This window comes from Aphidius gifuensis, linkage group LG3 (assembly GCF_014905175.1).
Source record: "Aphidius gifuensis isolate YNYX2018 linkage group LG3, ASM1490517v1, whole genome shotgun sequence".
NCBI classification, from domain to species: Eukaryota; Metazoa; Arthropoda; class Insecta; order Hymenoptera; family Braconidae; genus Aphidius; species Aphidius gifuensis.
Genome location: NC_057790.1, coordinates 12202551 through 12274639, shown reverse-complemented (window position 1 = coordinate 12274639; position 72089 = coordinate 12202551). Strand labels below are relative to the sequence as shown.

The following is a 72089-nucleotide window of genomic DNA, read 5'->3' as shown; positions in this document are numbered from 1 at the left end:
CAAATGTCCAAGGAAAAGCAGTAGCTAAGGAATTGAGGTTGCCAAAGAATTATTTTTTAAGGAAATAATGTTGCTAAAAATATAATTCTTTGGCAACCTCAATTCCTTAGCTACATATTTTCCTTAGCTACTGCTTTTCCTTGGTTATTTTTGTTTCTTTTATAAATAAAATACATGAAAATTAATTTCCTAAAAATACAAATGTCCAAGGAAAAGCAGTAGCTAAGGGAAAAATGTAGCTAAAGAATTAAGGTTGCCAAAGAATTATATTTTCAGCAACATTATTTCCTTAAAACATAATTCTATGGCAACCTCAATTCCTTAGCTACATCTTTTCCTTAGCTACTGCTTTCTCTTGGACATTTGTATTTTTAAAAAATGAATTTACATAAATTTCATTTATAGAATAAATAAAAAATGTCCAAGGAAAAGCAGTAGCTAAGGAAAAGATGTAGCTAAGGAATTAATGTGGCTAAGGAATTAATGTTGCCAAAGAATTATGTTTCAAGGAAATAATTCCCGAGTCACATTAATCTTTTAGACACATCTTTTCCTTAGCTACTGCTTTTTCTTGGACATTTGTATTTTAAAAAAATAAATTTACATGTATTTCATTTATAGAATAAATAAAAAATGTCCAAGGAAAAGCAGTAGCTAAGGAAAAGATGTAGCTAAGGAATTAATGTTGCCAAAGAATTATGTTTCAAGGGTATAATTCCCGAGTCACATTAATTCCTTAGCTACATCTTTTCGCTTCATCTTTCACTGTACTACTCCTGGACATTTGTATTTTCAAAAAAATACATATAATAAAAAAATAACAATGTCCAAGAAAAAGCAGTAGCTAAGAAAAAGATGTAGCTAAGGAATTAATGTTGCCAAAGAATTATGTTTCAAGGAAATAATTCCCGAGTCACATTAATTCCTTAGACACGTCTTTTCCTTAGCTACTGCTTTTTCTTGGACATTTGTATTTTTAAAAAATAAATTGACATGTATTTTATTTATAGAATAAATAAAAAATGTCCAAGGAAAAGCAGTAGCTAAGGAAAAGATGTAGCTAAGGAATTAATGTGGCTAAGGAATTAATGTTGCCAAAGAATTATGTTTCAAGGAAATAATTCCCGAGTCACATTAATTCCTTAGCTACATCTTTTCCTTAGCTACTGCTTTTCCTTGGACATTTGTATTTTTAAAAAATAAATTTACATGTATTTTATTTATAAAATAAATAAAAAATATCCAAGAAAAAGCAGTAGCTAAGGAAAAGATGTAGCTAAGAAATTAATGTGGCTAAGGAATTAATGTTGCCAAAGAATTATGTTTCAAGGAAATAATTCCCGAGTCACATCAATTCCTTAGCTACATCTTTCATAACTACTCATGAACATTTAACATTTTTAAAATATAAATTTACATGTATTTTATTTATAAAATAAATAAAAATGTCCAAGAAAAAGCAGTAGCTAAGGAAAAGATGTAGCTAAGGAATTAATGTGGCTAAGAAATTAATGTTGCCAGAAAATAATGTTTCAAGGAAATTCCCGAGTCATTAATTCCTGAGCCATCTTTTCCTTAGCTACTGCTTTTCCTTGGACATTTGTATTTTTAAAAAATAAATTTACATGTATTTTATTTATAAAATAAATAAAAAATGTCCAAGAAAAAGCAGTAGCTAAGGAAAAGATGTAGCTAAGGAATTAATGTGGCTAAGGAATTAATGTTGCCAAAGAATTATGTTTCAAGGAAATAATTCCCGAGTCACATCAATTCCTTAGCTACATCTTTCTTATACTATATGGACATTTGTATTTTAAAAATAATCTCACATGTATTTTATTTATAAAATAAATAAAAAATGTCCAAGAAAAAGCAGTAGCTAAGGAAAAGATGTAGCTAAGGAATTAATGTGGCTAAGGAATTAATGTTGCCAAAGAATTATGTTTCAAGGAAATAATTCCCGAGTCACATTAATTCCTTAGCTACTGCTTTTCCTTGGACATTTGTATTTTTAAAAAATAAATTTACATGTATTTTATTTATGAAATAAATTTATATATAAATTTATTTATAAAATAAATAAAAAATGTCCAAGAAAAAGCAGTAGCTAAGGAAAAGATGTAGCTAAGGAAAAGATGTAGCTAAGGAATTAATGTGACTCACTTTGTTTCAAGGAAATAATGTTGCTAAAAATATAATTCTTTGGCAACCTCAATTCCTTAGCTACATATTTTCCTTAGCTACTGCTTTTCCTTGGTTATTTTTGTTTCTTTTATAAATAAAATACATGAAAATTAATTTCCTAAAAATACAAATGTCCAAGGAAAAGCAGTAGCTAAGGGAAAAATGTAGCTAAAGAATTAAGGTTGCCAAAGAATTATATTTTTAGCAACATTATTTCCTTTAAACATAATTCTTTGGCAACCTCAATTCCTTAGCTACATCTTTTCCTTAGCTACTGCTTTTTCTTGGACATTTGTATTTTTAAAAAATGAATATACATGTATTTTATTTATAGAATAAATAAAAAATGTCCAAGGAAAAACAGTAGCTAAGGAAAAGATGTAGCTAAGGAATTAATGTGGCTAAGGAATTAATGTTGCCAAAGAATTATGTTTCAAGGAAATAATTCCCGAGTCACATTAATTCCTTAGACACATCTTTCCCTTAGCTACTGCTTTTTCTTGGACATTTGTATTTTTAAAAAATAAATTTACATGTATTTCATTTATAGAATAAATAAAAATGTCCAAGGAAAAGCAGTAGCTAAGGAAAAGATGTAGCTAAGGAATTAATGTGGCTAAGGAATTAATAATGCCAAAGAATTATGTTTCAAGGAAATAATTCCCGAGTCACATTAATTTCTTAGCTATCTTTTCATAACCATCTTCATAGCTACTGCTTTTCCTTGGACATTTGTATTTTTAAAAAATAAATTTACATGTATTTTATTTATAAAATAAATAAAAAATGTCCAAGAAAAAGCAGTAGCTAAGGAAAAGATGTAGCTAAGGAATTAATGTGGCTAAGGAATTAATGTTGCCAAAGAATTATGTTTCAAGGAAATAATTCCCGAGTCACATTAATTCCTTAGCTACTGCTTTTCCTTGGACATTTGTATTTTTAAAAAATAAATTTACATGTATTTTATTTATGAAATAAATTTATAAATAAATTTATTTATAAAATAAATAAAAAATGTCCAAGAAAAAGCAGTAGCTAAGGAAAAGATGTAGCTAAGGAAAAGATGTAGCTAAGGAAAAGATGTAGCTAAGGAATTAATGTGACTCACTTTGTTTCAAGGAAATAATGTTGCTAAAAATATAATTCTTTGGCAACCTCAATTCCTTAGCTACATTTTTTACACTGCTTCTCACTGGTTTATTTGTTTCTTTTATAAATAAAATACATGAAAATTAATTTCCTAAAAATACAAATGTCCAAGGAAAAGCAGTAGCTAAGGGAAAAATGTAGCTAAAGAATTAAGGTTGCCAAAGAATTATATTTTTAGCAACATTATTTCCTTTAAACATAATTCTTTGGCAACCTCAATTCCTTAGCTACATCTTTTCCTTAGCTACTGCTTTTTCTTGGACATTTGTATTTTTAAAAAATGAATATACATGTATTTTATTTATAGAATAAATAAAAAATGTCCAAGGAAAAGCAGTAGCTAAGGAAAAGATGTAGCTAAGGAATTAATGTGGCTAAGGAATTAATGTTGCCAAAGAATTATGTTTCAAGGAAATAATTCCCGAGTCACATTAATTCCTAGACACTTCTACTTTACCTTTCTTGGACATTTGTATTTTTAAAAAATAAATTTACATGTATTTCATTTATAGAATAAATAAAAATGTCCAAGGAAAAGCAGTAGCTAAGGAAAAGATGTAGCTAAGGAATTAATGTGGCTAAGGAATTAATAATGCCAAAGAATTATGTTTCAAGGAAATAATTCCCGAGTCACATTAATTCCTTAGCTACATCTTTTCCTTAGCTACATCTTTTCCTTAGCTACTGCTTTTCCTTGGACATTTGTATTTTTAAAAAATAAATTTACATGTATTTTATTTATAAAATAAATAAAAAATGTCCAAGAAAAAGCAGTAGCTAAGAAAAAGATGTAGCTAAGGAATTAATGTTGCCAAAGAATTATGTTTCAAGGAAATAATTCCCGAGTCACATTAATTCCTTAGCTACATCTTTTCCTTAGCTACTGCTTTTCCTTGGACATTTGTATTTTTAAAAAATAAATTTACATGTATTTTATTTATAAAATAAATTTATAAATAAATTTATTTATAAAATAAATAAAAAATGTCCAAGAAAAAGCAGTAGCTAAGGAAAAGATGTAGCTAAGGAATTGAGGTTGCCAAAGAATTATGTTTCAAGGAAATAATTCCTTAGTCACATTAATTCCTTAGCTACATCTTTTCCTTAGCTACTGCTTTTCCTCGGACATTTTTATTTATTTTATAAATAAAATACATGTTATTTCATGTTTAAAAAATACTAATGTCCGTGGAAAAGCAGTAGCTAAGGAAAAGATGTAGCTAAGGAATTAATATTGCCAAAGAAATTATTTTTTTAAGCAACATTAATTCCTTAAAACATAATTTTTTGGCAACATTAATTCCCTAGCTCTATCTTTTCTTTAGCTACTGCTTGTAAAAAGTTAGCAAAATAAATTTATATAATTGTGGTAAGTGGCTGAGTATCTGATTCATTTTACAACACAATTTATTCAGTTTTATCTTTTCCTCATCTACATTTGCTATATCAAATTTAAATATTATTGGGAAATGTGTAAGAATATGATGATACTTAATAAATTTTATTTTAATCTTCATTAACTACTAAGCCATTTGCCACAATAACTTTAATCGATAACAATAAAATTCTTATACGTAAGCTCTCAGCATAGAGTCAATCCAAATAGTATAAAAATCTGTCGTTTGTCAACTCGCGTTCGTGGTTAAGTCGGTTAAAGCACGGTTTTAGTATTAGGTAGAATTAGGTAGCGTTTAAGGCAGAGGGGTTCGATACCAGGCAGTGCCATAACTGCGAAAAAAAAAAAAAAAAAACAACTAAATATCCTGTTGTATTAACAATTTTATTTTGCATTTTTAACATCGGAAATTGGTAAGTTTTACCTACTAAGAGAGTAACACAAACTTTACTAATTGAAAATGTAAAAACAACTTTAACGCCTTAAAAGGTAAATTTTACTTTTTTTCGGAGTAATGGAAGCGATAACAAAAATTAAATGTAAATTTAACACTGTCCATAAGTAAACTACAGCTTCAATCTTATAACATTTTTTTTTGGTAAATTTTACCTTTTGTCTCTTGGCGTCCCTCGTTTCATCTCAAAAAAGGTAAATTTTACTTTTTTTTTTGTAAATTTTACCTTTTATTTTTCTCCGTGTACTGAATAAAATTATTAAAACAATAAATTTGTTAATAACAGTTAACAAAATGAAAAGAAAAATTCCACTTCAAACACATTATCTATTGACTGATGTAGGTAGTAATTGTTGTTTTTGTTGAAAATGAACAGCAACATTAGCCAGTTTAAGATCTTGAAAGATAACAAAAATATAAGTGCTGTCCTAACCTTACATTTGAGTTATGATAGGTTTTGAAGCATTAACTTTGAAAAGAAATACAATTTACAGGCTAAATAATGAGATAACAACAATATACACCTACTATTTTAATTGACAATTTTTTTTTTGATGCCAAATTATTTTTTTCTTTATAATACGTTAATCATATTTTTCGGTGTTTACGTTTGCTTATGTTTGTTTACGTTTTCTAATACATAGCAGTGCTGACACTACAACGAAATTAAATTCACCATGATAAACCACGCCTATTTTTGGTAGACCGCGGTCCTCTACGGAACGCACGACAGTCCGTACGAACTTCAAAATGGCGGAGTTTGGAAATATTTTGATCCTTTCACGTAGCAAAAAGTTTTATAAACATTTCTATAAAACGTTTTTATAAAAATTTTTATACAAATTTTTATACAAATTCTTATATAGATTTGGCGCTTTTTTTATAGAATAAATTCTATAAAATTTGTGGTTGATTTTTATAGAATGAATTTATTAATTTTTTATAGGATTTGGTTTATAGGATTATTTTTATAAAAAAAAATGATTTGTATATATCATAATCATAATAATACGCTGTTCTATAAAAATATTCTTCTATAGAATTTTGAATGATTTTTATAAAATATCCGAAACGGAATGTTTTATAAAATTTTTCCTATAGAATAGTTTTTATAGAAATATTATAAAAACTCTATAGAATAGTCCTGTATAGATTTTATTATATAAGTATAACATTGTATATAATTGATTTTTTTCATTTATTTGTTGCTGTAACGAGTTTTTTCATTTATTGTACAATAATATTCATTTTTCAAACAAAGATATAAACCAAGCCAATGAAACATGATGACACTCAATCCATTGACAAACAGTTACAGTCACTTCTGAAGGCAAGATTATCATATCCGAGACAACATGTTTTTTTGTTGGTTTCTTATCGGAAATTTTCTCACGATTACGGGAAAAATACGGAAAAAATTCCTACGAGTGCGCAAAGTGGTTAAAAATCGAGTTGAAATATCGAAAAAACGGCTATTTATTGATTGTATATCGTATAGTTATTAAAATAACGAATAATTCCAGAATTTAATAATTGCAATCAATAGAGCTCGTCAAAGAGAAAAAAATGTCTTAAAAATTTTTTCGATATCTCGAATAATTTTCGAGCTATGATAATTTAAAAATTTCGATATATTGATTTTTTTTTTTTTTTTTCGGATATAATAACTGCAATCAATAAGGCTCGTCAAGAAAAAAAAAAAAGTCTACATAAAAATTTCGATATTTCGAATAGTTTTCGAGTTATAATAACTTATAAATTTCGATATATTATCTATTTTTTTTTTTTTTCAATTTTTATAACGGCAATCGATAAAATTCGCCAAGTTAAAAAAAAAAGTCCAAATAGCAATTTCCATATCTCGAATAGTTATTGAATTATCGATATTTTTACAAAAAATTATACAGTTTTAGAAGGGATTGTGAAAAAAAAGATGTAGCTAAGTGAAAAATATAGCTGGTAAAATTATGTAGATATTGTGTGTTTGTCTATAAATACAGCTAAGTAAAATATATAGCTAAGTAAAAAATATAGCTAAGTAAAAAATATAGCTAAGTAAAAAATATAGCTAAGTAAAAAATATAGCTAAGTAAAAGATGTAGCTAAGTAAAAAATATAGCTAAGTAAAAAATATAGCTGGTAAAATTATGTAGATATTGTGTGTTTGTCTATAAATACAGCTAAGTAAAATATATAGCTAAGGAAAAGATGTAGCTAAGTAAAAAATATAGCTAAGTAAAAAATATAGCTAAGTAAAAAATATAGCTAAGTAAAAAATATAGCTAAGTAAAAAATATAGCTAAGTAAAAAATATAGCTAAGTAAAAAATATAGCTAAGTAAAAAATATAGCTAAGTAAAAAATATAGCTAAGTAAAAAATATAGCTAAGTAAAAAATATAGCTGGTAAAATTATGTAGATATTGTGTGTTTGTCTATAAATACAGCTAAGTAGAATATATAGCTAAGTAAAAAATATAGCTAAGTAAAATATATAGCTAAGTAAAAAATATAGCTAAGTAAAATATATAGCTAAGTAAAAAATATAGCTAAGTAAAAAATATAGCTAAGTAAAATATATAGCTAAGTAAAAAATATAGCTAAGTAAAAAATATAGCTAAGTAAAAAATATAGCTGGTAAAATTATGTAGATATTGTGTGTTTGTCTATAAATACAGCTAAGTAAAATATATAGCTAAGGAAAAGATGTAGCTAAGTAAAAAATATAGCTAAGTAAAAAACCTAGCGACTAAGTAAAAAAAAACTTGGATATATTGTTGGCGTTACCCAGAAAACTTTTTACTTTTCGTATACTTTTTTGGAAAAATATCGATAATTCAATAACTATTCGAGATATGGAAATTTCTATTGGGACTTTTTTTTTTAACTTGGCGAATTTTATCGATTGCCGTTATAAAAATTAAAAAAAAAAAAAAATAATATATCGAAATTTATAAGTTATTATAACTCGAAAACTATTCGAAATATCGAAATTTTTATGTAGACTTTTTTTTTTTTCTTGACGAGCCTTATCGATTGCAGTTATTATATCCGAAAAAAAAAAAAAAAAATCAATATATCGAAATTTTTAAATTATCATAGCTCGAAAATTATTCGAGATATCGAATAAATTTTTAAGACATTTTTTTCTCTTTGACGAGCTCTATCGATTGCAATTATTAAATTCTGGAATTATTCGTTATTTTAACAACTATACGATATACAACCAATAAATAGCCGTTTTTTCGATATTTCAACTCGATTTTTAACCACTTTGCGCACTCGTAGGAATTTTTTCCGTATTTTTCCCGTAATCGTGAGAAAATTTCCTGTAAGAAACCAACAAAAAAACATGTTGTCTCGGATATGATAATATCCCCCTTCTGAATCATCAGGGTCTATCTCATTATTAAACTCGACTAGAACACTTTTTTTTTTTTTAAATAACAATAAATATATATAATAACAATAAATTAAACTATCTTCATAATATGTCAAATTTTATATGTATAATCAAGCATCAACGACCACGCCATTTATGAACGACTATGCGCATCACCTTCTGGCTGCTGGCAGTTGACTGAGCCGACTGAGTTTCCGTCACTTTCCGTTGGCTTGCCACACCCGTATTCACGGGACTACATATATAAGGTGTGTAAGTGTGTTCGTTCACTATTCACACCGAGCGTATGCACGGAGCGTATGCAAGGAAGCGCTAGAGTTTTGCGGTCATTTGAAGAAACTTTAGTAACTAAAATTTACTAAAACATTCGTCATTTTCAGTCATTGTGTTTATTTTGTTAATTTAATAATTTTTTCTCAGACGCAAGAACAAATTACCAATTAATAATAATGAAAGAGAGCGAAAGAACTGGAAAAAACGAATAGCAATAAATAAATAGTAAATTTTAGTTGCTAAAGTTTCTTCAAATGACCGCGAAACGCTAGCGCTTCCTTGCATACGCTCCGTGCATACGCTCGGTGTGAAAAGTGAACGAACACACCTATAGTCTAACGGATACTCAGTCGACTGCCAGAAAGCAAAGCGCATAGTCGTTCATAAATGGCGTGGTCGTTACATTACACAAAAAAATATATAAACAAAACCTTGAGCAAAAGTGTTCAATTAAAAAAGAATTTAAAAAATACTCCAAAATTTAATCAAAACATCAATATTGAGATTTTAATAAGGTTATATTTATTTATTTTTTGAACCGTGACAATAGCACAGCTTATACTGAAATCACGGATTCGCGCATGCCCAGTAGGTCTGTAGGAACAGCGGCCATGTTTACAAGCGAAATGTTGCTTGTCGTGAGTTTGAGCCCTAATCAGTGTTGGGTTTGTATAATACCGCGGTATCATACCGGTCGTAAACCTCGGTATAATACCGGTATTATACCGCGGAGGTTTCATACTTTCATACTTTCATACCACGTTAGTTACGCCATCTGTAGGAATTTTTCGTATATTACGTCACACACCATTTTTAATTGCTCATAATTTAAATTTAAAAATATCATTCCTTTAATTATAGCATAATAGTAATAATCTTCATCCTTTTCTCAGACTTTAGTCAGTAGTAATAAATTTATTGAATATATTAAAAGCTATTGACAAATGGCTAAGAAAAGGATGTGGCTTACCTGTTAATTTCTTTGGCTCAATTAATTCTTTGAAAATCAACATGTGGCAACACCCTTCCTTAGTTATTTTTTCCATAGTTTTTTATTTATTTATTTATGTAAAAACCTATTGGAAAAATGTCTATGGACAGAATGTTGTTTACATGTTAATTCATAAAATATTAATTTAGCCAAAGAAATTAATACGTAGGCAACATCCTTTTCTAAGCTCATACTTTTCCCATAGCTTTTTATTAATTTGAATAAATGAAAAGCTATAGGGAAAATGGTAGCTAAGGAAAGGATGTTGCCTGCATGTTTATTTCTTTGGCAAAATTAATTTCGTATGAATTAACATGTGACAACTTCCTTTTTCAACAAGCTACCATTTTTCCTATGACCATTTATTTATTTAAATTAATAAAAAGCTATGGGAAAAATGGTAGCTAAGGAAAGGATGTTAATTACTTTGGCTGAATTAATTCTTTAGAAATTAACAAGGAAGCTACATCCGTTTCTTAGCCATTTGTCAATAGCTTATTAGCTGTTCAAATAAATTGAAATACATTGCTGTTGTCGTTTTTATAATCAAATATTGTTCATATTATTTATTTATTTATTAAAATTGTATCACATATTCTTTCTAATGAAACGTAAACTGTTGCAGCAACAGTTGGTGCTGGTATTGATGGTAATAAATGATCAAATCAATATCAAGTTTCGGAGCAATAGCCATTTATTTTTTTAACTTCTTCTCCAACTTTTTTAACTCCCTGGTGAAAATAATATGGCGGATTATGTCATAATATGCCATAATATGCCATAAAATGACAGGAAAATTATGGCATATTATGACATAATCTGACATCTTCTGTCATTATTACTTTTCAGAATTTGTCGGAAAATGCCGGAATTTCTGAGGTTATTTGGACTTCCGACAAATTCCGACAAATTCTTACAAGATTTTTTTTTGGGGATTATGTCATATTATGACATATTATGACATATTATGACATAATGCGCCATTTTTTAACGTCAATTTATGGTATTTTATGTCATAATATGACATAATTTACCGACTTTTTATGGCATATTATGCCATAATATGACATAATCCGCTAACTTTTTATAGCAATTTATGGCACATCATGTCATAATATGGCATAATCCGTCGCAACTTTTTATGGCATTTTATGGCTTCTGGCGAATTTCTCATATTTATTAAACATAACTATTTACGTATTATTCATTTTTACTTCTTTCAAACAATTACGGGAAACATTGATTCTTTAAATTTTTGTATTAATATATCGTCATATTTTTTGGATATGAATATGATGGATCTATATCGTATATATAAGAACTAGTTGTGAGATGACCACATGCGAGAAACTTCGAAAAGCAATGTACAAGAAGAAATGTAAAAAAAATGGTATCACTCAAAAAATTTCTTGCATAATAATTTAATGACAAAGTCACATAATTAAAACAACGACGTGACCGAGAAAAAAATATTATTTACTAAAAAAACTATTATCAAAATGCTTTTGCCATTACAAACTTTTTAGATGTCAGAATATGGCATATTCTGACATATTCTTATATAATTTTTGGATGCCAGAATATGACATTTTCTGGCATATAAATTTTGTCGGAATATGTCAGAATATGCCGTATTATGACATATTCTTACATGATTTTCTGATACCATAAAATGCCATTTTCTGGCAAATGAATTTTGTCGGAATATGTCAGAATATGCCATTTTCTGACAAATGAATTTTGTCGGAATATGTCAGAATATGCCATTTTCTGGCAAATGAATTTTGTCAGAATATGGCATATTCTTACATGATTTTTGGATGCCAGAATATGCCATATTATGCTATATTATGACATAATCCGCCAAATTATTTTCACTAGGGCTGTTTTAGCATTGAAATAATCATCATCACAGTAATATAAACATTATTTGGTATTTCATTTAATCTAGCTTTTTCTTCTTTTTTACGAAAATGTGAATCACCATGTATGCTTTTATTACACAAGTAACACAATGATACACCACATATGCATGTATAATTTTATTACAGCCAAATCTTTGATATATATTTCTTGACAGTTATGACATTCTATTGTGATTGCTTGACTCATACATGACTCATTGAATTTTCAATTGAACGTTTTGCAATTCCAGTTAAATTACATGGATTTGGTTAATGATTAATCATTTTGCAATCAACATAAGATTCAATCATACAATCAAAATTTTGACATTTAAATATCTTATCATCTTGTGATTGTTTAGTACCAATATTACAAAATGGACATGGTGTTGTACCTTTTACATGAACATCCAGTAATTTAACAGATTTTTTATATTTTATAATTCACCTTCAGCAACTGTTGTACCATCAATCATCATTGGACAAGATGTACATGTATCTGGTATTCTTAAATATGTATTATAAAAACCACATATTTGCATATAACCAATTGCCAATGTCCAAGTTTCACTTATTGATCTTACACTTTTACATGCAACAGCATAATCATGTGTATCAATAACAGCAAAACAATCAACAAATTCAGAGCTTGAATTTAAAAATAAATTTTGACAATAGCTATATGATTCATAATCGTATTCACCAATTATAGCAAGATGATCAGAAAAATTTAAATTATTATCAGTTGATGTTGTTGATGGTAATGACCAACTTTTTGCAAATTTTTTAATATTATCAATTATGACTTAATAAATCAAATTCCTCGAAGCTTTGATAATCTTGTTACTTCAGTGGATGATTATTGATAATTTGATTCATGTTCTATTAAAAATTATAAAAAATAATATTAATATCAACTCGAGATAATCTCTACCATTTTCTCGATGATTAAAAATAAAAATAAAAATAAAATTTATTCATTTACCTTTAATTTATCGTTTTTATTAAATTAATTAATAAAAATTCTTTTTTTTTATTCTTTAATTTAACAATAAACTATCCTTTGATTTTATTAATTATTATTTGACACAATAAACACTTATCAGCTCAGCTAATGAGCGTGTTTTATTTCACTCTTTTACATATATATTATTATTATTATTATTATAACTATAAAAAAATACGCATTATAAGTATGCGAATAAAAAAACAAGAATTTACATTCTTATTACCGACTGTTGCGAATGTATTTTGTTTTCTCTGGATGCAGATAATTCTAATTGATCTTAATCGCACTCGAGTTGCCCACCCACACACAAAAAATAAAAATCTGTGTTAGTCGTGCCAGAAAAAATTAATTAATTAATTTATTATAATTAATTGTCTTTGTTGAATTAAAATATTACTAATTAAAAGTAATAGTTAAGGTATGTTAATAAATATTTATAATCTGGGTTTTTTATTGTAAATTATAATTGAACACGATATTTTTTTTATTTTTTATTTTATATATTTGTGTGAATAAAAAATATAACGTATAAAAAGTATAAAAAATAGAGGCTATGTGCGTGTTTAACATTTTTGCTAATAACTATTTTACTATTCTCGTACCTTATATTCATCTAAATTACTAAATACTAATAATTCGCAGATGCATTTTAATACGTATGATGAAGTACTGGCGTACCAAGAAAAGCTTGAACGTGGTGGATATACTTGGTGCAAGGGTGATTCAAGGTTAATTCGTCCACGAAAATATATGGTCAACGAGGAGTTGGTCTATGAAAATGTTTTTATTCATTAAAGTAATGGGTATCGTAATGAACGAAGACAGACCAAAAAAAACATCGTCAAGAAACGAAATCGTGTGTAAGTAAATTTACATTTACTTAAATTATTATTTTACAGTTTGTTGATTATTTTTAATTTTTTTATTCATTCATTTTTGTGAAGAAACATTTATAACATTAGAAATTTTTTTTTTATTATTTTATTATTTGTGTCTACAATCTACATATACATTATACCCACAAATAACTCAACCACGTACAAAGTATTTTATATATATATGCACTTACATCAACTATATTTGAATAAAGATATTTTTTAAATTTTTCTCTAATTGATGTTTCAGGTCTAAAAAAGTTGGTTGTAGTGCAAAATTTAAAGCATCTCTTTCAAAGAAAGGTGATGTCCTTAAAATGACATATTTGAACATAACTAACTCACCAGCTTGTGAACAACAAGTTAGAGATTGTAAGTGAAATTTATTTAAGAATAAAAAAAAAAAACATTTCCTGTACAGTATTTACTGATTTAATTTTTTATATATATATTTTTTTTTTTTTTTTTTTTATATTAATTATTAAACAAAAATGATTTTATAATACAAAAATCTTATCATTATAGTGTTTCCTGTTGAGTTGAAAGATGGATCAGCTGATGATACAGGAAAACCACAAAAGTTAATCTGCAGTCACATTAATCAAAGTCAACAACAAATAAAAAAAATAACATCAACTGTGACACTTCTCATTAAACCTGGCGTTAGATATCTTGATGATTCATTTACAAGCTTTGAATCTAATCTACAAAATTGCACAAATTAGATTGATTTTTCTTTCAAGTTCTTCTATTTGTGATTTAGAAAAAAATATTGATGTTTCAACAGTGGTTGACGAACCATTAGAATACTCAATTCTATTATCAGAGATATTCAAAGATTGTCACGTTTCTCGAAGCTGGGATATTTCTGATGGAAAAAAAGAAGATGAAAAAGAAGTTAATGGAAAAACAAATGAATATTTATCAAATAATAATTATGAAACAGAAGCTGGAGTATTTTTGTTTGAAGTTGGACAACGAGGAGAACAACCAAAATTAGATACAAGTACAAATATTGAAAGTGTTAAAATTCCAGTTTCGTGTAAAACCAAGGGTCGTCCAAAAGCAGTAAAAAATACAAAAAATCCAGCAGCAGCTGGACCAACAAGTTTTTCCAATTTAGATGAAAACATAAAAATTAATAAAATAATGGGCATGATATTTGATGAGGTATTAGTGAACAAAGTAATCAACGATGGTTATTTTATTAAAAATAATGATTTGTCAGAAAACACAGCATTGCCAGATTGTATTTTTGATGAAAATGTTGATATAAAATTAGTACAGAAATATTTTAAAAGACCTGCATTTACCAGATTAACCAAGATGCTAAAAAGTCAACACACTTATACGTGTCATGAATGCCAAAATAAATTACAAGATAATTCAATTGTATGTGATGGGTGCCTTTTTTGGTATGACTTTTTTTGCCTTGGAATAAAAAAAGCTCCAGCAAAAACTTCATGGTTTTGTCAAAACTGTTTAAAAATGATATAAAAAATAAATAATAAATAATAAATAAATAATAAATAAATAATAAATAAAAAAATATATATATTTTTACTAAAAGTAAACCTGGAGAACATTGGCAGTGTCAAAGCCATTATTTAAAAACAAACATAGTATTAATTTATTTGTTGGTTTTTATCAACAATAATAACTTGGTAAATTTAAAAAAAAAATATACATATATTGTTCGTTTAGAAAAGTATTTGACAAAAAATTATTCTATTGTTTTTGAATAGCTCATATAACTTAAAATAATAACTTGAGTATTTTTAAAATCATTTTGTATTTTTTTATATTGGATCATGTGTAATCTGTATTCCTTATCAACATAATAATTTACAAATAATTTACATCAGTCAATTGGGTCACATATTAAATTCGAATTTAAATATATATTTATGGATTATACATTCAGTATATATCTTGCAGCAATAATTTGCATTCGACTTTGTAAGAAACATCAAATTATTCAAAGAGGAAAAAATACGAGTATTTTTTTCCTTATATCTTTGTATATAATAACATGTGTATTACTACATTTTTTAAAATATACAAAAGTATTAATAAAACTTGTATTCAAAAGAAAAAATTCGATATATTTTTTTTTTTGTATTTTTAAAAATTTAAAAACAGTCAAGATTTAAAATAGATGACAGTAAAATAAATGTAATTTTATAATTTTTTTAAATTTTTAAATAATACACAGTGCTTAAAAAAAAATTGAAAAATTATTTGAATTATCAATTATCCCTTAAACAAAAAATCAAAAAAATTATTAAATTCTGTTTAACATTTAAATTAATATGATGAAAAAAAAAAAAGTGATAATATGCAGTTTCAAAATTAATGAATGAACTGATTAATATTTACGATAAGACAATGATTTTTTATCTGACAAAGTTGATGATGGTCGTAGTCTTAAACATGTCGTCTAATAAACGTGGTTATTTTATTCATTTCACATGATGATTTTAAATTTCAAATAAGTTTTTTGTATGAAAAAAAAAAAAGGTTGATTCACCGGGTAAAATAAAATTAGATTTGTATAAAACCCCAGGCTAATGAAAATATTTTCTTGGGGATAATACAGCTGATGAATATTTTTAAATAATAATATTTATAAAAAAAAAAAAAATTATTAATTGCTTATACGATACGTTTATGAGAAAAATCTTCAACTTAAGCTCCTGCTATTACATTTAAATTTTTTCATTAGATTTTTTTTGCATTTAGTTTGTAAAAATATAGAGTTAATTTAAGAATAAAAATTAATTATTAATCTTGAAAATTAACAATAAATATTTAACAATTACCATTTGACAATTGCCTTTTGTTTCAATTTGCATTTAGAATTTTTCAACTGACTATTTTGTCTATCCAGTCGAAAAAAATAATGAAAAATATGTCTAATAAATTTTGATAGTACCATTTAACAATAAACAATTAAAATTTATTAATTACTTATATGTAAATAATAAAAAAAATTCTCATATAAAAAGATTTTACTTTAAAGCATTTATTATTTAACCCTTTTTAGATTTTATATTAAAAAAAAATAATAAAAATAATAAAATATATAATGATGGTACTTTTAAATCTTAGCTTCACGTAAATGCACGTCAAAAAAAATTAAATTCACGTAAATACACGTCAAAAATTGAATGCACGTAAATCCATGTCAAAAAGTATTTTATATAATATTGTTACGTTTTAGGGTTAAAATAAATGATATCTCTCTTTTCTATTTAAATTAATAGGTCTTTATTCATTTGCTATTCTATTGCAACTGCCAACTTAACTCTTTCTCGCATCTCTTTCCCGTTACTAAGGTCGTCATTTGTTCTTAACTAATTCTATTGTCTGTCTCTGTCTATCATAAGGGAGGAGGCAGCGATTAACTTCATATTCGTAACACTACCCTCCGCCCAATGAAGATTGTCGTCCCGACAATCCGTAACCTACAGCTCAAGAATGTTCAACAATCCGATTGTATCAATCAGATCCCTGACCACTGGGGATTCTCGAGTTATCCTAAGATGTTGTTCAGTATTCACTCATGGTTCAGGGGAAAACCCAATGTAAAAACCCTGAACGAACAACATTTACAATTATATTTAATATCTACAGTCAATTTTGTTCAGTCAATAGAATATCTTCATTCAATCTATCTTTTTTTATTGACTTATTCTTCTCCTAGATATTTATCTTCTCCTAGATGATTAATTGTATTTATGATTTCAATTTAATTATCCCTCCATATAGTATAATATCAACCTAAATAAGTAAATTAAGAAAACCTAAAAAAAATTGGAATGATCATAGTTATTACTATTTATTTATTTTCAAAGCGTCCCTTGAAAATAAATAACATCAACCGTTATTTTCACAAGTATCTGTAGTGTACACCTATCAATAACCAAGTCACATTCATGCTCTTATACAGGCCATTGATGAGAATTTCTCATCAAAGAGACAACACGTCCGCCATGATTCCAAGGAATCATGCCAAGGCAGTGACTAAAAATTTTACCTAGGATTTATTTATTTATCTCTCAACCTTATTTCCTACCTGAAATGAGGAACCTCAGTCCCTCGAGGCCGTTTTTTTTTTTCTTTTTTTTTTTACCTTTAACCTTGCTTCCTACCTGAAACAAGGAACCTCAGTCCATCGAGGGTCATTTTTTAAAATTCCCATCTTACTTTTACTTGAAGTAAGAACTTCTAATTTTTATTTCATGTATGCATAAATTCTGTTTACAAGTAAACTATTTAGTTAATTTTATTTTAATGATTCTTTTTACTTTTATCACAAGTATTTGCATAGTGGCCGAATTTTTTGCATTTGAAACAAACAACTCCAGATTTTTTTTTATCAATTTTTTCTCCATTTGTCTCGTTTTTATCACAATAATAATTATTTTTTAGAATAGTTCTTTCATATTTATAATGGTACTTATATTTGTTATTATTATAATTATTATTTTCTTGATGTGAATTATTTTCTCTAAATAACTGTATATTTCTTCTCTCATTATTTTTCTTGATTCTTCTAGTTCCTTTCTGATTAAATTTCTAAATGCATTTAATTTATCGTCGAATTCTTGTAAATTTTTTGCCATTTTAATTCAGATGCGTTTGTCACTTTTTTAATATTGATTCAAATATTAATCACTTTTTTTTTTTTTATTAATCACGTTATTTTCTTTGTATTTTTATTTTTGATATTAATTCTGTGAGCGTTTCACTATTTTAAAAATAAAATAAAACTCAATTCAAATAACTTAATGAATTTATATTTTTTATATTATTATTTAATCCTTTCTTTCTATTTTATTTTTAATTTTTCTTCTGACACCAATGTTACGTTTTAGGGTTAAAATAAATGATATCTCTTTTTTCTATTTAAACTAATAGGTCTTTATTCATTTGCTATTCTATTGCAACTGCCAACTTAACTCTTTTTCTCATCTCTTTCCCGTTACTAAGGTCGTCATTTGTTCTTAACTAATTCTATTGTCTGTCTCTGTCTATCATAAGGGAGGAGGGAGCGATTAACTTCATATTCGTAACAATATCATTAAAAAGAACGATTAAATTCACGTAAATGCACGCCAAAAAATTAAATTCACGTAAGCACACGTCAAAAAAAATATGTTACTAGATTGATTGACTGACAATATTGTCTAGGGATTTACGTGTTTCTACGTGAATCTGACGTGAATTTAACGTGTATCTAAACACACGTACGTTCACGGGATGGGTGCAAATAGCCTCATCCTTATTTTTATTAAGAAAAACACATACAGGAAAATTTTTTTATTATTTTTTTATTATTTTTATTAATATATATTTCATATAATTATAAAGTGTAATAATTAATATACTATTGCATATTTTTTTTTTTTTAATAATACTCATGGTGGTCAACTCAATGATCATACCAACTTCCAGCTATGGTGCACCAACATATTTTTTTTTTTTTGAAAAAAAAAAAATATATATATATATAATATATATATTCTTTATATATATTATTAAATATATTATTTTTATTTTAAAAATACGTAATTTTTGGTTACTGATAGCACATGTTATTATTTTAATATTATTAATATTATCATTTTAATGTTTCATTGCATATTATTTTTTACAGCCTCGTCAAAAATTTCGAATGCTTCAAGAACTTGTAAATTATTAACCATTTCTTGTGTATCATCTTCTAGATTTTTTTTTTCATACATTTTTGCATTAAAACGATGAAGAATATCTTCACTTGGTACATAGCTTTTGCAACATATTTGATGGACACGCATATACATTTTTACTCGTATAAGAGCTACGAGCATTTCACTATGTCTTTTAATTGAGTTTTTGTGACATCTCAGAGCTATGTTGCATCAGGTACAATATGCTTGCTGTTTTTGATTATTAATTCTGTGTTTTGGAGGACATTCTTTGAGCCATCCTAAGATTTATAAATGACAATAAATATATAAAAAACATGATGATGATGATAAAAATAATAATAAAAGAACAATTATTATTAATTACAATTATTCTTGTGTAAACACTAACCTTTGAATTCTGATAATTTCTCCCAGTCTTTTTGATAAACTCTGTCATTATCAGCTTTTGTTTTTTTTTGTCATTTCAAAATTTAAAAATATAAATATATGTGTATATTATGATAATATATTATATTATGATTTCTATTTGTTTATTATATGATTAGACAGAACTTTGTCCATTCTTCAGATGGTTTTCAGTTGATGTGTGTGACGCCTGATGGTATGTTTATGTACAACTTAGGTATTAGTATTTACTATGTATATTAGACCGTTTCAAAAAAAAAAAAAAATTTTTTTTCTTCTCTCCCACCCCCTAAAATCTTAGTATTCAACAAGACAAACAATCTACTATTTTCAATTTTTTTTTTTTTTTTTTTTTTAATGTCGCTCATCGACTTTGAATATTTTCCATTTAAAATACATGTAAGCAAAGTGTTTATTTTATACTTTTGTTCATAACTTCATCAATTTTTAAGCTAGAGACTTGGTAATACGACCATTCGAAAGCTTAAAAATATGTGAAAAAAAAATTTTAATCATCTGTTTCGCGGCTAGAAAACTACGTAAACGTTTATTTCTAAACGAACGATAATGCATTTATTCGAAGACCTCTGAGCATTCATATAAAATTAAAAATTCGGCATATAAGATATAGTGTCTAAAGCTTTTTAATTAAGCATTTTAAATAATCATCTTGAATTGAAATATATTGATTATTTCGAAAGTTATGATTTTTTGAAACACCTAACCGAAAACAGCATTCATTCGTTTATAAAAAAATTGCACAAATAACATTGTTTTTTTTCAGTGTTTCAAAAAATCATAACTTTTATAATAATCAATATATTTCAATTCAAGATGATTATTTAAAAAGCTTAATAAAAAAGCTTTAGACCCTATAATTTATATGCCGAATTTTTGGTTTTATATGAATGCTCAGAGGTCTTCGAATAAATAAATTATCGTTTTTTTAGGAATAAACGTTTATAAAGTTCTCTAGCCACGAAACAGTTGATCAAAAATTTTTTTTTCAATATGTATTTCAAAGCTTTTTGAGAATGGTCGTATTACCAACTCTAGCTTAAAAAATTATGAACAAAAGTATAAAATAAACACTTTGCTTACATGTATTTTAAATGGAAAATATTCAAAGTCGATGAGCGACATTAAAAAAATTGAAAATAGTAGATTGTTTGTAATACTAAGATTTTAGAGGAAGAAAGAAACGCTGTATATACATATACGTATTCTACATATATTTGCCTTTGTGTTTGTAAGTTGAACCAATCAAAAAATCAGGCCACACAGAGCGAAGCCATCTGCGGCGAAAAAAAAAAAAAAAGATTACCGATCATCGGTCAAGGGGCCATGATGGCCCCCAAGCGCCAAATTCAAAATTTTAAGAGCCAAATTGACAAGCCAGGGGCCAAGTCTGGCAACTCTGATTCACAACATTACAATTTAGGGCTTTTTTCCTCCACTGGCGGTGCTTGTGGAGCTCTTGTATGTGAAATCTATATAAAAAAAAATTGACAAGCGCCATCACCAGCAAAAAAAAGCCCTAAATTGTAAAAAATTTGCCCTGTGAATTGGACTGCCGTATTGCGGGAGTTATTGCTGCACCCGTATTCACGGGGAAAAAACGTCCTGATGAGAACATCCTCTGAATACGGGTGCAGCACCCGTATTCAGAGGTATACATATGTTCTCATTAAGGCGTTTTTTTTCCGATGGTGGCGTTTGTGAAGCTTTTCTATGTGAAATCCAGTGATGGGTGAATGGTCTCAATCTAGTTGATTACTCACCGGGTCGCGTAATATTTAATTGACGGGTCGTTTTCTTAATATTTCTAATCACTGACCCCGTATTTTAACTTGATTTCTCTCTCTAAATTATCGACGCGTGGGGCCTTTGTTTTAAGTAAATTTCGGGTGTTTTTAATATTTTATAATTCATAGAAAATTAAGTTTTTTTTTGTAATAATTAATTCAATTCATGGCGTTCTTTATGAATAAAATTAATATTTTGTCCGATTATTAAATATCTTGTGTTGTCTTAATTATTTAATGGTTAAATTATATTTGTGTTTGTGTTACAATTTTCGTGTTCATTTCAGGTGTCATTCACCCTTCCTAAATTACGCGATTGTCTTCCCAAACCCACCTATTGTTTTTTTAAGTGAGCAGGGTAAATTGGGTTTAATTAATTATATATCAAGCAGGATTATTTAATAGGACAAAATATTTATGTTCAGTGAATAATCCGGCTACGATATTTCAATCCCAACAAGCTTGTCAATCGTCTTCAATTACTTGTAGCTTCAGAGAAAGCTGGCAATAATAGTCACGCTAATGAAATTCTTTCAATTATTGAAGAATTAAGATAAGCTGGTATTATTTGTTAATATATGTGTTCATTCAGTTTTTAATGTACAGTCATTAAAAAGACATTGGAGTGGTATAATGTCTAGTGTTGATATATTCGGACGTCAATTATCAAATAAACGAAAATATTCTATCGGAGGAAAAGTGATGGCGATGCAATAAGAGGACCACCTGGAGAAGGTTTCAAATTTACAGAAGACGGAAATTATAACATTGCAGAAAAAAAAATTATGTCACATTGCCGATGTTCAAGACATGAATGATGCTGTCTCAAAAAAAGTAGCACCGATTATGATCAAAAATGAAACTAATAATCTTTTTAGAATAATGCAAGAAGATAGTCAAAAATATAACACTGAAGTCATTAGTAAACTGACAATCAAAGTGGACACATTGCAAAAAAGTGTTGAAAAATCACGTCATACATTAGATGAGCTGAGTACAGAAGTTGCAAGTATATCTCACTATTTGACAGAAAATTTGGGAGTACGTTTAGAAAATCAAAAATAAAAATGAATAAAACAACAGAAAATAATAATAAAAAAGAAGACAATAACTATTTGAGAAGCGTTGTGGCACATGAACTACACAAGCCTGCTCGCAGATATTATCAACGTAGACATGTTGACATTAGAGCTCTCGATGAAACATGGCAATGTGATCTTGTCGACATGAGTGCATATGCTTCCGTAAATGAAAATTATAAGTTTATACTTACAATAATTGATAATTTTTCCAAGTATGCATTTGCTGTACCACTCAAAACAAAAAGTGCAAAAGATGGTAAGATAACCAACACATGAGAAGAGAAAATTTAGGAGAAGGGATAGGTGCGGGATATGGCGCGACGTATCCGAAGAAATGTGGACATTTCAACTTGAAAATTTATTTTTTAGTAATATTTGTTACCTGGCTTTTATTGAGTTGTATCTCTTTTCAAATATTCGGTAGAAAAAATCGAGAGTTGGCTTATTAGAAAGAGAGGCCTCGATATATATAGTGAAAGTATTTTTAGCTTTTTTTTTCTAACATTAATTAAGGAGATAAAACAAAAATTAAAAATCGTGACGTCACAGACCGCTGATCAAATCTTATAATAGGGTCTTGCGCGGTAAATTTGGCGAGAGACTCTACCGAGTCTGAGATAATGTACGATTTCAAGACAAATTTTTTAACCATTGTATACACTTATATATATGTTTGTGTTGGCATGCTTTTGAGGACATTTTTCAGAGGATAGGGTGGGGGTATATTAATGTGGCCGTTATTTTTTTTTTTTCTGGAATATTGATTTTTGCATCAAAGCGAAAAACTATAGATAAGATATTTTGGGGACGTTTCTATAAAGACGATATATATGAATTGAAGTTTTAGTGTACTCGATCTTTCAGCAATAGTAAATGTTCAATTAACAATTACATGATTCCTCTAAAGAAAAATTTGTTCAAAAAATTAATTTCTATTTAAATGAGATAGACGTAGACTTATTTGTACTGATAGAAACAAAATTTGTAGAAATAGAAATGACGTAGAAATAGCATAGATTATGGAAGAATGTCTTCAAACAATGTTTGAGTGGAGGTCCACTAAAAAATTCAGTCTCGATGATAAAGTACAAAATAATAAAAAAAAAAATTAACAATGATTTTTCATGTAAGTGTAGTTCTGTTATAAAAGTACTGAATATACAACGAGATAGTGATGTAAAATCAAATTTATAATAACTTGCTGCTTGGATTTCCATTGTAAAAGTCATTTTATTATATTAAGTTAATTTAATTGCGAATTACTACTAAGTGTTATCTAAAAATATACAAAATCAGTAGTTCGAGGACAATCAGATTCACCGAGGCTATATTCGATGGACTGCAATACAAATTCATGTTCATGCTATAATATGGTGTGCTAATATAGTTTGAGACGATAAATTAAGGACTGTCCTTAAAATACTGATCTCGTACATTTTCAGATATACACTTAGTACGAATTCGCAATTTAATTAATTTAATGAAATAAAAAGATTATTACAATGAAAATCTAAGCAGCAAGTTATTATAAATTGTATTCAATACCATAAACAGGTTAACCATTGAGTTTTTCCTTATAACAATATGCATCGAACAACAATTTAGTCAGTATGAACTAATGACGAACTCATGCCGTGACTGTGTTGCATGCACATGCATCTTTGAGAAATTATTGTTAAATATTTTTTTTCTTATCGCGTACTTAATCATTAAACTCAATTTTTTAGTGGACTTCCACTCAAACATTGTTCGAAGACTTTTTTCCAGAATCCATGCTATTTCAACATCATGGATTTGTCAATATCCCAAAGTGGCAGAATTATCGTTGAATAAGCTCTGTTATAAAAGTACTGAATATGCAACGAGATAGAGATGTAAAATGAAATTTATAATAACTTGCTGCTTGGATTTCCATTGTAAAAGTCATTTTATTATATTAAATTAATTTAATTGCGAATTAGTACTAAGTGTATATCTGAAAATATACAAAATCAGTGGTGCAAAGACAGTCCTTAAATTCGCTGTTATATTAATGGACTAGTCCTCAAACTATGATATGCACGAATTTATATACTTATACGTATAATATATGAATTTGTGCATATCGTAGTTCGAGGACTAGTCTATTGATGTAACATTGAATTCAGGGACTGTCCTCAAAATACTGATTTTGTATATATTAGATATACACTTAGTACTAATTAGCGATTTTAATCATTTTGATGTAATAAAATTATTTTTACAATGAAAATCTAAGTAGCAAGTTATTATAAATTTTATTTTACATCCCTTACCTGTATCATATTCATTATTTTTATGACAAAACTCATCCATCACTAATTCTGCCAGAATGATGTTGAAATAGTATGAATACTGGAAAAATGTCTTCAAACACCGTTTAAGTGTAAGTCCACTAAAAAATTAAGTGTCAATGATTAAGTACGCAATAATAAAAAAAAGAATAAACAATAATTTCTCAGAGATGAATGTACATACAACACATGACGTTTTCACGTCATGAGTTTGTCATTCTTTCACACTGACTAAATTGATGTTGGATACATTTTGTTAAAAAAAAAAACTCAATAATCAACCCGTTTATGGTATAAAATACAATTTATAATAACTTGCTGCTTGGATTTTCATTGTAAAAATCAATTTATTCTATTAAATTAATTAGATTGCGTATTAGTACTAAGTGTATATGTATATCAAACATTGACGAGATCAGTATTTTGAGGACAGTTTGCAGTTTGAGGACCAGTCCTTTGATATAACGGCGAATTCAGGGACTGTCCTCAAACTACTTATTTTGTATATTTTCGGATATACACTTAGTACTAATTCGCAATTTAATTAAATTAATAAAATAAAATATCTTGATAATGAAAATCCAAGCAGCAAGTTGTAAATAAATTCTATTTTATATCTCTATCTCGTTGCATATTTATTATTTTTGACAGAACTTATTCAACAATAATTTTGTCAGTTTGGGATAGTGACAAACTGACAATGCTAAAATAGCATGTATTCTGGTAAAACTGTCTTCAAACAATTTTCGAGTTAAACACCACTTAAAAATTAAGTCTTGATCATTGAGTACAAAAAAATGGTATGAGAGAATGGAATGATTAGATTTTTAATCAAAATCTAAGCAGCAAGTTATTATGATTATTATTTGACATTTCTATCCATTCCATTTTTTTGTCCTCAATGTTCAGACTTAATTTAAAAAAAAAAAAAAAATTAGTTTTTTTTATATCGGTTTGAATATTCAAAATAAAACTGCAAGAAGTATTATTTACTATTCTCATAAATTGACTCGAATAATTAATATACTTATACAGTTATTAGTGAGTATCATCTGTACTCAATTCTTTAATATTAAAATAATATTCTTAACTAATACATCAGAGAAAAATCTAGTATGATATTGAACTATTATATGTATGACTATTGAAAAGTAATACCAGATTAATCATAATAATAGAACTAGCTTTTGGAAATTTACAAGTTCGAAATCCTGACTGATCAAATAATGTCCCCAAAATTGCTCTTAAACTAAATACGTTTTTTTGGGACTGTCCTCAAAATCTATGCCTTTTTCATTTTAAGGACATTTCTGCATTTTGAGGACCGTCCCTGAAAATTATTGAAAAAAATTGAGGGTCTTGAAATAATTCCAGAATAAAATATTTTTTTTGAGAACGGTCCTTAAACTAACGTCGTCACCTAAAAAATAACGGGGACCGTCCTCAAAATGCAGAAACGCCCTCGCAGTCCTGGATAAATGACTGAAATGGACCTCAAAAGCACGTCTACACATACATATATTTATATATAAGTATATATATATATATATGGGGCATTCTTAGTCAAATCACGGAGTCATCTGCCTGACCCCCTACGATTTTGATAATATGAGCTATTTTTGGTTGATTTTAGGCTGAAATTGAGCCTCTTATTTTTTTAGATTTTTTCATTAATTTTTCTAGACTCCATCATCTTGAATATCACTATTTTTGCAATTTCTCAAAAAGGACCATTTTTTTTTTTCTGAATTTTTTTTCACAGAATCAGGTACACAATATACGTGTTTTAAGCACAGCAAAACACCACATCTGGGTCCAGAAATATTAATATTTTTTATTTATTTAAAAAATTTTTTTTTTTCAGCAAAAAAATTTTTTGTTTCCAGAAAAAAAATTTTTTTTTCGAAAATGAATATAAGTTTATAATATATAAGTTTTTGATTTCAAAAAAATAAAATAAATCTAGATTTTCCCTTGGTAAATTTTCTGTTTCGGCATTTTTAGAAAATAAAAATTGCTGAAAATAAAAATTTCAAAAAAAAAAAAAAAACATTTATATTTCTGGACCCAGATTTTTGCTGTGCTTAAAATGCGTGTATTGTGTACTTGATTCTGTGAAAAAGAATTCAGAAAGAAAAAAATGGTCTTTTTTGAGAAATTGCAAAAATAGTGATATTTAAGATGTTGGAGTCTAGAAAAATTAATGAAAAAATCTAAAAAAATTAGAGGCTTAATTTCAGCCTAAAATCAACCAAAAAAAGCTCATATTATCAAAATCGTAGGGGGTAAGGGCCCATAGTAATCTACTGTAACTAAATCACCTGGTTTATTACTTTTAATATTTTCATAATCACCTTCAATGTTAACATTTAAATATTTAACTCTTTGGCACGTATCACATGTTTTTAATACCTTCTTGACTTTACGTTCAAGATATTTAAACCAAAAATTGTTTTTTATTACTGCTAATTGTGACTATGTCACAATGTAAAAAAAATAATATATTTGTAAATGATGAGTTTGGGTGACTGACGCCAGAGGGCTACGCACCGTTTGGCTTTTTCACAGCCGCCCAGTATACACGCTTTGCTTAACCGGGAGCGTGTAGCAAGGAAAAGTTGGCTATTTTTGTACAGAATAAATGCTCTGGTTTTAGCTCTTTGCCAACTGGAAACGGTGGCAAGTACAGAGACCCCCAGAGCAGCAAATCGTGGTATGCTCAGTGGTAAGCCCGCTTACCCCCACGATATTGTTCTATAGTGTGTGTGTGTGTGTGTGTGTGAGAGAGAAAAGTAGTACCGGCAACGGACTACAATTAGACCAGGTGGTAGTACCGGCAACGGACTACTTAGCGGCAGAACCGGCAACGGACTGCCTACAATTAATTACAATTACCACTGGGAACGGGGTATGAGTAATTAAGAAAAAAGAGTTAACTAGACCAGTAGTGAGATCCAGGGCGCGTACACCGCGGGGACTTACGAAACCACGGGATCTTGGGCACGTACATCGCGGGGATTCACGATATCAAGAAACCACGAAACTACGAGTAAAGTCAAGTAAAATCGGGATAATTGAATAATTGAATATTGTAATTGGATAATTGAATATTGTTATTTGATAATTAAATTGAGTTATTAAATTGAGTTATTAAATTGGGTAATTGAGATAACTAAATGTTATAATTGAATAATATAATTGAATAACTGAAGATTGTAAAGTTGCTTAATTCAACGTACTGGACGAGTCACTTTTCGTTATCAAAGATTTTGAGTAATTGATTGTCATTTAAAAACACTGTAATTTTAATTGATTTGCATTATTTTATTAATTGGAGAACCCTGAACCACCTACCAGAACTGAGCCGGCGACAAGTTTTAACATTGTGGTATTTGAACCTATTGTGAATATTATAAAGTATCACGAATTCACGAAAGGTTCGTCACATAATGTTTTATATAAACCACCGTGATTAATTTTATCATGTTCAGCTTTAATTAATTTTTCTCGTATCAACTCTGGTACTATCAATAACCAATTACCATTACTAACTGGTCTATGAAACCATATACCCTGATAATTTTTAAATTTTATATTGTTTAAGCTTGATTTTGATTCCAAATATTCAATTAAATGTTTATCTTGACCTTGTAACTTGATTATATTATGCAAATCATTAGTAACATTCTTATCTACCTTTAATAAATTAATATTTTTTTCAATTGATGATTCATTGATTACTTCACAAGTTGTCGGTATATCAAAATATTTAGACTCAAAATCCGCTATTATATTATCACTACCCTTACAATGCACTACATCAAAATCGTATTCTTGATGAATAAGATTCCATCTCGCAATCCTGCCTGAATGATATTGATAAACGTCAGTGATTGATGATCAGTTATTATTTTAAAACGCTTATTAATTAAGAAAACACGATATTTATTTAGTGCAAATACGACAGCTAACAATTCTTTTTCAGTCGTGTTATAGTTCATCTCTGACATTTTTAAACAACGGCTTACTACTGAAATTAATTTTGGTTTGTTATTTTCATCATACTGATATAATATACCGCACAACCCTTTATCCGATGCATCAGTTTGCACCATTAATATTTTAGTAAAATCGTAATGATGCAGACAATTAATTTTCATAAAATTTTCTTTTAATAATTCAAATGCTACAGTATGTTTTTCATTCCAATTCCATACATTATTATTTTTAAGTAAATTTCTTAATGGGTCCAAGAATTATGAGTGTGCAAAACTAAACTTATTGTAATAATTGCAGATACCTAAAAATTGTTGAAGTTCTCGTTTATTTTTAGGTATCTCAAAATTTAAAATATTACTAAGTTTATTTGGATTAGGAGTTTGCAACTCGGTCGGTAAAACAGAGATGGTAAAGAAATTTTTCATTTGAATTCCCAGTTGTTGATAATGCAGAGATGATAAAGAAATTTGTCATTTAAATTCCCAGTTGTTGATAATGCAGAGATGGTAAAGAAATTTGTCATTTGATGGTGTGAAATCCTCAATTGTCACGCGTCGGGAATACAGATTTGGAAAAATTTTGTCATTTTAAAGTGCAATTTCTCATGTCCCATGTCGTATGTCTTAGATCTTATGTCCCATATATCATTGATGGTGTAAATACCCAATTGTCATGCGTCGGTAATACAGACTTGACCGGAAAAATTAAATTTTGTTATTTTAACATGCGATTCATCGTGTCCCATGTCCTGGGGCATAGCTCAAGTCTCAAGTCTCATGTCTCATGTCCTGTCTCATTAAATAACAAAAAAACATTCCTTCGAGCCGGGTTCGAACCAATGACCAATGGATAACTTTTTAAATTGTTTATAACAATATGCAATTACAGTCCAGTGCTCTGCCAACTGAGCTATCGAAGGTTATTTGTAGGACTTCTCAAGTTTCATGTACCATACATAAATATTTTTAAAATACAATTTTGCGAAAAAAATTTGCTGACTCTCCATACGTGTCATTTTCAAATCGACCTATGTATATATAAATACAACTTTGCAAAAAAATTAGCTGACTCTTGATACGTGGAATTTTCAAATATAAACTAATAAAATGCTGTCGTAGTATTTAATTGTTTATGATAAAAAATAAATATTAATTAATATGCACGTAAGAATTTGCTGACTCTAAATACGTGTCATTTGAATAGGTACTCCTTCTACCATTCTATTGTATTTATCCTTATATAAACGAGAAGTTTTTCTGAAATTTTATCATTCGAATATCAAGACTGTAAGGAAAGGTAAGAAAGCAATTTAATAATATATATATATATATACATTGATAATTAGTATTATATTTTATACATATTTATTTGCTTGAAATTAAAATGTTTGTAGAAAAACAGCATTCAATAGAAATGGAACAACAATTAAATAATGTTGCTAAAATGGAAAGCAAATTGGATGTCAAAAAAATGTCTGAGTTGGAGGTTAATAGAGAGTACAAAGTAACAGCTCTACAGAAGATTCATAATGAATACAATGGAGTTATGGCTACATTAAATGATGAATTTAATGTCTTTCTACCCAGCAGAATCGCCAAGTTTATGAAAAATAATGATTATTTTACAAAAATCGAGAAAGCAGCGATCGATGGATGCTTGGATCTTCTTTTTTTGGGAGGAAAATACAACAAATGTGAGTTCATTTTCTCATAAAACGAAAAAATTAGAAAAAGTTTGTGAGCTCTTCTTCAAATATAATTATTATTATCTAGACAAAAAAAATGATTATAATATAAAACTGATAAACACCAAGACTAAGCGACTTTCAAAAAATTGTAAATTATTGAAAGATTTGACAAAAGATGTTTACTATGCTGTGACAAAAATTCAAAGTTACTGTGGAAAAAAGTCTGGTGCAAGACTATCAGTCGAAATAAATAATAAATATACTGTTTTCTTACCTAAAAATGATGCTGAATATTATTTTTATAATAAAAAAAAGTTCCTTGAATTAGAGGATGGTATTAAAAGAAGAGTTTTAACATTACAATGTATTGGAGAAAATAATCAAGTTGTATTATTAGAAAATTGGCCTAAGCCTATACACACAATATTCAATAAATAAATTACATTTGAAAAAATTTATTTTGTTATAATTTTTTATTAAAAAATTCTTATACCTATATACATTGTAAATATAATTATTCATAATTCTGATTCATTTTCCCATGTATCATGTTCAGAATCGAAACCTAACCATCTTACAAGTACTTTATTTTTACGTTTTTCTAAAATTTTTTCAACAAGATATATATCTGGATAGCGTACTGGACTCAGTTCTTCTTGATAAAAACATCCTTCAACATTGTTATCTTGATAGTCAGCAAGCTTGTAAGTTATCGGTATTGTATTCAATACTTTTGTGATTGTAAAAACTTCAGTTGTCCAATTGGGAGTGTAGCCTTTTTCGAAAATTTTTTTATATTTACTTATTCGCACTTTATCACCAATTTTAAATTTTCTTTTCAACTTTGATGTGACACAAAACATTGGATTTTGATTATGATATATTTCCCTCAATATATCCTTTTCATTGTTTTTAGTTACATTTTTTGGTTTCATTTTTATAGTTCTGTGCTTTGTATTATTATAATTTCTAATCAATTCAGGAAGTATAGTCAACCATTTATAACTGCCTTGGAATGTAAATCTTTCCCACATTTGATTTTTCAGGGTTCTATTAAACCTTTCGACTATACTTGCTTTTAAAGTACTATATGTTTTTTCATGAGATTCTTAAATTCACTGTTGTAAAATTCTTTGCCTTGATCGACATGTAAATGTTTTTTTGGATATCGACCTTTCAGGAAAACAGATTTCATCGCTGCAGTAACATCCTTTGCACTCTTTTGTCTAATATCTGCGAGCAGGCTTGTGTAGCTCATGTGCCACAACGCTTCTCAAATAGTTATTGTCTTCTTTTTTATTATTTTTTTTTGTTTTATTCATTTTTATTTTTGATTTTCTAAACGAACTCCCAAATTTTCTGTCAAATAGTGAGATATACTTGCAACTTCTGTACTCAGCTCATCTAATGTATGACGTGATTTTTCAACACTTTTTTGCAATGTGTCCACTTTGATTGTCAGTTTACTAATGACTTCAGTGATATATTTTTGACTATCTTCTTGCATTATTCTAAGTAGATTATTAGTTTCATTTTTAATTAGAATCAGTGCTACTTTTTTTGAGACAGCATCATTCATGTCTTGAGCATCGGCAATGTGACATAATTTTTTTCTGCAATGTCATAATTTCCGTCTTCTGTAAATTTGAAACCTTCTCCAGGTGGTCCTCTTATTGTATCGCCATCACTTTTTCCTCCGATAGAATATTTTCGTTTATTTGATAATTGACGTCCGAATATATCAACACTAGACATTATTCCACTCCAATGTCCTTTTAATGACTGTACATTAAAGACTGAATGAACATAAATATTAACAAATAATACCAGCTTCTCTTAATTCTTCAATAATTGAAAGAATTTCATTAGCGTGACTATTATTGCCAGTTTTTTCTGAAGCTACAAGTAATTGAAGACGATTGACAAGCTCATTGGGATCATCCCAATATATATAATTTGTATTATTTATTTTCTTATTTTTTTGTAGTGTTTTGTATTTTGGTAATACAAGTGCTGAACCTTTTTTGCTCTCTACTTTTTGTTTTCTCAAAGATTTGACAAACAGTGATACATAATTTTTATATTTTTGTGTTCTGTTTGTCAGAAATGCACCATCAGGTTTGAAATTTTTACGATGTGCATTTGTTAATTTTATAATTTCAATAAAAATTTCTCGATCAACTTTCCGAATAATAGATGCATTAGGTGATTGTTGAAATAATAACTCCAAGAGACCTTGAGTAGCCGGATAAATTTTATCTTTCACATAAATATGATGATTTTTTATTTCAATCATTGAATTACCAAACAATAATTTATTGTTTTTTAATTTTTGAATGGTGTACATTGTATTATGAGCCTTGTCATGAGAATTTATTGATTTTTGCCTTTCAAGGTGCTTCTTCATCATCCAAATTTTTTTTTTTTTCTCCGTTATATCTTCGTCTGTGTCATCATCATCAACATCACTAACATTATTCTTATGAAAAGTTAACGGATCAATATCAATTTTTTCGTCATTATTTGTCAATATTGATTTTTCGTTCTTTCTGTCTCGTATTCTTCTTCTTCTGTCGTGTATTCTTCTTCTTTTCTTTGAGCATTATTTTTTTTTCTGCTTGATTTTTACTGGAACTTGGTGCTGGTTTTTGTTTTGATACATCTGCTAGCATTTTTTTTAAAGGCTCAGTTATAGGTCCAAACACCTCACTTGTTATTCTTTCATTTTCAACTCGACCATATTTAATTAATTTATGTTTACGTCTTATAGAGTCACTTGCTTTTTTAATTTCATGCAATAATGATTTTTCAGCATGTAAGTTTGTATGCTTCATGATATATAATGATGCTGTTGACAGTTCACAGTACACAATCCTACTGTCTTTTATTTTGGAATTTTTACTATATATCGTATAATATTACTCTAAATTATCTGATATTTTTTTAGATAGTAGATGTACCAGTGGTGGTAGCAGAGGGAGAAACTGTATTTTCAGCAGAATCGTTTGTAATGTTAATATAACAATCAAAACCTCTCCTGTATCGGCCATTATTAATTGTCAATCACAAGGAATCCATATTTATCTTTATTCCAACATGTCGAGCATATATTGCGGAATTTCACAAATTCCATGTCAGTATTTACATGATCATTGTATATATGCTTTAAATTTCTTTCATCTTGACGAAAAAGTACAAAAAAATTGGCATTATCTCTCACCAAATGTTTGGGTATGTGAGCATAGGTCTGAGATAAATAAAAACTATCAACTGCTTGATGTCTACCCATACAAAAAAATGCTCGAACATTATCTTGTTTTTCTGTAGATATATCATCGAAAATCATCAGTGAATTTGGTCTAGCCTCTTCAGGTTGAATAACTTTCTCATGTTCATTGAATGGAAAATAACCAATTTCTTCAACATTATTAATAAATTTTTCGAGAAATTTGTACTTTGGCTGATTCAGCGATTTGGAATACACATAAACATTCTCAAATCTTAATCCATTTGGGTGAATTATTATTGCAAAAAGAACGTTTGTTTTGCCAGAATTTGAAGGTCCACAAAATACACCTCTCACACTATTCGGTAATAAACTTCTATGTCTTTTTTCAGATGGTTTTTTTGGAGCAGTTTTTTGCACAATTTGATCAAAATTGATGACTGGCAACTTTAATGGTTGTTCTTGAAATTCCATGTTTCTTTTTTACAACTGAACAAGCTGCTAGCTTAATCTGTACTAACGTAAAACCATATAAATACTCGGGATTTTATTGAATGCAGTTAGTTCTTCAAAGACAATGATTGAGCATCAACGTGCAAAAAAAAAAAAAAAAAAAAAAAAAGGGAAGGGTCTGTTGAACAGTATCATCAATAGTCTGCCATTTGAATTACACGTTCCACAGTATAATTATTGTGGCCCGGGTACAAAGCTCGATAAAAGATTAGCTCGTGGTGATCGCGGTTTTTATCTCCTTACAAAAGAGGACTAGGTCTCTTTTTAAAGCCTGCAAAAAAAGTAAATAAGAAAAAAAACTTGTAATGCTACCACATCGAGCTCTCACAAATATTGATATCATCAAATACGCCAAAGCTTTTAAAATTCCTTATTTCCGAGGAGTTTTCATAAGAAATGGTTTACCAATAATGGTCCTCGTAAAAATGAGTCAGCAATTGTAAATCTTGATGATAAAGATGGTGCTGGTACAAATTGGGTTGCAAACAAAAAACGGCTCAATGATGCCATTTATTTCGATAACTTTGGTGATTTGAAGCCTCCACAAAAACTGATTAATTATCTCGGTGTTGGTAGCATTAAATATAATTATGAAAAATATCAAAATTATAATACAATTGTTTGCGGTCATCTATGTCTCAAATTTCTGGCTGGCAAGAGACTATAAATAATCATGACACATGCTAAAATAATCATTAGTCATGGATGATTCATTTACGTTGACATTGTCAGGCAGGTCATCGACTCTTGAAACACAATACTTCCCGCCGATTGAGTTGTCAGCAAATAAAAATTATGTTGCTGGGCTTGTTGAGTTTACAACATTTAATTCTATACCGAATATTGACGTTGGTAACAATAAAGTCTACATTGAAGGTTGTAAACTGATTACAATTCCAACAGGAAGTTATGAAATTGAGGATATTGAAAGTTATATCCAAAAAGCAATATGTCAGAATGACGTTACTATTAGTATTAAACCAAATAACAATGAACTACATAGTGAGGTTAAATGTAACAAACGTATTCATTTTGAAATAGAAGACTCGATTGGAAGGTTGTTGGGCTTTACAAAACGAATCCTCGAAGCTGATATTCTACATAAATCTGACTTGCCTGTTGCCATATTAAAGGTCAATACACTCCAAATTCAGTGTAACATAACAACTGGTGCATATATGAATCAGCACAAAGTTCACACAATACATGAATTTTTCCCAGTTGTGCCTCCTGGATATAAGATTGTTGAAGTACCATCTCATGTCATTTATCTGCCAGTCACAGTGCAAGCAATACATCAATTGCAATTAAAAATTGTCGATCAGGATGGTGAAATTGTGAATTTCCGTGGAGAAACGATTACAATTCGACTACACATTAAAAGTGTCAAATAGGACAAAAAAATATGGGCATCGTTTTTTTAAAAAAAAAAGAAAAAAAACATAATAATAAAATAATTGGGCAAAGCTATAAATGCGAGACATTATGCCAAAAAAAAATCAGTCAAAAGCAAGGAAGCAAAGCGATAACACATCAGAGTATTCAGTTTCTCAAGAGTCTCGGTCTCAGTCCACGTCAACAACATCTACGGAAATAAAAGTGTCATTTTGTTGCTTTTTTTGTATTATACCATGGATGAAATTTTAAGTATACAAGAACCGATCATTTTTGATGAATCGATTGCCCATTGTGAGTTACATGCTCATCAGCCTTACGGCTCTTCAACATTCAATAACAACGATGAAATCCGGATTGGAATTCAACATCAAGATTTATGTGTACTACCAAGTAAAAGTTCACTACATATTACTGGACGATTTCTTACAAGTGACGGAAAATCTGTGCCAAAACAACTTCATTGGTACGAATGGCAATAGCACACATGTTTGAAGAAATTCGCTATGAGATAAATGCAATTGAAATTGATCGGAGCAAAATGTTGGTCTTACGACTCTAATGAAAGGATATATTTCCTTAAGTCCAAATCAAAAATCATTATTGGAGAATGCTGGATGGTTAATGTCTGATGAAGAATCATTATTCGATTCGAGTTATTTTTTGATATATCAATACCACTGAGCCTGCTGCTAGGATTTGCTGAAGATTATAAAAATAATTATCAATGCAAAACATGAACTCATCCTAATAAGAGCAAATAGTGATGCGAATGCCTGTCTACAAGAACAACCTGCGGAAGGAAAAGTGGCGAAAAATACAAATTAAACTTCAAAAAGTGGAATGGATTGTTCCATATATCAAAGTGTCTGATAAGCAGAAAATTCAACTTTTAAATTACATTGCCAAGGATCCATCCATAGCAATCAGTTTTCGTACATGGGAATTGTACGAGTATCCACTATTACCTGCAACTACAAAACAAAATTGGAGTGTGAAAACATCAACACAATTGGAAAAACCGAGATACATAATTTTAGGCTTCCAAACAAAACGAAAAAACTCTGTAACAAACAATTCAAGTGTTTCTGATCATTGTAACTTGCGTGATGTTAAGCTGTTTTTAAATTCACAATCATATCCTTATGGAAATTTAAATATTGATTTTGCTCATAATCAATTCTCATTATTATATGATATGTTTGCATATTTCCAAGCTTCCTACTATTACACAGAAACACCACAACCATTATTTACAAGACAAAAATTTTTGGAAGAAGCTCCACTTATTGTCATAGATTGTTCAAAGCAAAATGAATTTTTAAAATCTGGACCAGTAGATATTCGACTTGAATTTGAATCAACAACACAATTTCCAGCTCAAACATCAGCTTATTGTTTGATTTTACATGATCGAATTGTTGAGTATAATCCAATTAGTGGTTCAGTACGCAAGCTCGTTTAATATATGCCTGTAAACTTACCAATCCTATATTTATAATATGTAAAAGAAAAAAAAAATAAATAAATCAAATAATGTACATGAAAAATTGTTGTATATATTATTTTCTCCTTACTGAAAATTAAAAATTATTATTATAATAAATGAACTAACAATGTATGTTAAAAAAATTTTTTTTTTCATTTATTTTTATTTTGACATAATGTACAATCTTTTATCATGGGTGATGGCCCGTCAAATTCATCTGATTTTTCGTCTTGATAATGATAATGTTCAATGCAGCGTTTATATTGAAGAAAATCTTTTTTTGTTTTAAATTTTTCTGGCAATTTGTCCCATACAGCATCAATTGAGTTTGGTGTAAGCAGAAAAATATATCTCTCTGGTAAATTTGCAATATCTTCTGTTGCCATTTTTTCCAGACTCTCAAGATGACAAAATAGCTGAATCGATTTTTTCAATGATGAAACTGATCCCCAGGTAGTTCGGAACCATGCTCTCAATTTTTGTACATTATCCAATGCACAAGTAAGAGTCCATAAATTGAGATGATAACTCAGATGGTGAACATAGTTTTTTTGACATACCTTAGTTGGTAGTTTGCCATGCGCTGGACAATCCATATCAATCAAATCAATAATAGTTTTATCGTCTTTTAAAATATTGCTGAGCCATTTTTTTTTCTCATGACCTTTTACATATACGTAAATTGATGACTCAAGGCTATCATTTATAATTTTTCCATGTTCAGCATAATCAACATCTCCTGAGTTCCATAACAGTCCATGATGATTGTTTGTTAACCAATTATTTGTCAGTTTGCAAGCAGATGATAATGTACTCATGGCACATGGAGGCTTGAATACTACCGACTTGATATCATCTTCTTGATTCAAATTTGCTATTGCAAATTCTTTCACAATAAAACTTTGATCAGTTTCATAAAATCCTTGAACATCAACAATTTATTCAACCATTATGACTGAAATCTTATTCAAGACTGAAATATTTTTTTTCTTTGGTACTCATATACAAAAGAGTAAAGACGCGCGCACTTTGGTATCAAATTTCTAATTTTGTTTATAGAAATAGTTTGAAAAAAATAAAACGTCAGCACTTTCTACTTCAAATTCAACGAAATATAAACAATATAACTCGCTCAACTTAATATCATATTTCCATTTTTGTTTATAAAATAATTTAGAAAATAAAACGTCAGCACTTCAAATCAAACAAAAGATGTGCTTACTTTGCATTTTTATATATATTATAACTATTATTTATAATAAATATATTTTTTATTTATGATTATTCGGGGTCATAGCCCCAAAGTAAGGTATCAGTTCCACCATTTTGATCAAGAGCTCGTTTATCATCAGCCCAGCTGAGTGCAACTTTACTTTGTACAATTGTTCTTACTTGATGATCTTTACTTCTGATTGAATGTTGATTTTTTTTCAATATTTGATGATTCAAAAGGCAGGACATATAATTATCAAAATTTATGTCTTTCAAAACCGAACCTTTTACACCTTTTGCTTTTTTGTAAGTTTTATCATCATCAATGTTTATAACTTTATAACTATATAATTTGGCTCTCAAGCCAGCAAACTCAGTCATAATTTTACCATTATTTTCGTCTTTCATAAGACCAATAACTTTTTTGTTGACTCTTGGCATATTATAAATATTATTTGGTGGATAATCTGATGTGTCAAATCTTTCTAAATTTTCCTTCATTTTTTCATAAATATCAGGAACTTTGAAATTTAAAATGAGTGAATCAGTATCCATGTAAAGTGCTTTGGCCTCATCATCTTTGAATTTTTTTTTAATATAATTGTAGTAAAAATCATAAATCCAAATTTTTGATAGATCTAATATTGTAAACCCTGAATAAATTGGTTTATTAAAAATTATTTTAACTCTTGACATTTCAATAATTGCAATGTCATCTTTGTAGATTGAACAACTGTGAAAATTTGGTTTCGCTATCAGTGATTTTGCTCCATAGCGACCTTCCCATTTTGTCACCAATTTCACATCTTTTTCCTTTCTCACATTTTGCATTGTTTTTCCATATACACTGTTGTTCATTAATTTGAAAAAATTTTTACCAAAATCAGTGGTTGCTTGCTGACGCATATTAAGATCTATATATTTTTTCAGCCATGAGCTTTGTTTAAATTTTAATACTCGATGAATTTTGTTCAACTTCATGCCAAGCCCCAAATATAGTTTTAAATTTCTATAGTGTATCACATAATTTTTCTTGTCATGGAGAGTTGTCATTAGTTTTGATTGTTTTGAATCTGGTGCTGTAAAATGTTCTGGACATAATGGTAAATCTTTGTGGTAATGATGCAAATTTTTTGGATATTCTAAATCAACCTCTAATATATATCCAATTTCAGCTTCATCAGATATATTTGTCACATCAATATTTAAATTGTCTTCCCATTGGAAACCTCCATAAGGCAAATATTGACTCATGCCAGCACCATATAAATTATTTACATCAAAATACATGATGTATGATTCTTCTTCTTCTGGATTATATTTATCACCCATATATCGGTTGTCGGCTTTTGCGTATCGGTTCATACATTGTGCAACACCACCTCGAATTCCTTTCTCAATGAAAAGATGCATTGCTGGGTCTGTCAAAAGTTCAAGTTCCACACCTGTATATTTTAACATTGCATCAAATGCTAGACCTAGTGCAGTAAAATAATGGAGTGCATCTAGACTGTATGTTGATAAACAGCTCAAACGAAAATTTTCAAAAATATCTGCCAACAAAAGCACATCAGTTTTCAAATATAAATCAGAATATTCACCCAATGTATTTATTTGAAATTTTTCCCAAATATTTTTGGCATGTTCATAGTCTGCATCTGATATATCGGAATTATTTAATTTTGAGAAAAAGTCTTTTTTTGGTGGTAGAGTTGTTTCAGCTAATTTTTCCCATGAGTCAATATATTCGTATGGAAATACTCCTTTTCTACACAATAAATCAAAGTATTCACTATTGCATTCACTACGTGTTATAATTTTTTGATCATTGCTCAAATCAGATGATAATCTATCAATACTACTAGACATAAATCTAAATGAGTCGATGAATCTTAAACTTACAACAGTATTATCCACTTTTTTCGTGAATGAAATGTATTTTTCTTTGTTTATTGGTAATATATGTATGCGACCATCGAATGCCTTGCAAAGATCTTGTATTAAAAAGTGTTAGTCGTATCCTGATAAATTGTGCATAACGACAGGTACGTTGTGAGACTTTGTATAGTTAATATTACATCTAGCATGAGCTGGACCTCGATATGATCCGCTGAAATGATCGTGATCATGGTGCTTAACGTCTTGCTCCATGAAAATCTCCTCACATATATGACAAATTGTGGCATTTTGAAATTCATGCTCCTGTTGCACAGTCAATTTTCCATTGGTATGGTTTAGTGTACATCATTGACCTGGTGAGCTAATTTTTCCAATTCTCCAATGAACCATTCAATACAATTCTCACTACGATTCATTCTATAGAATGATAATGTATTATCATAGGTACATTTAACATAGTACGCAGCACTGTGTGGAATATGTTCTTCAGAGTCGGTATCATCAATCGGTTTTAAAATACAATCCAAATCAGCATAGACGACAAAAGGTACAAGTTCTCTATACCGATGATTTTTAAATTTCAGTATATTGGCATCTTTTCTTGGCATAATCATCCGTGCATGATTAATTTGACAACAGTCAGCCAAATGTCTGTTCAAATAAAGCTCTGACGAGAAATGATTTAGACATCTGTCACATATGTATAAACGACCATTACCTTGTCTGGCTTATGAACTGACGAGACGTGATAAATTTTTAATTAATGCAAAATGGAAAATTTTTTTTCCTTTTTTCTGCTTTTGAACATAATTTTCATATTCGTCATCAACTTCCATTTTATTGTCGTCATCGTCACCATCATCATCATCATCGTCGTCAGCCGAAAAACATTCATCATCAAAAATACTGTCATTAGTATTGGTAACATTTTTTTTTTTATTATCATTTCCGTTTTTATCGACTGCCAACAGATGAATCGTTTGACTGTCACAAATATTATCACTCAAAAATATAGGAGCAATAATACTTTTTTTCGGATTATTTGAAACAATTGCGTAAATATTTTTGCGTAGAGTTTTTCAAATTTTGGTATGTCTCGCAGCTTCATTGGAAAAGATATTCCATCATATGATAACACTGTACTAAAATGTGGATATGATGCAACACGACACACATTTTCTTGTGCAGGATGTAAAGCTGCAGTCACACACCACAAAAAACAAAAATTATCTCTATTTTCTATATTCAAAACTGCTCTTTTTTTTTTGATGTCATCAGGCATTTCAACAAACGTAGAATCACCACCACGCAACGGTTGATATTTGCATACAGTGAAGATAATGCTCTGAATTTTTTTCAAGCTCCAGCTGGAAATACCAAGATTAAACTCCTTAATTTTCTTTAATAATGGATCGAAAAAATGTTCATTAAACCACTCATCCAGGTCTGTTGTTGGAAGTATAATAGCATTTTTTGTAATAAAAGATTTGATTTCTCTCACTTCTGTATCATCTTTTAAAACTTCATATTCACAATGTAAACATGAATTGATCTTGAGATTAATTTTTTTTTTCAAAAAAGCTTTTAGTTTTTTGCTGACAACAGTTTGAGCATCTCTCAAAAAATTTTCAATTCCTATATGATAAAGATTTGTTACACTTCCAGTTATGATATTTCCTTTAAAAATATTCTTCAAGTCATTCCATTTTACTCTGTCATGCAATGTTGGTTCATCATGATGAGTACTCATACCAGCACCATGATGTAATGTCTTTTCTCTTTTCACTTGCAGCTTTTCAACTATAGTTGTAAGTCTAACTACGACTAGTTGTATTCTTCTTTTTAAACCGACTGAATCAGCTGAATTTTTCAAAAATCTATTCAATAGTTTTACATTTACACTACCCCATTTGATCCATCGATCAATATTTTCAATAGTATTTGCAGATGAATAACCCGCACTTAAAATGTTAACAAGCTTCTCACACCTTTCGATAGAATACATTTTTAAATATATAATTTTTTTAATAATCAGGAGGAAGTAGTTGCCGCGAGATCAACTGACCACTGACTAATGAAAGATGAATAATTTACCGTGCAATCAACATAAAATATATTTAATAAATAAAAAGAACAATACATTTGTCTTGAAAAGAAAAATAAAAATGTGCAAAGTAAGCAAAAAATAAAAAGCGATGCATGATTAAGACAACGGATCTACAATGACCGCGCGTGCTTGCTGTACGTCATGGATCATGTTTCGATGCCCCGTTCAAATCATTGTCTTCACGTTGGACGTGATTTATATTATTTTAGAAAAATAAAAAATATAGTTGACATTACTTTTTTGATGACTCTTCATTTTTTTATCTTTGAATACATTCTACGAGAATCATTTTTTTCTAATTTCATGTTGAATTGATATTCAAGTTAAAAAACTGAATGATGACGTCAGCTTACAATCCTATGATAGTATTGAAAAATGAATGAATAATAATAATAAAAAATTAATATTTCGAGTAAATTTATTGCTGACAAGAAAAAATTTTCAGAAGTCAATATAAAATGGAGAATGTTTTTGGAAAATTTCCAAAAATTTTTTTAAAATTTCTAAAAAAATTTTATTACATATTTGGCTGACTCCCGAAACTTGGTCAAATCTACTTTACCATCAGTCGGTAAAGAAGGAATCTTCATTACCGACCGTGATGAAAGTTTCATGTGTCATCCGAAAATACAATAAATTTTCTTTTAATTTTCATTTTAATTCCTAGTTACAGCAACATCTAATTAAAAAATATATATGTATATAGGACATGAGACATGGGGTTTGAGACTTGAGCTATGCCCCAGGACATGGGACACGATACATTGCATGTTAAAATAACAAAATTTATTTTTTCCGGTCAAGTCTGTATTACTGACGCATGACAATTGGGTATTTACACCATCAATGATATATGGGACATAAGATCTAAGACATACGACATGGGACATGAGAAATTGCACTTTAAAATGACAAAATTTTTCCAAATCTGTATTACCGACGCATGACAATTGAGGATTTCACACCATCAAATGACAAATTTCTTTACCATCTCTGCATTATCAACAACTGGGAATTCAAATGAAAAATTTCTTTACCATCTCTGTTTTACCGACCGAGTTGCAGTCCCCTGTCCCCTCGCCGATCTACCTTTTTTTCGACCTCCCTCTGATCCAGAACTCTATTAGGTACACTACTCATATGACTAATATTATTTTCATTTCCTTGGATGTGCTCATTCATACACGTATTATTTAACATAATTTTATTAATATTATAATTTATGATAATTTTGTTATTCATACACCAATCTTTACCCAATAGCATATCCTGATTGAAATAGGGAATCACCAATACCGTGTTAAACATTTCAATATTATTTATTTTAAATTTTAGATATATTTGTTTTTTAACTGGTGTTTTGAATTTATTTATAGCCATGACAATTTGTGTATTTACCACGGGTAATTCACCTAAAATATTTTCTTTTGGTAATTGTTTATATATAGCCTCTGAAATAGCTGTCACTTCACTACCTGTGTCAACCAAAGCATATAAATAACTTTCCCCAACCTTGACCAATAATCTTGTAAATTCTAATTTATTATTATTATCACTATCATTATCCCTCCTTATTTCCTGATTTATTTTATCAATTACATCATGATAATTATTATTATACATGTGTTTTTGTACTATATTGATTGGTATATTATTAATGTGATTACTTGGTACATTATTTTGTGTGTGCGCAAGAGGTGGTGGTTTGGATGTATCCGGGAGTGGAATATTATGTCTTGGCTGTCTTGGCCACGCCCCCTGTCCTTCACCAAAATTATCATTTTCTACTGATGCTTGTTGGTTTATCAACATGTTCATTATCTTTTCTATAATTTTTAATAGAACTTTCATTCAAACTATTATTTAATGTTTTTCTTTTCTTATTTATCAAACCTCGTGTTGTTTCTATGGGACGTTTCTGCGCCTGGCGAGTGCGCCGTGGTGAAATTTGTTCCGCCAGTATTATCTAATATTAATTCTTACTATATTAACACCTACAAACATTCATACATATATTCCGAGCCTCTAGTTGGGAGCCAGTCGTAAAAGACTAAATTTAAAAATTAAATAAATGTAGTCCAGGTTATGTTTTAAATAAATAAAACAAGATACACAAATTTATATGTTTAAATATTAAAATAATGATGTTAAAGTTTATTTATTTTTACGTGAAGTTAATATACTAATTTTCACACATTCTAATCACACATTCACACATATACACAGCAGACCTGTTGATAATGCTGGTGGTGGCTGATGCAATATATTTTCTTCTTTCTTGATGATGATAATTTTCCTTTTCATTTCACTGGCCAGTATTATTCTTTTTTTTATTGAATTTACTTTTTATTTACACAAGTTTAAATATATTGCTTCACTTTCATAACTTTATTTTATTGATTGTAATATGCATTGGAAATTGTTTATTAATATATATATATTTCATGCGCGACCATGCAGTCGAGCATACCTTGTTGATTTTACTTATATGATGTGTAAAATTTATATTTTTCTTTTACTTTTCATCACATAATATATTTCAAGTTTAATAACTATATTTTTTAATAACACAACGCCATTACATAATATTGTTAATTACTTGTTTAATGTCTAATCCAACTGATATTACTTCAGAATGGTCGCGCATGAAATATATATATATATTAAGAAACAATTTCCAATGCATATTACAAACAATAAAATAAAATTATGAAAGTGAAACAATATATTTAAACTTGTGTAAATAAAAAGTAAATTCAATAAAAAAAACAATAATACTGGCCAGTGATATGAAAAGGAAAATTATCATCATCAAGAAAGAAGAAAATATATTGCATCAGCCACCACCAGCATCATCAACAGGTCTGCTGTGTATATGTGTGAATGTGTGATTAGAATGTGTGAAATTTAGTATATTAACTTCACGTAAAAATAAATAAACTTTAACATCATAGTCTTACTTTAAAGTTCAGCATATCAATAACCAACAATAAAATTTATCAGCTATTAAATTAATATTTAAATACTATTTATTCAATAATAACTATAAATTATGATATATAATTAAATATTCAATACCCCCAGTTTTTGACCATATATGGTTTTCCATTGAAAATGCGAATCATTTTAGTTTTACAAATTCCTTGTAATTAAGTATTATGAAAGCCAGCCCAATCATATTCTTGGGATAAAACTTCATAGGGTTGCATATGCTCATCAAAAACTGCATGTTTTAATAACTTGCCTATCAGAAAAAAATTTTCTCCGACCGAAAGAAATATTTCTTTAACAAATAAAAATGCAGGACCATCGTCAGTTGGTATCATTACAAGAGAATCAAGAGATATCTATGTCATTGAAAGTTTATTTATTTTGTACAACAAACAGTTGTTTGTGTTAAATCTGGTGGTAATAAATGTTAAAAGTCTTTTATATTTTTTATTTTCGATAATAAAATTTTTTCATCAATTTTTATTATTTGATTCATTATTTACAAGGAATCGATGATTAAGAGACAACTGATGCTTTATAGCGATATATCGACATATATTTACACGAGATACTGTAGCTTTAGATGTTTTTTTACCATGCTGATGTTTTGCCTCAAATCTCATAGAACTAAATTTCCATGATGGTCCACAGTTAGTTAAAACAGTTGGATAATGAATGAGGAAGTGATGTTTGGGTTTAAAACTATCGGGACATAATTTTTGTAAAAGTTGTAAATATTCAGCAATTTGTTCTTGAAGAAAAACATCATCATCGAGACGAAAATGAGGACTTATTTATTTTCCAACAAGCTTGTTTAACTCAATTAGTAGCTGCCAGTGGTCATTTTCCTCAGGAATTGTGCATCATTATATAAAAATCGGAACATTGATTAAAATTACATGGTTTATGAATACCAGTAAGTTTAAAATTATTTTTAGACAAATCAACTTCATAACTTTCTGGTGTTTTTAATACACAATCACATTCATCATAGACATTTTGAATATTTTGTTTTGTTGTATAACAAAATCTGCAGAAGAATGTTGCTTTGAAACTCTTAACCAAACCAAATATTGAATGTAGGCCAAGATTATTTCCTAATATTAAAGTTAGTTTAAAGTATATTTTTTTTGTATTATTATGAAGTTGGATTTTAATACCTTCTTCCTTAAAATATTTAAGCTCATCCATAGCTTTTAAAAAAACTATAGAATCTTCAGAATATTTTCGATCAAGAGTATTGAATAAAATAAACAAAAATATATTCGTTACTTTTGATGACAATTGTGGTGGCAAAGTGGCAATACATAAATAAATAGTCACACACTTAGCAATCCCTGCATGACTTCCGAGTGGATTAATATTCTCGTAATCGTCATAATATAAAATTACCGGTAGTAAAGTTTTGTTCCCTGATTTCTTAATAATATCCTGCCAAAGATGACCATTAAGAAAGTTACTGATATTTTTTTTATAAGATAAGAAATTCATGTAATTCAAAGTTTTTTCTAAAATTGTCGGGATCTCGAAAAATTTTTTTAACACTTTTCGCATCGGAATAAACTCTGCTGTGATAGGGACCAATTTAAAGACTGAAACCTCTCCTTCACATACAAACTCTTGGCGTTGCCCCAAAGCATATTGTATCAGCCTAATAAAAGTTTCATATTGTTCGAATTTTTTAAAACAACTCTATTCATTTTTAATTTCTGAAAATTGTGATGTATTTTGTTTGAAAATATTGTCAACCAACATAGATAAATTATATTTTCTTTTTTCAAGGTTAGACAAAATTCCATAAGATATCGGTATTTTTTATAATTCCGCTTTTCGAGCTCGAGAAATATCAGCATAACTGTGCAACTTTGATGCAAATAAAAGTGTAGGTTTTACTTGTATATTAGATAATTGATCTTAGTTTTGGAATGTTATTTCTTGTCGTGGTTCTAAAGTATGTTGAACTTCATCAAGCTTATCAGCTGGCAAGACTGATACAACTTCAACATCTTTATTTATACTTAATGATGAATCATCAGGTGAAGGTATGGTACTATCGTTTTTGGATTATTTAAACAAATTTTTATTCAATGAAATAGTAGGCAAAACATCAATTGAAGGGGCTATCAAATTTGTATGTATTGTATTGGTTTGACATTCTACAGAATGTAATCTACTTACGTGCTTACGAAATGAATCGTAAGAATTGAAACTTCTTGCACAACCAAGATTACTATTATTATTGACTGAACCACATGTAATAGACTTACAAATAAAAACTAAGTAAATTTTTTGTTGGATGAGGTCTACCACCAATACCCTTGATAATTAAACAAATACTTTTGTATGCAACAGTTTCAAGTGAAAAATCATCACAAATATTACCCTTATATTTAAATTAAATTTCCATTACATGCTAACAGTTAATCTTACAAATAAAAGTTATAAAATTAACGAACAAAATTTGTTTAATCAAAACAAAAAATTTGTAAAAACACTTTTCAAATTTTTTGTTGTTATATTATTCAAAAAAATTAAACAAACGACTCATGTTTACTGTTATGTATTGGTAATTCATTAATTGAAATAATAAATAAATAAATAATTTTTGTTGAATTCATGGAATAATAAAATATCGCGTAGCACATAAATTTTTCTTTTTTATTTCTCATAATTAATTTTTATTTTTAGCAACATTTACATTTTTTAATATTTTTTATACTTTTTTTAATATTATTTTTACTTCAATTTTTATTTTTCAAAGACGTAGTTCAAAGTCACCTCAGCAACTCGATATTTTACATCCATTGAAAGTAACAAAAATTGCTAACTAGTACCTAAGCAAATTATAAACGCTGACGAACCTGGGAACCATAAAATATGATTGGTCAAAGATATTCCCACTTTTAATTATCCCTTCTTTTAATTATAAATTTTATGGGAATTTTATTATTTCAAAGAGCTTCCTCTCGCGTTGACTTTTGTTGTAAACAAATCATTTAAATAATTGAAATCATTTTGTTATTGAAATTTAAAATCAAATTATATAAAATAATAAATAAAATTAATTTATTGAATAAATAAATAAAAATAAACTAATTTTAGTGAAGTTATAATACATAAATTTATCTTGATGATAATTATTATTTCCGATATTATTTAACCATCCCCAATCCTATAAAATTTAGTGACTGTGACATTTCTCCGGGGTGTTGTTTTTCTTCGCTTCGACTTTATTTTACCGTTTGGATAGGCGACCATCCAGATGAATTTACATGATTAACACGAAGAATATTAGTAGTTAAACATTCTTTCTTTTTTTTTGTTAATTCATAGATAGATAAATAGCTTGGTACGTAACACTACAAATTACCAACTTTCTTTACTTTTAAGTCTATAGTCTTGACCGTAGCTATTATATCTTGTTGACAGGTGTCATTGAGACCAATTCGGTCACCACCAATTTGCAAAAATTTCCAGAGAGAACTGGCACGCTCTGGATAACCACAATCAAGTGCCCAAAAAGCTTGAAAGCACAAATTTAGTGCTTCAAGTGCAGAGTTTACTTTAAATTGTACGTCATTGATTATGTCGTACACTGCATCGATAGCCTCTTTTTTTAATTTAAAATATGGTTCAATCATGTTTAAATAATCATCATTATCTGCAATACAATCTGGAAGAGATAATGCTTTACGAGGTAATTCTTTGATCGTAATACGTAGTGTGCCAGTAATTAAATTTTGACAGATTGTTTTACCAAAAATTGAATCAAGTGTTATTATTTTACGTTCTTGTTTAGGTTTTTCGTCAAAAGCCAATATTTTAATTATTTTTTTTCAATTTTTAGATTTAGCAAGACTACCTTTAGTTTTTGGATTTTCTGGCATTACCAAAGTTTCAATATCAAAGGTTGAGTCCAACTCAATTTTTTCTTGGCATTTACATTTAATTTTATAATAATTATTTTTTTTTATATTGTCATTGGAGTATTTTGGTACTGCATTTTCTTTTTCTTGATTCTTATTTTTTTGGTTTGGCTTTTTCTTCTCATATGACAAATTATCAATATCTTCATTTAATGAAGATTCATCAGTCTCTGAAAATAGTTCATCTATCATGAAGCTGCCTTCACCTTCTTCACTTGATGCTTGACCTAAAACTTCTGTTGCACTTGATTCAAATGATATATTTTTGAAGTGAAACTTTTTTTTGGAGGCTAGTTGAAAAAAAAATTCGTCACGAAAATCGGGGACGGAAGTCAGAGACGGGAATCGGGGACGGAAATAGCATATGATCCAGGAAAGATCCCTTTTAAATGAACATTTTAAAAAATTTGGTTTCATTTTTATAAAAAAATTATTATAACTAAATTCGACCCTTCTGATTTCAATAAAAATATCAAAAAAATTCTATCCCCCCGGGAAAGGGTTAAAAAAAATTAATTAAAAATAAAATAATTGATTCCGCGATCCCTGTTAGAATTAGATAAAAATGTTCCAAATAAAAGTTGTAGAGAATAATATTTTAGGGGGGGGGGTAAGTCGAATAAGTTTTTTATTTTTAACCATCCGTTTTCGCGTAATTAATTTTTAAAGTTTTATATTTTTTGATTAACGCGTTTCCCCTCACGAGTCCCCACCCAAAACTCTCCTGCGCGACCGCGATAGATATATAAAAAAAAAGAGATAGTTTTATTTTGACCCGACGTTACCCGATGCTACTCGACTGTACCCGACTCGACGCACACACACACGCACAGCTGTTGTATTTACACGCACCATGAAAGTATTAGTGACATAAACTTTTAAATTCGATTTCTATCAATTCTCTCAATTCTCGCGTCGTCGGCTCGGACTAACAACAAAAGCAATTGTTAATAAAAAAAGAATCTTAACAAATAGCCCGACCATTCAAAAATGCATCGATTTTGAAAATTTTTTTTTCGTCATATTATAAATTGAATAGACTATCGTATGTGCATAATAAAATTGCTATTTCTATTTTCTCGCGGTCCGTAATTATTTTTGGGGGAAAAGGAGTGGTTTTTTCGTGAAAATGCCCTACAACGAAATTGAAGTACTACAATTAAAGGAAATTTTCCCGTTTTTATTTTATTTTTCGGTCAATTATTTGAAGAGTTATTCGATATTTCACGGACAAAAATATTTTTATTTTCAATTCTTTTCGCGACGCATAATTATTTTTGGGGGAAAAGGGGTGGTTATTTCGCGAAAATGTCCTACAAAGAAATTAAAGTACTACAATTAAAGAAAATTTTCACGTTTTTATTTTATTTTTCCGTCGATTATTGAGAAAGTTATTCGATATTTCTCCGATCAAAATATTTTTTTTTCTATTCTTTTCGCGACGCGTAATTACTTTTGGTGGAAAAGGGGTAGTTATTTCGCGAAAATGCTGTATATCAAAATTGATGTACTACAATTAAAGAAAATTTTCCCGTTTTTATTTTTTTTTTCCGTCCATTATTAAAAAACTTATTCGTGATTTCTCCGGCAAAAATATTTTATTTTCAATTTTTTTCGCGACGCGTAATTTTTTTGGGGAAAAAGGGGTGGTTTTTTCGCGAAAAAAAAAATTGTAATATATAGTAGAAAATGTGTAGATTATTATAAAATAGATAAATTTCTGTGTTTTGCCTAATAAACAATTAATGATTCCATAAACAAATAAAAATCTTTGAATTATCAAGTTTTTTTTTCAATTTGCGTTTATGTAAATATTCATTGTTATAAAGGCAATACACAAAAATCTATTCATTTTATAATAATCTACATATTGTATACTATATATAACAATTTTTTTTTTTGTAAATATCCCAAGATTGAATTGTTTAAACAATTTAACAACTAGAAAAAAGTGTATAAATTTGATAATTTTAAGTTATTAATTGTTTATTAGGCAAAACACAAAAATTTATCTATTTTATAATAATCTCCAAAAAAAATTACGCGTCGCGAAAAGAATTGAAAATAAAATGTTTTTGCCGGAGAAATCACAATAACTTTTTTAATAATGGACGGAAAAAAAAAATAAAAACGGGAAAATTTTCTTTAATTGTAGTACATTAATTTTGATATACAGCATTTTCGCGAAATAACTACCCCTTTTCCACCAAAAGTAATTATGCGTCGCGAAAAGAATAGAAAAAAAAATATTTTGATCGGAGAAATATCGAATAACTTTCTCAATAATCGACGGAAAAATAAAATAAAAACGGGAAAATTTTCTCTAATTGTAGTACTTTAATTCCATTGCAGGAGATTTTCGCGAAATAACCACCCCTTTTCCCCCAAAAATAATTATGCGTCGCGAAAAGAATTGACTTACCCCCCCCTAAAATATTATTCTCTACAACTTTTATTTGGAACATTTTTATCTAATTCTAACAGGGATCGCGGAATCAATTATTTTATTTTTAATTAATTTTTTTTAACCCTTTCCCGGGGGGATAGAATTTTTTAAATATTTTTATTGAAATCAGAAGGGTCGAATTTAGTTATAATAATTTTTTTATAAAAATGGAACCAAATATTTCAAAATGTTTATTTAAAAGGGATCTTTCCTGGATCAATAAGCAACGCCACATGAAATGTTGCATGCAACACACTATACATATAGCATAGGCAACGCCACACAAAACGTTGCATGCAACACAGTATACGTATAGGAAAGGCAACGCCACATGAAACGTTGCATGCAACACAGTATAGTATAGTTTGAAAGAAAGAACAAAAAAAAAGCATTCGCATAACTAAAAAAAACTCCGAAAAAAAAATTTGAAAATAATAAATTCAATATGACTGAAATAAAATAAGAATTGAATGGTCAAAATATGTGAAAAAAATAAATTATTAAAAGAAAAAATAATAATAAAACAAATAAAAATAATGAAATAAATTATTAAACTTGATTCAATAAAAAATAAAACAGTACAAGTCAAATCGTGAAAAAAAAAAAAAATTAATTCAATTAATAATCAATATATAAAATCAGATCAAATCAAATTGAAATCAAAAATCAATGACGACTGACAAGCAATAGAAAACACAATTTAAGGGATTACCTCGGCCAAATTTTGGGGTATCGGAGAGGGGATAAAGCCTATGTTTAATACATTGGTCCGAGAGCCATTGCCAACCTCAAAAAGATGAATTTTTTATTTTTTTTTTTTGATAAAACAATAGTTTTTTGAAATAATTATTGTATAATAACCTAATATCATTAATCCCTGAAATATAATTGATCAACTTTTTATTCTTTCAAACATTTATTCAATAGTTAAAAAAAAATGTGTAAATCGTGAAACACCGCAAAAAAAAAAACAGTTGGTTGTACTGAGAGTGCGGTTGTGTTAGTGTATGATATAGCTGCTGTGGCAGTATGTGTGTATCAATATGGGATTACTGACGTTTTTAAACCTACGCGCCACAACATGGCGGATCACTATTCGGTGTTGCCAAGCGTACATTAGAATATAGTAGACGTCATATATACTGCTCGATTAGATGAATTATTTTCATACTTTAATTATTAATTATAAAAAAACTAAACTCCAAACCTCTTTAATTTTTTTTCCATACGCTTTGTTTTGTCTCACTTTATAACCCAATAGTTTTTTTTTCACGATGTCATTATTTCGATTAAAGATATCGGTATTTTAATGGACTTTTTTTTGACAAAAATCGTATTCTCTATAAGAGCCCATGTTAAAAGTTGTCAACTTTGAAAATTAATAAAAAAATAACGAGCTTCCAAACAATTACCAAAAAATTACATAAAATGTATCAGTATTTCAAGAATCTTCTATGAAAATTTCAAAGCATTCTTATTATTAGTGACTGGCCGAGGTAATCCCTTAAAAAAAAAACCAAAACAAAAAAACGTACACATTAATTATTACTTTCTAGGTAAAAAATATTTAAAGTTTTCAATGCTTCCTTAATCTTCATTAATCGAGTATTATCTGTATATTGTTTTTATATTTGTCATGTGATAGCAGAATAACAACACTGAACAACACAAAATAAATAAATAATCTGTCAAAAACACACAGCCACATATAAATAGCATACACATACATAAACTATTCACCATACTTTTTATTTTGTCCATCCAATAGCACTAGATTTAGGGCCCTGTATTATCGATGATTTAAGATTTACACATTATTTTGGAAATTCACACACTTTTTATTGGTCTCAAAGAACGTGTGTATTTCTTGATTGCCACACTGATTCTTACTATATCAGAACTGTCATCTTTATGAACTGAAATCGATGCGGCTGGGGGGTATTTTTCTTGATAGTGTAACCAAAAAAATTACAGAAAAATCCTGATGCTCTATGAGCTTCAAAATCTTCACCTGTTTCGAGTACTGAACGATGTAACGAAATTTATTATTTCGTGGGTTCTCGAAATAAATAATTATTAAAAGAGCTTGTTATAGAGTAATGAGTTCTTATTATATATTTGTTATCGCCTGCATTGTTAATAACTAATAGGAGTTAGTTATTAATAATTAAAGGAACATAGTGCTAGAGGCTCTGTGGAGGGCCAGGTCAGTTATACATGACGGCGAGTGGGGCGCCTATTCGATGTTTATAACGTGACTTGGTACGTAAACGTCTTGGCAATGGCTTCCACTCCTCCGTCGAAGAGACGAACTCACCGAAGGCTGCGTACGAAGCCTGATCGTAAACCTATCGAACTGCGGGCTAGGAAAGCGTGCTGCGCATGTCCGGGGGCGATAGGTGGAGAGTGCTACCTGAGTGGGGTTAAAGCTCACAGCAGCTGAGCACAGAACGTCTTCGTTAGACGACACAACTTGTCTGGCTCTCGAACTGATCACTACCTTCTCTTAACTGGCTCTCTTGGTTCACTACTGGTTCTCTCGACATCGTTTGGATCTCTCGTAAAGGCTCTCTAGGTATCAGACGTTAAGTCCTGGTGAAACTCTGTTTGAATTTCCAACGACGGACTAATGATCACGTTATATGGTTATCTTATTATAATAATAATAATTATTATATTCCCGCTACATAATGTGTATGTGATGGTTAGACCATCATCACACATAAACGTGTATGTGTGAGTTCACGAATGGATCGCTGTAAATAATAACAATAATAATAATATTAAGAGATATTTGTAATCGTGGCATTTTTGCGTGTTACCTTCTCGGACTAATTATCAAGAATGTTATTCGGTTTATTTATTTCGTCAGCTTTTACCTTAGTTATACAAGAAGTTGTTTATTAAATTTAAAACAATTTATATTATAATTTGTAACGGGAAGTTTTCAATTCGCCTTAAAACTCCAAAAAGGCTTACGTTAAAATCATGAGTTTTCAATTCGCCCTAAAACTCGAAAAAGGCTTATCACATTCATACTTAAAGGACACAAAATAACAACAATTAAACCCAATCACCGAAAACAATAATAAATGAAACAAATAACCACCAATAACTAGCCTACAGGGAAGCTAGACTCGCTCAGTGTGCTGGTTGTGGTAGAAGGGCCGGATAAAGTTATAAGAAAAATAATTACAATTAAATCAAAACGTGGCATTTCTGCCTGTTACCTTCTCGGACCAATTATCAAGTATGTTATCTGGTTTATTTATTTGTTGCATTCGGTGCATTTGGTTTGTTGAAGGTTATATATTGTTAAGCTACAAATAAAACAAGGTAATTGAATTTATTTTGATTACTGGTTTTGTGTGACTTTGTGGTTGCTGACGAAGTCCACAGATAAAATAATATACCTGGTGACATTCGTTCGCCGTGGATTTATTATATTATTTTATTAATCAATAAATTAAGATCTTTATTTGTAATAAAATAAATTAACAAATTGTGTAGAATAGTTTAATTCTAAAGACCTTGTGGATGCTCACGAGGCCGAATAAAATAAAATCAACCTGGTGACTCGTCGCCGTGGAATTATTTTATTTGAGTGTGCGTGTAAAATATTAGAATAAAAATTAATATTGTGTGTATTATAAAATAATTGTTTAATGAATAATTAAACTCATTGTTAGTCATGTCAAAAAAAAAATCATCGGGCCTTTGTCTGTCAGAGACCCTTTGTCGGGCGTGCTCTCTCTCTCTCTTTGACCTGTGAGTATAGTACACATCAATTCTGTCACGTCCAGCTTGAAAACAAGTTTCTGCAGTAATCTGCCCTCGGGCATTTACACTTTTAGGTTTATCGCAAGCGCCTTTTTGCGAACTTCAAGTGGTAATCATAATTACAACTGGTGAAGTTACGCGAATCGTTAATTACATCGATTGTCCAAAAAAAGCATCGTGGTAATTTTGAGGTTATTCTTATTACAATTCATCTGACTACACTGCCATCTGGATAGTCAACCATGGATGCTAGCTTGCAGTTTCGACCACCAGCGGCGCCACCTCACCATTATCATTAATCACTATCAACATCACTTTTTACAAACACACACTCGCACACATATAAACATTCTCACCCACACAAACATAAATAGTCTGTCATTCAGCATAGTTAAGGTGAAAATCAACTCTCGAATACACGCTCTCTCAATGGACTCTCTTCAAACTACCTTAACTATGTTGTCTCAATCACTTACATCCACTTCTTATCACAAACACACTAGCACAAACACGCTCACTCAGTTTCTCTCACTCACTCTCACAATACAATCATTCTAATGGACAGATATATGATTGCAGTAAAATTGAAGCAAAATATCAAACAATCACACTCTCTCGTTATCTTGCTGATATTAAGCTACATCTTACGTTCATTCATTAGTCGATCACAACAATTCATACTCATATTCACACAAACATACTCACACTAATCATCACAACTCACATAAAATATCAGAATATCAATATATCGGCAACATGAAAATCAAACCTGTAACATCTTCAAAAGAACAACAGATCATTTTGTTTATGCAAATAATTTAGTTTTTCTCGTGATAATCGTGATAAATTGATTAAGGTAACTGGCTACTCAGATACCAAATTAGTTTATTAAATTGTTGCAAACAGTCAGATTCTAGATCGTGTTATACGGAATAAATTATTTGAAGTCACTGGCTACTCAGAGACAAAAATAAATGAATTAATTCGTTTATATTATCGTATCTTTATTGGGTATTAATTGAGATAGATTGATTCCTGTTCTTGGTACTCAGAAATAAAATTGATCAGTCAAATTTTTTTTGGATAATGTAGTCGGATGAATTGACTATTGTCTTGGCGTACTCAAGATTATTAAATTAATCTATTTATCGATACTATTCTCGGCTTAACTGAATCGATTATTATTCTTGGCACTCAGGAATAAAATCGATCAGTCAACCTATTTAGACAAAATAATAATTAACTAGTTGAGGAATTCGTGATTTTAGCCAAGCCGTGTTGACAGCTTCTAAACTACCTTTTGTATATTGCTCTGTACATCGACCAATTTGTTGTTGTTTGATCAATCAACATGTCGGACAGCGCAGTAGTTATTAGAAGGCGAGGTAGGCCACCGCGCAACCCCCCAACATCAGTAAATGTGACTAGTTCTACTGCTGAGTTGAATGGAAATCCAGCAGGAGATCAGGCAGCTGGTGGTTCCAGTCGTCCTCCAACTCATCCAGGTTCTTTTCTTTCTTCTCTGGGAAGTATAGGAGATTTATTTGGTGATGATGTTGACACCAGGGATAATAGTAATTCGGTAGACCCTCCCCGTCTTCTTGATCAACGTATCACCACACCAACCAGTCAACTTCCATTATCAATGCCTCGCGTTGAAGATTTGTTTCTTGGATCTTCAGGTGGCGGATCTAATCCACCCCTGGCTAAAGGATCTACCAAGAACACCAAAATTACAAAAGAAAAACCACCAGTAAATATATTGCCGCGTTATGATGATCTAGATCGTCACGAACCACTGCGTCGGCAAAGGACCAAAACACAGGTGGATAACCACCAGGTAATAGGGGCCAACTCTATTCATCTCCCTGAGGCAACACAAAATGTTCCAAGACGTCAGGTAAAGACGACTTGGAATACGTGGAACCTCCTCGTCATCAAAAGAACAGAATTTTGTTGGGTAATCAACGAGATTCTGGAGCATTTTCCCGTTTTCCCTCAAAGGCACAATCATATGTTTCAAGGCGTCAGGAATATCCTGAATACGAACTGGAATATGTGGAGCCACCGCGCAGACAGAGGACCAGAATTTTGTTGTATGATCAACGAGATTCTGGTGCATATACTCGTCACCAACCAACAGAGCGTCAACGGGTTAGCTCAGGTCGTCCAGGTAATCCTGATTACGACTTGGAATACCAAGATGCTCCGCGTCGCCAAGTAATTAGCCCATCATTGGAAGACCTTCAAATTTTAGAACCGGAACCTCGTCGTCAAAATCCTGTGATTAGAATACTTCTAAATTGTCACCTCCAATTCTGTGGTAAATCAGGGGAGGATGTAGAAGAATGTCTCTTTAGAATTGACCAAACGCGAAAAATCACCGGTGCTACCGACCAAGAAGTCCTTTCGGCTCTTTCTTTTTGTTTACACGGTCCTGCCCTAACTTGGTTTATGACACATCTCGAAGAGTTACATAGTTGGGAAGCTGCTCGAAAAGCTTTTCGTGATAGCTTCGCAGATCCTGACTATCAACGTGCTCTGAGAGAAGAAATTGACAAACGTACTCAAGGTTCTACAGAATCTATTCGAAGTTACGTTTCATGTATGCGGGGTTTGTTCCAACGAACAAATCCACCATGGCCTGAAAGTGAGCGCGTTATTTATACCATTCGGAATTTATTGCCTTCGTTCCAATGTTTGATTTCCGCTCGGACATGTCCAACAATGAAAGCTGTGGAGGCTGAGGCAATACGACAGGAGAGGATCACCCAGAGTGCTCAGACCCGTCGTCCGAGACCAGAACTTTCATTGTGCCCAGGTTTCGCTTGCCCAACATCTCGCACCGTGATTTTCGGCCATTCTCGTCCACCAGGCACAAATGAGGTACGTGCTTTGTTCGAAGAAGATGATCTCTATGAGAGTAACTGTAACCACAGACTCGAGGAAAATCTCAAACTTTACTCACCTTATCACGAGATCGAAAGAAATCATGATTGGGTGAAATCATCAAAAGTATCAACAAAGATGGAACAGTTACTCAGTATTCACCACCAAGGTCTCCAGTACCATTGCCTCGTAATGTTAATCGTGATTCATCCTCAGTTCCAGGGTTTCGATTCTCAGCTTGAACGCACTGGTAGATCCGATGGTTTTGGGATAGAATGCTGGAACTGTGATTCTCGTGGTCATATTCACCGCGATTGTCAAGAACCACGACGTCGGTTTTGTTACCGCTGTAGAAGATCTGGCGTAACATTAGCTTCCTGTCCATTTTGTAATTCGGGAAACGACAGTTGAGTCTCACGGACCTGGTGCCTGAGCCTCAGTTGGTAGAGTTAACCCTAGCCAAATTGACTAGTAAAGTATCCCGGAGTTCTGTGTTAGATCATAAAGTCTTCACTCCGAGAGAAATACTTTTAACACAGACTACACACTTTTGACAGTATGGCTACTCAACTATCAAGATCTGGACTTCCAGTTACTACCTTTGTTCAATCTGATTCGGCACCTGGATGCTCAGGAACCGAACCACACTGCAACTGCGTTGGTCTAGCTTCTCCGAATTTCTTATAATAATTAAAAGAATGTGAAGCTGGTCGAGGTTGATCCTTACCAGAGCCATATTGATAAAGACTTTCATACTATTCCGTACCATGTCCTAGTTGTTTCAGATATTGTTTCAGGAATCTCAGGAGCAAGAATCAACTGGACCAAAGACTTGACAAGAGATGAGAGAAGGATGTCGTCGTCGTTGGAGGAGTCTGGGGAGGAGGCTGTAGCGATTCTCGCTGCCTTATAGGCTGATCAAGACCGATCCAACGGAAATCCTCCAACCAACGACTTCGCTTTTATACTTTATTATTTAGTATTTCTTTTTGTATTATTATTATTATTGTTCATTATATTTTCCCCTTTTTTCACCAAGATAGAGAGAGGAGGGATAGCTTGGAGTGGGGACAGCTTGGTAGATCCGAGCTGCTCCGAAATATCTTGGGCGAAACTCACTCTCTTGGCTGTGGGACGTGGTAAGAGATACACGTTTAGAGATCAGCTCTTGGTTTTACGTAATATAGGGTACTCATGTGTCTAGCTGGATACTCAGCGGACACGTGGATTTTGTAGGTTAGTTTTGGGGCGTTGTCCGTGTGAATCATGGACAACGTCAAGCATACATTTTCGTTTGGATTATTTAGTTTAGTTTTGTTTCGATAATTAGAAACGCGGTCCCTTTGTTTATTTTATTAATAAATTAAATTCAAGGTCGCGAGTAAGTTGTAGCGAGATAGTAATGCTCGATGGTGCGCCGCCTGGTATGATGCGTGAGTGTGAGGATTGGTGAGAGAGAGACGGAGAAGAGAGAGAGAGAGAATGTAGTTTTTGGCTACGGAGAACGTGTGCTCCGTACACTTGTGTCTTGGCTGGCAAGCAAGACGCTGGCAAATATTAAGTTGGCCAAGCCAACTCAAATAAATCCAAATACTAAACTGTGAATCTAAAACATTGAACTGATTTTTCAACTAATTGATTGTTGTAAAACAACAATCAATATCAAACTGTAATTAATTAAATAAAATATATTGTGTACACAACAAAAATTGTCAATTAAACAAGCTGAGCAATAAATCAAACTTGGTAAACGACGACGTGAATCAGGACGGCGTCCTTCCATAAATCAGGCCGCCATTACTCAAAAAATAAACTTGTTGCATCAGCGTTGAAGAAATAAAGTCAATTCAACATCAATAATATTCACTGTTGGCAATTATTCAACATCAATAATATTCATTGCTGGCAATTATTCAACATCAATAATATTCATTGCTGGTAATTACACAACATCAAATATTTGGACATTTACTTGGTCTGATCAACCAAGCATTCCAAGGCCAACGAATCATCGTCAGCATCATCAATTTAGCATCAAGAACTTCAATCACCAGTCAGGTTATATTGGTATGAGTATGTGTGTGTTTGGTGTGAATGATTAGGGCATAATACTTTGAATAAATACAAATAATTTTCGTATATTAAAATATAAATTCTGTTTGATTGTTATTTTACATCCACTCAATTTCAGGGTAAATTTAAATAATTAATATTCATATTTTAAAGTAAATTTCATTGCATAGTCATTTGGTAAATTTAAACAAGTAAGATTGGTCGCTTTTTATATTTAAACAATAAAAGAAAATAAAAATATAAAAGCCCAAGCTTACAAAGTTATGTTGTACGTTTTGGAATATTGAGGTTTTTGAGAATATGTTTTGGACTTTGAGACTACGTTTTTGTATTTTGGATTAAGACTTGGATAAATAAATAATACGTTTTGGTTTTTGAGTTTTGCTTCTACCACAACCAGCACACTGAGCGAGTCTAGATTCCCTCTAGGCTAGTTATTGGTGGTTATTTGGTTCATTTGGCTTCCGAGATAACCAACATGGCTCCCCCGGTGATTTTGAGGAGGATAGTGAGTAATCCTCGTTGTTAACCTTGGCCGATAGTTCCCGCCGCGCAGGTCAGAAAATCGGTTACAACGTTCATAGCAATATCGTTCTAGACAACAATAATTTATAACAAAAGAATATATAAAAACACAAAATTTTATACTCATTTTTCATTATTGTATAATTTAAAATAATATAAAAAAATTAGATATCACAAAGAATTTCTTGAATTCCTGACATAATTATTTCAATATATAAATTTTACTAGTTGATATAAAATGAACAATATTATGAATACCGATCGTAATATGAATAGTCAATACCAACAGAAAAATCAATGAAAAAAACTTATAGTTTCATCACCGCAATCACTCCAAAAGAAGTTTTACTTCCCCCGCGCGTACTCGCAACATGCATAATTTTTTTTTCTTCAAGTAAGTTCAGTGAGTTTATTTTTATTTATTTTATTTTACGTAACTAGGGTGCGCACCGCTGCGCCCGCATAGGCAATTGGACCTCAGGTCTATTTTGCCCTCCCCTCATTTCCCTTAAGCCACCAATATCCCCCATCTTGTAGCGAACGCCGCGATCGCACTCATTGATAGCTTTATGATCTCTTCGGGTTCTTTTGCTTTCCGGGCAAACGCCTTGACCACTAGACCACAGGGCTTCTTACTTTTTCTAAGTTTCATCAAATTAACTTCGACGTCCTTCTATGCGTCAATTCATTTTATGAAAAAAAAAAAAAAAAAAAAAAAAAACCAGATTATCCTGAATGTGCGCGATAACTTTGACCAGCTTTGGAAGGTCCTTCTGATCTATGACCAGAACTTTGCCCCTTCCCTTCTCTAGCTTTCCCACGTTTGCCCTGAGCCATTTTCCAGACTCGGTATCCGCGCAAGCTACTTTAATCACTCCCTGATGGAATCTCGGGACAAAATCGCCGGACGTTATTTAGCAAATTTCTAAGTCGTGCAATGGAGAACATGGGTGATCCTAAGCCAGCGGAGTTGGTAGAGACCAACTCGTTTCTGACTGGTGAGTCTGATCCAGCAATGAAATGGACTCTGACAGAGGAATCTGGTGCTGGTGCGCCCGAAGGGAATTCTCTGTCGAGCCATCGGTTGGTCAGCAAGGGAAACCTTCGTTGGAAGGATCTACTGAGCAGACCTTCGAGGAGGTGATGAAGGAAGTCCAACACTGGACTAACTTTGAGTTGGTGACTCCATTATCACCATCTACGATGGCGGGTCCAGCAATGGATCCAAGAGTGGTAACCCTACTCGCTCCCGTGGAGACAGTAGTGCAGGGGAAGATGAAAGAAACTCCATCAGCTGCTAAACCACCGTCTCCAATCAAAAAGATCGATAAGCCGCTTGCTCCCGAGGTTGAGAAGGGTCAACCTAGCCAGAAGGCTAAATCTATACTTTCCGAGTCTGCTGATGAGACGGAGCACGAGGTTGCTCGCATCATGACCTCATACCGCAGCACCTCCTCTGCAAGCTCGATTGCACCAAGTCCGGTAGCATACTATGCTCATGACGGACCACGGTCGTATGCGTTGCAATCTATTTTGCAGCAGATTCGTGCAGACCCTGGGTTTCAACTAGAGGCAGCCATGAAACGGGGCAGAGGGGAAAAGATGGCGACTCTGGATGCCAAGCGGAGTCATTTGGATGTCGTTATTAGGACATCCTCGGCTCCCACTCCTTCGATCACGCCTCGTTGGCCCCGAACACCAACACCCGGTACCTCACAACTGAGTGGACTAGAGGCACTGAGTATTGGCCAAGAGATGCGTTATTCGGCGGAGGTATATCACCAACGTTTGTTTTTATTCCCCTTTATCTTTTCAGGCTAGTTTTAAGTCGCTCTTGAAGTGGTTTTGTCCACTTATTCTCGTTCGCATTAGGAAATTCTCGGTTCTTTTCGTTTGCTCGGAATGACTTCGGTTATTCGCTCTCGTGACAGCTCGTTGGTCGTTCGTGCTCCAAGGGTTGGTAGTTCTCGGTGTATCTTCGGATACAGGATTTGGTAATTTTCGGACACGGTCGTAACTGTTTAGTACAGCACACGACAGTCTAAAGAAATACGTTCTTGGTAGTCTGCGGATAGTCTTAGTCATTGAAAAACTAAAACAATCTAAAAGGCTACGATCTTGGCTGTTTACCACAGTCTGAAGACAGTCAAAAGAAACTACGTTCCTGGTTTACGCTGGCTTCATAACTTGAAGGACCCGGGTGGTCGACTCGGTAGATAGGCTCTCGGGCTGATGGAATATGATTTTGAGATAGTACACAGGAGAGATGCACTACATCATTTTCCGGATGCGCTTTCGCGTGCTCCTGCAGGCGACGCTGTTTTTGCGACGATAACCACGATCACGTCTACGAAAGATCGCTGGTATATCAGACAGAGAAAGGCAATCCGTCTTGCTCCCGGTAAATACCCCAATTGGACACGGTCAAATATATTTTCATCGTAGAGGACATTTAGCCTCTGCAGAAAATATAGATTTTGATGCATGAAAATTGATTCTACCACGGGAATTACGATTCAAGAGAATGCCACGATGATTCTCATCAAGGCGTACTCTGAATTTATGAACGGTTTGCAGTGAGATACTTTTGGCCAATGATGTATAAAACCGTGATAAAATACGTCAGCCAATGTATCACTTGTCAACGTTGTAAAGTGGAAGAAAGGGCTCCCGCGGGTTACATGAATCTCAGAAAAAAGGGCCACTACTTTATTCAATTTACATTAACGATATAAAGTCAGCTTTAAAATATTGTGATCACTTACTATATGCAGATGAACTAGTAATTTATTTAAAAACTTCAATCAATGATGTAAACGATACAATTAATATGATTAATACTGATTCATTATCAATAAACAATTGGATAAATGTAAAAAAGCCTAAATTAAGGCTGGATAAAACAAGTGGACTATTTCTTGGAACAAAGAATAATTAAAGAAAATTAAATGTTAAATTAAATGATAGTGCAATTGGTAAAGTTAATACAAATGGAACAGAAATTATCTTTGAAAAAAAAGTAAAATATCTTGGAATTTTGATAGGTGAATCTTTGCACTGGCATTATCAAGTATCATTGGTTTGTTTTCAAGTATATAACACATCCAGAATAATTGCTATCAATAAGGACATGTTAACACCTGAATTAAAAAGAAAAATGATGATTGCTTTCATTTTACCATTATTTGATTATTCATCAACTGCACTAACAGATGTAACTCAGCAACAACATCAAAGGTTACAGAAAGCCTTTAATGCAGCAGTCAGATTTGTAACTGGAACAAATTATTATGATCACATAACACCATCAACATTGAGTCTTGGTTGGCTTTCTTTGAAAAACAGAAGATCATATTTAGTAAATAGTATAATATTCAAGACTTTATCAACAACAGATAATATTCTTCTTATTTAATTATTTATCAAAAAAAAAAAAAAAGAAGACAACAGTGAAAGCTATACACATATATAAATAAAATGTTCTAAATTGTTTTAAAATGTTTTAGAATTTTCTACATTGTTCTAAATTGTTCTAAATTATTCTAAATCATTTTAAAATGTTATAAAATGTTTTAGAATGTTCTAAAATAAAATGTTTGAAATTGTTCTAAATTATTCTAAATTGTTTTTAACCGTTCTACAATGTTTTAAATTGTTTCAAATTATTTAAAAAAGTTGTAAAACGTTTTAGAATGTTCTAAATTGTTCTACAATGTTCTAAATTGTTTTAAAATGTTCTGAATTGTTCCGAATTGTTCTACAATGTTCTAAATTGTTTAAAAATTTTATGAATTGTTCTGGATTGTTTTGCAATGTTCTAAGATGTTCTCAATTGTTATAAAAAGGTTGATAATAGTTGAAACAATTGATTAATCATGAGTATTAATCATGAAAATTCAAAATTTGAGCTTATGAATGATTTGTCAATAAACGTTTACAGTATTGATGATAATAAAACATGTAAAATAGCACCAGTGTATTTAAGTAAACATGAATCATCAGAGCCTACAATTCATTCATTTACTATAAATTCGGATTATCCATTGACGAACCAACATTTCATTTTGCATGTATACAAAATTTATCACGACTTGTCAGTTCACGAATTTCGAAGAATAAGTATAAAAAGTGGTTATGTGATCGTTATCTCTGTCATTTTAAAATTCAAGATTTATATGAAAAACATTTAGCAGACTGTAAAAATAATAATAAAGTAAAAATGGTTCTTCCAAAAGAAGGTGAAAATATATTAAAATTTCAAAATCATCGATTCAAAGAACCAGCTCCATTCGTCATCTGTGCAGATCTTGAGTGTCTTTTAGAACCTGAAAAAAATGAAACAGTTAATCATGTACCATACAGTGCTGCATATTATTTCCACTGTACATATGATAATTTTCTTTCAAAATTTATGACACGTCGTGGTCCTGATTGTATAGAATGGTTTATCGAAGAACTTCAACAGATAACTCAACAAGTGAATAATATTTTAGATAATCCAGTGCCAATGGAGCCTCTTACTCAAGATCAAATCATAGATTTTCAGACAGCTAAAATATGTCATATTTGTGAAAAAAAATTCAATCTTCCAGACATTAAACATCACGATCACTGCGATTTCACAGGTCATTATGGTGGAATAGCTCATCCTGGATGTACCTATACAGATTCACATACAATACCAGTAGTATTTCATAATCTCTCAGGTTATGATTTACATTTCTTTTTGAGACCTCTAGCAAACATGTTCGAAGGTTCAATTAAAATTTTACCGATTAATAAAGGAAAATATATATCATTTACGAAAGAAGTCAAGTATGCATGTTTACAATAAAAAAGGCAGTCGACTAGTGAATTTAAGATTGATTGACTCGTACAGATTCATAGCAACTAGTCTTGATAAACTGGCTACAAACTTGACTGATTGTGATAAAAAAATTACTAGACATTATTGTGATGATTCTGAGATTTTAACTGTTAAAGCGAAAAGAAGTAGATTAATACATGAGCAACTGGGAAAGACTAGAAGATACGATATTAACTCCGATTAAGAAATTTTATTCAAGCAGATTAATACATGAGCAACTGGGAAAGACTAGAAGATACAATATTAACTCCGATTAAGAAATTTTATTCAAGATTAAACAACAGCAACATTTTAAATGACGATCATGATCATGCTCAAATGGTTTGGAATAAATTTGAAATTAAAACACTTGGTGACTACTCAGATCTTAATTTTGTAATATTTTAAATTGTTCTTTAAAATTTAATTTTGATTTGAGGTTAAGAGAATTTATTGAAACAATAAGACAAATAATTTGTCAAACAAAACCCTAAAATGGCTAGGTGGTGTAAATGAAAATTGCACAACAATTTATAAATATATATTAAGAAAACGTTGATGAAATTTATTTAATCAATTTGATAACCACGTTCACACACACACTCACACACATACTTCACACAATATTAATTTACAACCTTGTTGTTTGCTGGTCTGAATGAAGACAACGATGATGATGATGATGGCCGGGTTGATCAGGCCCGCTGATGCCAGAATATGTTGATGATTGTCCCTTGAGACCAGTTATCCAAAAATACCAGATTGTTTCCACGTAATTGCATTAATGTTGTTAATGTGGGCAATATACTGACGGTAAATTTTCACCGGGTGAACGCCGTTCGAAATGTCGAGTATATTGTCTAATTGATTTACTTGGATGTTTTGAAATACAGTTGTTGTTGTTGTTGTTGTTAATATATTTGTGAATACAATAACTATTATGTTATTTTACAACTTGTCCAGACACTGGACATTTAATTTATTATTTTTACCACGTTGTGTGTATTCTTGTTTTATTTTTCATTTGCAAATTAATTGTGTATAATTATTTGTTGGTTGTTTCTTGCCGGCACGCCGGTAGATACCGAAGTGATCGTAGAAAATGAAAAAAATAGCGCCGTCTTTTCAGACGCACTCTCCGTCGCCATTTTACCATGGAGACTCTCCTTTTCTCTTCTCTCTCCACTCACGCATTCTCACACATACACACATATACCTTACTAACTATTGATATACTGGTGTCACGGATAACCACCACTATATCTATATGTATTATTTGAAATTATATTATATGTATACAGTTACACGCTACAATTTAGCTACCGATATTTTGTTATTGACTGATATTTCTAAAAATTTCTGTAAAAATTTTTTGTCATCATATAACTTGGATCCACTTCATTATTATACAACACCTGGATTTTCATAGGATTGTATGCTGAAATGTACCGGTATAGAATTGCAACTATTAACAAATGTTGAACAACTTTTATTCATCAAAAAAGGAGTACGAGGAGGAGTAACTGTGTGCTCTAACAGATATGCGTGAGCCAAATGTACCGGTATAGAATTGGAAGTATTAAGGCAGTATGTCAAAATATTGAAAAAAAATTCCCTCTCACAGATTTTGATCAAAGAAGGCTTATTTTTTAAGTGAAATAAAGATCTATTTTATCAAATTTTTTTTGTAATTTTCTACCACGATTTGACCGAGATAATTAGGGTCAAAGTTGACAACAATTTAACACTTTAACACACAAGCATAGGAAGCATCGGCACGTTTTCACTTCTATTGAAAAAACGCTCTCACAAAAAACCTTTTTTTTACTACAGCTTATACTTCTTTTAATAACAAAAATAATTTTAAAAAAATCATCGATTTCTACCACGAATTTTAAAAGTTATTAATTATTTAAGACGAAAATTTAGGGTCAAAAACAGTCAAAAAGTACCAGGCGAAGCATTGAAAATCTGCTGAAGTAGTATTAGTGTGTGTAAATACGATGCGCCCTCACTCATACTTCTAAAGACGCGTCAGTAAAGTATACAAATTTTAGACATTAGAGGGCACTTATTATTTTTTTAAGCTATGGTTACAAGGGTGCCTCTTTGAACCCAAAGAATTATCCTACCTTGGGATTTACATACTGCCTTAACAAATGTTGAACAACTTTTATTCATCAAAAAAGGAATACGAGGTAGAGTAGCTGTGTGCTCTAACAGATATGCGAAAGCCAACAATCAATACATGGGTGATGAGTATGATTCAACCAGAGAGGATTCGAATCTCAAGTACTTTGATGTGAACAACTTATATGGAATGGCAATGTCACAACATCTTCCATATGGTAGCTTTGAATGAGATAGGAATCAATGGTTTGTAGAAGACATTTTATCAACATCTGACGACTCTTCCACAGGCTATATTTATGAAGTTGATTTTGAATACCCTAAAGAATTACATGAACTCCATCAAGGTCTTCTAAAATACCATCTAATTCTAAACAATGCAAACTGATGACAACTTTTTATTCAGAAGAAAAATATATTATTCACTATACAAATCTCAAACAATATCTGAAACTTTGAATGAAATTATTGAAAATTTATCGAGTAAATTCAAACAATCACCATGGCTAAAGAAATACATACATTTAAATACAAGAAAAAGACAAGAGGCAACAACTCAAGTTGAAAAAGATTATTACAAACTTCTCAATAATGCTGTATATGGGAAATGTATTGAAAATGTGAGAAAACAGAAAGATGTTAAAATGATTACCAGATGAGATAACAGATATGGTGCTAAATATTATATTCAACAACCAAATTTTCCTAGTCTTACAGTATTTGGATAAGATATTGTAATTATTGAAATTGATCGAACAAAAATTAATTTCAGCAAACCTGTTTACGTAGGATTTTCTATACTTGATATATCAAAAACATCTCTCTATGATTTTCATCATAATTACATTAAATCTAAATTCGGTAATAATGCAAAATTGATGTATCATAATACAGATAGTCTTCTATATAATTTTAATTTTGATATTTATTAAAAATGAAAAAAAGTTTAGAAAAATTTGATACTTCTGATTATTCTCAAGACGATATTTTTGGAATGCCTTTTGTAAATAAAAAAGTACTCGGACTTATGAAAGATGGAATCTGTGGAAAAATTATGATCGAGTTTATTGGTTTATTGGTACTATTTTGTCATTTTCATTGAGAACAAAAATTTTCATGCACTGGAGGCCAAAAAAAAAAATATTTTTTTTTTTTGAATAGGTCTCATGGTTCCGTAATTAAAAAACCCGCATTCGCCGGAGTTTTGAAAATTTTCAATTTTCAACGGGAAACGATTTAGTTAACAACATTTTAATATTTTGTTTCACTTGAAAATTTTTATAATTTTATTTATTGGCAGGCAGATCGTGTTGATATGCGAGCTTATACATTTGTTAATCACAACTATAAATATTTGCTCACAATTATTGATGTATTTTCGAAATTCGCATGTGTTATGTCAAGAATATGCTCCTTGAACATAAGCAAATTATTGGTTGAATTAATTTATTACTGCTTCGTTTTGATCCAGTCCTTTTCAGGTAAAGATCGGGTGAAGCTCGTACATTTATATGACTGTAGGGTTGTAGTTAAATAAAATATACCAATGCATGTAACTTAAAATTATATTTATTGTTGAAAACCAAAATAAAGTAAATGAAATTATTACTATGATCATTCAATATATGATCTTACATTAATCGAAATATGTAGAAAAGATGAAGATTATTAATAATAAATTATTCTTACGTTGTTGGTATACGAGCGGTACGAATTGGTTGGCGTGAGTTTGTAGGTCTATTGATCCTTACTATTATTTTAAAATGGTATTTGATTTCTGTAGAAAACAACGATCTGAGGTCTGGACAAGACTAATTAATTAACACAAAAGAACCAGATTATATAGTCTCCCATCTCTCATTTCGGATTCTAATTTATTGATTTTTATTACCCAAAAATTCTCGTGACAACAATTATATATATAAAATTCTTAGAACAGCTATAAAATAAATTCAAAGAAATATACAATGATATCCGGATCCAATATATCATGAGTAAACTGACATTAGAATTTCAGTTTTACGACTTTTTGATGGGCGTCAAACTATCTGGATTCTCAGTAATTTAAATTGTATTGTATTGTCTAGTTGATCTTAAAGGTCGAGGACATCTATCGATGACTTCACCTTTGCGACGATAATAGAATTAATGCACGGCAGTTGCGTACGTGACCCAGGGGGAACACTAAACCGGTTCCTCTATCGGTATTGACACTTGACCTAATGTTTACGTATACCAACATGTTAAAATTTATACTTATATATTTATTTTCATATTATATACTTAATTGATATAAAAAAATTTTGTAAAGTTATAACACATGCGATACTATTAAAATCAAAAACTAATTATTTTTATTAATTTTTTTTTCATCAATTTTTTTCTATTTTAGAATATTTGATTTTAAACTCAAATTCACGAAAGTTTTTTTTTTTTTGAATTACTAAAAAAAAAAAAAATAGGAGTATAAAAAAGTATCCATTTTTCATCGCATAACAATGAAAAATTCAAAGTAGATTCAAAGGGAAACATTTTTTCGTCACGATCTACTAATAATATTACATTTATTACAGCTTAAGGGGACATGATACTCGATTTCGCTATGTGTTGGGTCGCTGCACGCTCCATCTATAGGTCTTCAGCAGCACTGAAAACCGAAACTTCGATCGGCAAGGCCGACCGGCAAAAAAGAACTTACCATGTAGGTAATAGAGTATTTCTCTATATTTTTTCCGTAAAAAAAATTTGAATTTTGATAGAATTTGAAAATTTTAACACTTTTGTTACGTACCAGGTTGATTTAATTAAATTAGTCTATGAAATAACAAAAGAAAAGAAGAATATTTAACTTGAAAAATAATAATATAATTTATTAGGAATAATTTAATTCAATCAACCTGATATTTAACGTTTTATTTAAAATCCTCGTATTTTGTTATTCCCTACAGGGTAACGGGTTAGGAGGGAATGTGTAAATTTTGTAGATTCTACCTTGTTGTTGTTGTTTATCCAAAAGTAATTTATAGAGAGCGTGTCAATCCGGATGGTCGCCTGATGATGTTGAAAATTTTCGAATAATCCAATAGGTAACACAACTCGTAGCACAGAAAAATAACACCCCGGAAAATTTCACAGTCAATGTTAGGATTTAGGAAGGGTAAAATTTGTAGGAATAATTATTTGTCACAGTTATTTAATTAAGTTTTAATGCACTGATAATATTATTTATTTGTTATTAATTTCTTTAAATGAATTAAATTTATTTTATTTATATTTTTATCAATTAAAATGATCAATAATTTTTAATATAACTTTATGAAATTTTACTAAGTATTTAATTCAATTAGAATGATTTTAAATTTATTTAGATGTTGGCCGAATAAAAGTTATCACGAGAGTGAAGCTCCTTAAATATTATTAATTAAAAATTCCCATAAAATTATAACTAAGGTAGGGATGACAAAAAAAGGTACCATAGTTGAACCAATCAGATTTAAGGGTTCCCATGGTAGTCAGCATTTAATAATTTGCTTAAACATTTTGTTAATAATAATTTAATAATTTTAACGGATGTAAAATCTCGAGTTGCAAAGGTGACTTTGAAATGTGTTTATAAAATGATTTTAAATAAAAATTTATAATATTGTGAGAAACAAGTAAAATGATGATTTTGATTAAAATGCATAAAAATAATTTTAGAAAATAAAAAAAAGAAAGATGTTATTTGCTGACTCGGTATCTCCATGTGTTAAATCTATTAAATTATTATTTTATTTATTGATTATAAATTATTTTAATACCAAGACGTAACACTTTATACGTTTTTTTTTTTCTGCAAAGAAAATACTCGACTTATTTATTAATTAAATCATAATTGTTAGTTGTGTATATTTATCACACACTTATTATGTCAAAATAATGTTGACTCATGTTTATTATTTAATGTTTTTATTTTTTGGCAACCAAAAATGTCATGGTCAATTTAAAAATCTAAATATTGCTCATACAATGTTCAATATT

The 72089-nt window shown here is 30.0% G+C and overlaps 2 protein-coding genes across 2 annotated transcripts; both read left to right on the top strand.

Annotated features, from left to right (window-relative positions):
- The first annotated feature begins 30199 nt into the window (after positions 1-30199).
- Positions 30200-31060, top strand: LOC122850907. The gene is made up of 3 exons (XM_044149961.1): positions 30200-30231; positions 30329-30628; positions 30708-31060. Exons 2-3 carry the CDS (start codon positions 30349-30351, stop codon positions 31058-31060), a joined length of 633 nt encoding a protein of 210 aa, XP_044005896.1. The 5' UTR covers positions 30200-30231; positions 30329-30348.
- Positions 31061-36522: 5462 nt separating this feature from the next.
- Positions 36523-37221, top strand: LOC122850905. The gene has a single exon (XM_044149960.1). It carries the CDS (start codon positions 36523-36525, stop codon positions 37219-37221), a length of 699 nt encoding a protein of 232 aa, XP_044005895.1.
- Positions 37222-72089: the final 34868 nt, after the last annotated feature.

Coding starts and splice junctions, on each gene's coding strand:
- LOC122850907 (XM_044149961.1), top strand. CDS start 30,349: ATGGAACAACAATTAAATAATGTTGCTAAAATGGAAAGCAAATTGGAT. Junction 30,629..30,707: donor GGGAGGAAAATACAACAAAT/GTGAGTTCATTT, acceptor ATTATTATCTAG/ACAAAAAAAATGATTATAAT.
- LOC122850905 (XM_044149960.1), top strand. CDS start 36,523: ATGCGAATGCCTGTCTACAAGAACAACCTGCGGAAGGAAAAGTGGCGA.